General features: G+C 37.2%; 4 protein-coding genes across 10 annotated transcripts in view; 1 reads left to right on the top strand and 3 right to left on the bottom strand.

The window, feature by feature from the left end:
* The first annotated feature begins 7,834 nt into the window (after positions 1 to 7,834).
* LOC103719117 (nuclear transport factor 2B-like) lies at positions 7,835 to 10,817 on the top strand. The gene is made up of 2 exons (XM_008808194.3): positions 7,835 to 8,274; positions 10,379 to 10,817. Exons 1-2 carry the CDS (start codon positions 7,978 to 7,980, stop codon positions 10,451 to 10,453), a joined length of 372 nt encoding a protein of 123 aa, XP_008806416.1. The 5' UTR covers positions 7,835 to 7,977; the 3' UTR covers positions 10,454 to 10,817.
* A 7,840-nt stretch (positions 10,818 to 18,657) lies between these two features.
* On the bottom strand, positions 18,658 to 41,340 carry LOC103719118 (calmodulin-binding transcription activator 4-like). 4 transcript variants are annotated; one of them, XM_026809260.2, is made up of 13 exons: positions 41,017 to 41,340; positions 39,704 to 39,829; positions 39,489 to 39,604; positions 37,938 to 38,026; positions 36,632 to 36,677; positions 33,619 to 34,087; positions 32,787 to 32,917; positions 24,646 to 25,334; positions 23,889 to 24,456; positions 22,856 to 23,149; positions 19,439 to 19,540; positions 18,991 to 19,353; positions 18,658 to 18,864 (listed from the first exon to the last, which is right to left on the bottom strand). In XM_026809260.2, exons 1-13 carry the CDS (start codon positions 41,024 to 41,026, stop codon positions 18,805 to 18,807), a joined length of 3,063 nt encoding a protein of 1,020 aa, XP_026665061.2. In that variant the 5' UTR covers positions 41,027 to 41,340; the 3' UTR covers positions 18,658 to 18,804. The 4 variants fall into 4 exon arrangements, 3 of the variants coding, with proteins under 3 accessions (XP_026665061.2, XP_008806417.2, XP_026665062.2); XM_008808195.4 differs by having other exon boundaries at positions 32,787 to 33,088; XR_005507785.1 differs by lacking the exons at positions 18,658 to 18,864; positions 18,991 to 19,353 and adding an exon at positions 21,729 to 21,840 and having other exon boundaries at positions 32,787 to 33,088.
* Positions 41,341 to 49,375: 8,035 nt separating this feature from the next.
* Positions 49,376 to 60,243, bottom strand: LOC103719119 (CBS domain-containing protein CBSCBSPB1-like). Of its 3 annotated transcripts, none has more exons than XM_008808198.4 (14): positions 59,910 to 60,243; positions 55,809 to 55,980; positions 55,582 to 55,714; positions 55,321 to 55,491; positions 55,033 to 55,111; positions 54,836 to 54,949; positions 54,656 to 54,722; positions 52,030 to 52,135; positions 51,829 to 51,887; positions 51,250 to 51,359; positions 51,088 to 51,155; positions 50,851 to 50,936; positions 50,650 to 50,739; positions 49,376 to 49,801 (listed from the first exon to the last, which is right to left on the bottom strand). In XM_008808198.4, the coding sequence occupies exons 1-14, from the start codon at positions 60,035 to 60,037 to the stop codon at positions 49,622 to 49,624; spliced, it is 1,563 nt and encodes a 520-aa protein (XP_008806420.2). In that variant the 5' UTR covers positions 60,038 to 60,243; the 3' UTR covers positions 49,376 to 49,621. The 3 variants fall into 3 exon arrangements, with proteins under 3 accessions (XP_008806420.2, XP_008806419.2, XP_008806418.2); XM_008808197.4 differs by having other exon boundaries at positions 51,022 to 51,155; positions 55,809 to 55,974; positions 59,910 to 60,242; XM_008808196.4 differs by having other exon boundaries at positions 51,022 to 51,155; positions 59,910 to 60,242.
* Positions 60,244 to 66,420: 6,177 nt separating this feature from the next.
* LOC103719120 (kinetochore-associated protein KNL-2 homolog) overlaps positions 66,421 to 72,089 on the bottom strand; it is a 12,447-nt gene continuing 6,778 nt past the window's right edge. Inside the window, exons 9-10 of one of the 2 annotated variants that reach the window (XM_008808200.3) lie at positions 69,339 to 69,393; positions 66,421 to 67,045 (exon numbers count right to left, since the gene is read on the bottom strand). In XM_008808200.3, the coding sequence (XP_008806422.1) occupies positions 67,002 to 67,045; positions 69,339 to 69,393 (99 nt within the window). In that variant the 3' untranslated portion in view covers positions 66,421 to 67,001. The other variant, XM_039117831.1, reaches the window with a different exon arrangement.

Consider the following 72,089-nt stretch of genomic DNA (forward strand, 5'->3'; position numbering starts at 1 on the left):
TGGCTCGCCATCCCGATTCTTTGAGCCGGCCGGAGGGCTGCGACAGGGTTGCCCCCTCTCACCATTACTTTTTATTATGTGTGCGGATGCGCTGTCTAGAGCGCTCAGACAGGCGATGGTTACTCAGGAGATAGAGATTTACAGGCCGGCGGAGGGAGCTCCTCCATTGTCTCACCTTCTTTTTGCTGATGACTGCTTATTACTTGCCCGGGCTACGAGGCGGACGGCGGAGGCTCTCCGAAGGATTCTATGCCACTACTGCGAGGTATCGGGACAGAGAGTTAATTTGGGGAAGTCTACTGTATGCTTTAGCCCGAGGATCAGGCCGGCGGAGAGGACCTCTATCTTGGAGATTTTGGAGGTGGGTGAGCAGGAGGGTTTGCTGAGGTATCTGGGGGTTCCGATTTCAGGCCGGCGGCTGCGGAGCAGGGACTGTCTCTCACTTGAGCTCAGCATTAGACACAGACTGGAGGGATGGCAGATGCACACTCTTTCCATGATGGGGAGGATCACATTGGTTCGGTCAGTTCTTTCTTCAATTCCCATCTACTTATTGTCCAATTCCTTTATTCCGGTGTCTCTTGTGAGGAGCTTGGAGCGGACCTTTCGAAACTTTATCTGGGGTGGGAATGGGGGCAGAGGTGGTGTTCATCTGGTGGCATGGGAGGTGGTCTGTCAGCCGATCAGGTTCGGTGGGTTGGGGGTGTTGTCTTTGAGGGATAGGAGAGAGGCTTTAGCGGCTCGACATGCAGCGAGGTTTGTGTTAGAGCCTGATAGCATGTGGTCCTCGTTGATGAGGGCCAAATATGGAGCTCTGATACCTGGAGTGCGCGGAGGCCGATTACATTCGCCGGTGTGGAGGGAGATGTGTGCTAGGGCCGCGCTGGTGCTTCCGAAGATGAGATGGGCCATTGGTGATGGGCGGTCTATAGATGTCTTGGAGGATAGGTGGGTGACTGAGCAGCCGATCAGCCGTATTCCGACTTTGGTGGATTCGGTGAGGATTGATGGATTTAGGGTTAGTGATTTGATTTACCGAGAGGGGGGCTGCTGGAGGGAGGGACTGATTCGGGAGGTGTTTGGGGAGGAGTTGGCAGTGACGATCATGGACCTTCCGATTCCTCTGCAGGAGATGCCAGATAGATTAGTCTGGTGGTCGACGGGTCGGGCGCAGGTGCGAGCTAGGGATCTCCACACTTTGATGAGCAGGGCGTCAGACAGGCAGATTGAGGGCAGATGGATATGGCGGCTGCGATGTCACCCGCGGGTAGCGCTCTTCTTCTGGAAGGTGGCATGGGGATGCTTACCGACCAGGGGCATGCTAGCCGGACGGGGCATGCTGATTTCTCAGTGCTGTGAGCCGTGTTCAGGTATCGAGGAGACCATTGACCATGTTTTGCTGCAGTGCCCCAGGGCTAGAGAGATATGGAGTAGGTCTCCTGTTATGTTACCCCTTTCAGTGGAGTCGGCCCAGGACCTGATGCATGTGTTGAGAGCTTCTACGCGGAGGCCTTGTTCTGTTGAGGCGGGTATTATGATGGCACACTTGACTTATCATATATGGCTGGACAGGAACGCTGGTCTATTTGAGGGTAGGAGGTGGTCCGCGAGGATGGTGGTGGATCGAGCTATGCTGCATGCAGGGGAGATGGTCGCGACTACTGCGTGGTTCACCTCTGGAATGGCTAGGGACATCTGGGGTATCCTTCCCGCTGCTACAGCGCCCAGGTTCGCTCTTGTTTCTTGGGTACCCCCACCCCTTGGTCATTTCAAGGTGAATTTTGATGGTAGTTGCTCGGTGGATGGTGTCTCTGGAGGTGTGGGTTTTGTGATCAGAGACGAGAGGGGCAGACTGATAGCCGCCGGTGGTCGTCGCATCCCAGGGCTTACTATTGTTGGAGCAGAGCTGAGAGCTGCTTGGGAGGGCTTATCTTATGCGAGGAGGATCCTCGGCGCCGCCCGGGTGCATCTAGAGGGTGATTCTTCGGTGGTGATCGATTGGATCCAGGGTGTGGATAGGTTCGGTGATGGTCATCCACTCATTCGTGAGACTAGGAGGTTGGCTCAGGAGATGGGTGATTTTCATGTTACACATGTGTATCGGGAGGCGAACAGAGCTGCTGACTGGGTCGCCTCTTACGTAGCTAGGCATTCCGGAGAGTTTCTTTGGACTTCAGCAGCTGATAGTCCCACTCCGTTGTTATCTTTACTTTTTTTTGATATGGCTGGATGTACTCAAGTTAGAGTAATATGAATTGCCGTTTTCACCAAAAAAAAAAAAAAAAAAAAAAAAAAGAGAACGACAAAACCACGACCCTGGCAGAGATTGGTTGTACATAAAACCCTAACATGACCTACGCCTGCGAAGAGAGTATAAGAATAACAAGAAATAAATCTAAGAGTAGATAAAGCAAAAATTACACTCGAGAACCAGACTCAAAGATTCCAGGCCAAAAGAAAAATCATCATCATCATTAAACTGTTCGATGAATGGCTTGAGTTACTAATCCCAGAGAGTAACAAACTACATTAGGCACACATAGCGATTCGCGGAAAAATTCAAGATATCAATACTAGAAGCTATGTGATTTCTCGCTAAGCCTTCTTTGAAATCGGAAATCGTAGTGCAGTTTAGAATTCCGAAAAAAAAAACACAAGGGAGAAGGGAATAAAAGAGACCGAGAGAAGCCGAAGTGCGAAACAATTACTCACCTTAGAAGGAGATCTCTGGAAAAGATTAAGCCAAGCCGTTCGAGCTGCGAAGGAAGCTGAGCGCGAGGTCGAGAGGTAATTAACCTTTCCTTCTTTTATTTCAGAAACTAATGCACGGCGGAACTGGAAGCTTCTCGAGATCTAAGAATGTAAACGGGTCGGGTTGACCCATGACCCGACCCGCATGGACCCGAACTGGCCGAACCGACTCATGTCAAAGGATCTATGGTTTTTTTTTTATTATAAACCGCCGTCTCACTATATAGCATGAGTACGTCTTGAACAGTCACGGTACAAAACACAGGCTAAACCCTACGGAATGGGGCAGTGCCTTCTCATACAAAAACTTCGATATGATGTACTGCAAAGGAAGTAACCCAGTCAGCCGCACTGTTTGCCTTTCGAAGTACATGTGTGACTCCAAAAGAGTCGAGACCCTCCAAAAGGTGGCATACATCACGGACGAGAGGATGTAAATTTGGCCTGGTACGTCCACTTCTAATCCAATCAATCACTATAGCCGAATCGCCCTCTAAGGAACTATAGGGCTTTATTGAGATTATATGTTAAAATCCTACTTATTGTACTGTAGCTTTATTGAGGTTTTATGTACCAGCGTTTTTTTCACGAAAATGCATTCTGCACCTGATTTGCTATAGGCAGGTTTCCACTTAGAGAGGATTCACTCTCAAATGGTATATAATTTTGGTGATCCAGTAACATTGAATTAATGATCCACCGGAGAAACCTAATCCTAAGTACAGGAAGATGTCAGTGATGTCTTGCTTAAAGTTGAAGTGATTTTAGAGGTTTCAATTGCCTTTTGATTTTTTTTATTGTTGTTGGTGTAGCGGACTTGCTTTTAGGTTGATGCATTTACCCTTGCTTTATCTTTCTCAAGAAAAAATGCGATCACTTTAATATCTGCTGGTGGCAAACTTTTTCTTTATAAGCGTATTAATTTTGGATTCTTCTGCAAGCAGCGGACTGTGTTATCCACCTCTTCTCTGAAGTCATATTATTTAGGAAACGTTGGAAAGGATTACTTTTCTCTGAGTTGGATCTCAGTTGCTTGAAATTTTTTCCATCTCGTGGTGATATCTACCGGGAAAAAGCGAGGCCTAGGTCTATCTCTTTCTATATTACCGAGTAACATTATTTGAACAATATATGTTCCATAGGCTTGTACAACCATCTCCATATCTATTAGCATAATTTTATAGATCACGTAACAACCTATATCAATCTATATTAATTTTTTTTGTTAGCATGATTCTGTATCGGCCAGTATTATTTTTCTTTATCAGCATAATTTTATTAGTGAGTATTATTTTTTTTGTTAGTTTGATCCTATATCAATCTATATTGATGCGGGGTTCGCACCCCGGCACCAGCCCGCACACCAGCCGAGCAGGGAAAGCATCCGCGTCCCTTCCAGAGGTATTGTCCGCTTTGGGGATCGGGGATCGTCGACCGCTCCCGGGGGTCCGCGCTGTTCCGGCGGCGCCCCGGGTGGAACCACCCTTCCCACCCCTCACGGTTTTGTCCCACAAAAGGGCCCTCTGGAGGAAAGGTTTACACCTCCTCATTATAAGGCACAGACCTTTCCACTGATTAGCCGATGTGGGACTAAACTGGGAACCCCATCCCACAACACAGCCCCCCCAGTGGGAAGGTCTGTGCGTGGGCGGGGCCCTTCCTCTAGCGCCATCTGATGCGGAGTTCGCACCCCGGCACCAGCCCGCACACCAGCCGAGCAGGGAAAGCATCCGCGTCCCTTCCAGAGGTATTGTCCGCTTTGGGGATCGGGGATCGTCGACCGCTCCCGGGGGTCCGCGCTGTTCCGGCGGCGCCCCGGGTGGAACCACCCTTCCCACCCCTCACGGTTTTGTCCCACAAAAGGGCCCTCTGGAGGAAAGGTTTACACCTCCTCATTATAAGGCACAGACCTTTCCACTGATTAGCCGATGTGGGACTAAACTGGAAACCCCATCCCGGGGGGCTGTGTTACGAGGGGTTCCCCGAATTTAGTCCCATATCGGCTAATCAGCGGGAAGGTCTGTGCCATATAATGGGGGGCTCAATCACCCTTCCCTTAGGAGGCGCCTTTTGTGGGGCAAAACCGTGAGGCGCCGTGAGGAGGGCTCCGGGTACGCTCGACCCCCAAATCGGACCCAAAGCGGACAATACCTTCTGAGGGACACTCTCTCTTCCCCTGCTCGGCTGGTGTGTGGGCTCTGTTGGTGACGGGGTGCAAATCCCGCATCAGATGGCACTAGAGGAAGGGCCTCGGCCCTTCGCCTATCCAGCAAGGAGCCGACCCGGGCACAGGACCTCCCCGCTGGGGGGGCTGTGTTACGGGGGGTTCCCCGAATTTAGTCCCACATCGGCTAATCAGCGGGAAGGTCTGTGCCATATAATGGGGGGCTCAATCACCCTTCCCTTAGGAGGCGCCTTTTGTAGGGCAAAACCGTGAGGCGCCGTGAGGAGGGCTCCGGGTACGCTCGACCCCCAAATCGGACCCAAAGCGGACAATACCTTCTGAGGGACACTCTCTCTTCCCCTGCTCGGCTGGTGTGTGGGCTCTGCTGGTGACGGGGTGCAAATCCCGCATCATATATTATTTTTCTTTTATGGAGTCTATACACGAGAATATACAATTTCTATGATGTATCGAATATAACGGAACAGAGAAATAAAATCATTTTTCTCTCTTTTTATCTTATTTTTTATTTCTTCTATAAATATTTTAACATGGTATCAGAGCTACCGATCATCTAATCTACCACCACCATCTCTTCCATTTTTGTTGTGGTTGTCGTTGCTATGTCTAGAAGCTTTGAAGACTCCTATTATCGATCTATCGATCTCTGTTTTCGGATAAATCAACATCAAATTTTTTTTATTTTTTGGTGGATTCACAGATCCTCTGTTTCTTTACAAATTCTCTATTTTCTAATAAATCAATATTGATCTCATTAGTAGATCTGCATGTCCTCTATTTCTGGTAGATTAATATTCGAAGATCCTTTATTTTTTATAAATCCACAACTCCTCTCCAGCGCTTTTCTCCTTAGTTTCAGATCTTCGGTCGTCTCTTCTCGCCATCGCTTAGCTCCATTCTCTCCACTTTGGTTTTATTTACTGCCTTCGGCTCTTTTACCATCCAGTTCGAAGTCACTTGCTTCTCTTCCATGGTGCCTCCATATACGAGGATCGTCGACCTTTGGTTGTCTTCTTTTTGAGCTCTATCCTCACTACAACTATTATTTTTTATGTTTCTTTTCATTGCCACATCATTACATAAGTCAATCAATCAATTGCTCTAATTTTATGTTGCCTCAGTTTATAAGGATCACCGACTTTTGGTTGCCTTCTATCTAAACTTTGTCATTGTTGCAACTTCATCTTCTATGTTTCTTCTCGCTGTCACATCATTGACAAATATGTCGGTCTGTCATGCTAGTCAGACACACTAGTCTACTATGTTACTTAGCTGTGTCAGTGGACACATTAGTTTGCCATGTTAGTTAGCTATATCAGCATTATCAAACACATCAATTTGTTGCATAAGCTTCTTGATCTATCGCATCAATTTCGAAGCTGCTATGTCAATTTCTATTCTGCAATATCAAATTTTGTATTGTCACATCGGCTTGATACATCAGTCTGCTATATTCAGCTTTTGAGTTATTGGGTCAACTCCTATCTGCTACATCAGCTTCTGAGTTGCTATAATGGCTTGTGTTCTACCACATTGGCTCTTGATCTACCACCATGTTAGCTTTTAAGCTGCTATATTAGCTCCTAATCAATCACGTTATTTTTTGAGTTACTACTTCAGCTCTTGATTTAGTACGTCAGTTTTTAGGTATATTTTTGATCTAATTTCCAAACTCAAATTACTATAGTACTATCTTAAGTTTGAGGAAGGATGTTAGCATAATTTTAGAGATTACGTAACAACTTATATCATCCCATACTATTTTTCTTTATTAGTATGATTCTATATCAGTCAGTATTATTTTTCTTTATTAGTATGATTTTGTTAGAGTGATTTTAAGAATCCCATAACAACTTATATCAATGAGTATTGTTTTTTTTTTGTTAGCATGATCTTATACCAAGCTATATTATTTTTCTTGTATAGAGTTTGTACACGAGTATATATAATCTTCGAGATGTACCAAATATGACAGAATAGAGAAATAAAATCACTTTTTTTCTCCTTTTATCTTATTTTTCACTTCTTCTGCAAATTTTTTTGTTTTTTCACTTCTTCTGCAAATATTTTAATAGGATCCTTTCATTGCTAAGCAGTTTTTCCAAAGCACTAAGCTAGTATGTATTGTTGTGGTTTCTTTCTAAAATTTTTGGTGACTTGAACCTATTTATCTCTCAATCTTCATGCGAAACTAAAATTAGTTTTGCTATTATTTAATTTAGCACTTTAAGTAATGGATAAACATTTGTAATAAAGATCTATATTTGTAAAAATTTTTTTTGTGTTTCCATCGTATTTAGTTGCATTTCATGCTTATATATTATTATTAAATTTTATGCAAAAAAAGTTAATGTCTATGATGAATAGTAATGAAAACATGGCTGAAGTTTTATGAGCCCCTAATACAGTTAGCTCCAAAGCAAGCAAAAAAAATCGTTATTACAAAGTATTGTTAAGTTATAAATTATGTTGCACTATTAATATGATAAATATAATGTAATATAATGTTATTGTGATCTTATTATGTTGCACTATTAAAATCATTATTACTTATAAATTATTTTTATATTTTAACTTTAATAACATAAAGATGAATGTACAGTTGCATGTTGTTTAAGCAGATGGTTTGAGAGCAAGCATTATGCGGTCTCTAACATTTTTGTTTTTGAAAAAAGAATAGATTATTTATTTTTTACCCCGCACACTATTTTATTTGGACATGACATCTTCAAAAAATAATATAATATAAAAAACACCAACTTAAATTGTCACATTAATAAAAAATATTTTAATTTATTTTTCCAAAAAAAAATCATTGTAATGATTTAAAAACTTTCCAATACTCGTTGAGGAGAGCTTTTTGCTAAATAAACTACGTCACATTTCTTATAAATAAAAAATAGAATAATCCTTCCATGGAGGGCAACGACAGAAAAGACGAAGCAAGCGATCGAGAGGGCCTCGCGGCGGCAGAGTAGAATACGAGTTTCTGATCTTGGGCGGCGGCGGCGGCGGCGGCGGCAGGCAGGTAGGCAGCGGAAATGGATCCAGACGCGGTGGCGAAGGCGTTTGTGGAGCACTACTACCGGACATTCGACTCGAACAGGGCGGGTCTCGTGAACCTTTACCAAGAGGGGTCGATGCTGACCTTCGAGGGGGCCAAGACCCAGGGCGCCCAGGCCATCGCCGCCAAGCTCGCCTCCCTCCCCTTTCAGCAGTGCATGCACAACATCTCCACGGTCGACTGCCAGCCCTCCGGACCCGCCGGCGGCATGCTTGTCTTTGTCAGCGGCTCTCTCCAGCTCGCTGGCGAGCAGCACCCCCTCAAGTTCAGCCAGGTCTCGATCATTTTCCCTTTGCCTCCCTTTTTCACTTCATCCAACGCTTTCTTGATTTGTTGATTTGGGATTTTGTTTTTGTTGATTCCTAGTTGTTACTTTTCTCCTGCTAATAGATCTAAATTTTCTTTGATTTCTTTTCTGTTTTTGATTGCGATTTGTTTATTTGTCTATAGTGGTTAAGTCCTCCGATCTGATCTAGGGTTTTGCTATGTTAAAGTTTGGATTTTGGTGACATTTAGTGAGTTTGACGGTCAATCAGAGTGACAGAGTGGTTGTTAACTTTGTGATACGCGGTTTCTTTGTTTCGGTGCTTCTTGGTTCTATAAATGCCATTTCTTTTGATTTTCTGATATGCGGCTTTTATGTTTGTTGCCGCTAGATTCTGAGCTAAGGTTGGCAAGAACTGAAGTGCTCCGAGGTAGGATGAGACCGAGATAAACTTGCACAGATTGTAGCCGAGGTCAACTTGCAAAGAAGTCCGCTTGCGGGAAGGTTTCCAGTTGGACCCTCCGATACTTAAGTCATAAATCTAGAGCACTAGTGGGAGAGCGAAAATCACTCTTTTGGAACTTTTTCTATGAATTTAACTCTAATTTAATATTTTTTTGATGTTTTTTGATATTTTTTTTGATATTTTTTTGATGTTTATATGATCTCGGTTTAACTTAGATGATGCATCTTATTGCTTTAAAATAAATAAATCTTATTGTTTGTAGATTTTTTGGAAAGGAAAAGCGGTGAAGCCGCTTTCAAATTGCGTCAGGAAGGCCTTCTCGAGCCTTCCTGATGCCTTTAGTGCCATACCCAACTTGGTTCAAAATCGGGTTGACTTGGTGCGAACTGGCCGGTTCGCACTGAGTCAGTACTGAACCGGTCGGTTCCGGCTAGTAAAGGACCGGCTCTAGCCAATCCATTAGCGGTTTTGGACGGAATCAAATAGAATAGCCGAACTGACTCGATTTAGCGCCAAGTCGGCTCGGTACTGCCGGAACCGGGCATTTTGGCCCGGTTCGGTAGACCCTAGCCTTCACTGATGGTCCATCTATATTTGCATCGTTAGACCAAAATGGCCCTCAAAGTAAACACGGCCTTAAGAGAAAGGACATAAAAGGGATTTAAGGATAGCCCTAGAATTAGAGAGGCACTAACCTGAATGCTTTATGCTTTAGCAGTTTGGTCCAGGTGCTTGCCTAGTTATTGTCTCACAAAACCCATCTTCCTGGGGACTAGTGAGGTACTCTAGGGTTGCCTCGCCTCACAAACGCCTAGGTGAGCACCGGGAGCACCTTTGACAAAAGTGCATAAGAAATTTACATTATCGTCCAGAGAGATCATAACATGGGGTATCAAAACATGCCCTTATGATACCACAAATTAAAACGAATCAAGAAGGATAAAAGAATTGATGAAGACATTCTATGAAAGAAAGTTACTGAGTGCTGGTGCAGATAATGTAGTTAGGTCAAGCACAAATTTGACCATCTTTTTCTTTATTTTTCTTTTTATTAATCTTTTTCTATCTATAACTCAGATTGAACCATTTAGGGTCTGTTTGGTTGCAAGGGAATCTATGGAGAAGGAACGGAAAAATAAGACTTTTCCACAAAACGTTTTAGGAAACTTAGCAACAAGCTTTTCGCTTCGTCAATTTTCTGTTGAAACAAACACATGGAATACTACTAGATTTCTCCAGGGAAAGTAAGTTTTCCTCGCAGTTTCTCTTGCAACCAGGGGGACCTGACCCTAGAGTTCTGGAAAGTGATGCTAATGAAGATGAGTGGTTGCTGCAACATTTTTCGGAGTCTCTTTAGAAATCAGCGAATTTGGTGACCTGGGCTTGAAAAGAGGATCTTGTTCTTAACTTGATACCTTTAAATGAATCACTGGAGAATCACACTGATTTCATAGTTGTATGCATTTATGAAATTTTTGGGTTACCAAATGGTGGGCCGTTAGCAATTGTAGGTTGTGATTTGGGCCGTTCAGATGCTTATGTTATTTCTTTTGTTGATTGCTTGTGACTTTTTTGTTTCTTGTGTTCTTGGTTGCTTATTAAGAAATGGCTCTATACCATTGACTGCTGTTTGTATGTCTTTTATAGATGTTCCATTTGATGCCAACACCACAAGGAAGCTTCTTTGTGTTGAATGACATCTTCCGGTTGAACTATGCCTGAGTATTCTTCCAAACAGCTGGGAAGGTAGTTGTGGTTGGAATACCAGAAACACTATAACATCTATTCTGGGTTTGTGAGGTTCCTATCAAAAGAAGATTGTTCTTTTGTTTGATGGATTGCTTTCCTTTATTTGAATGGCTTGGCAAGGAAGCATGTTGAACCAGTTTCAAGATTTACTGGATGTTGACTGATCATTTTTTTTTATCATGTATTGTTCGTTTTAATTTTCATGTTGATTGTAGTGGTTGCGGGCTGTTGCTTTTGCCAGCTTGAGATTAATATTCCTTCTTTATACATATATATTGTTTTAATTTTTTAACTTAATTGAAGGAGTTGCATGCTGTTGCTTGCCATTTGGTTGCAACTAGATTTGGCTTTGTTATGAATGAAGAATCCAAATCATGAAATGCTCCATTTTAGCACAATTTTTTCGGTTATCTGAACTGTATTTTTGGTCTCTGCATCCTTTCTGCTCACAATGTGTTACATTCTGTTCCCATTGCAAATGTAGATTGTTGCTGTCAGCAAAGGTTTTGTAAATTAGCTGCATCCATAGATAACTTCTGAAGTTGAAACCTATATATGTATCTGGTGATGTTGATCATCCTGTTATCTGTTTCAGATCCTGAGCAATATTGCACTAGATTGGAATTAGATATTTACATTCTTCAGAAGGCACTGAAATGTCATTTACCTAGTTTCTGCTTATTAATTCTTGATTTTTGTTCTAGTATTTAGGGCTTGTTTGGCATGTTTGGCATTGCTTTCATTTCTTATTTTCTATTTTAAAATAAAAATGACAGAAATCGAGACAAAGCATGTTTAGTGCTATTATTTTTATTTTTTACATTGATGCCTTGTTACCATCAACACCTCAGTCATGTTCACCACTCTAATTATATTCTTGCCTCCCTTGACACCAATATCAACGGTGTCTCCACACCTTCATCGCCATTATCATTATCTTCTCCAACAATATCATGTTTATATTTCTTAAAAATAATTAACTATGTCCAACATAATTTTATTTATAAAAAAATTAGAAAAATGGAAATAGTTTTGCAACAATCGAGGATCTCATAAAAAAAGTTGGCAAGAAGTTATTTTAAAAAACTAGCTATAAAGTATTTTTTGGATTGCTTGATTCCGTATAAATATCGAAGATCTTTCTGCACATAATTGATGAGTGACCAAACACATGCTTGTATGATCCTTAGCTACTCTATTGGTTTAAATCTTTGTCCGCATCAAGTTAAGGGTTCAAATTCCTACATGAATCTTCATCTACTCTCACTAGATTAAGAATTCAAATTCAGTCAACTCCAATCACAAATACCACAATTGACTTGTGGGAAATTTCAAAAGGACTTGGGTTATAGTGTCTCCTAATCATACATAAATCATGGTTGGATCTGCTCTAATACAATTTATAACAACCGAGATTCTCAGCTATAATGTCCAGCTAGAAGTTATTTAAAAGACTAGTTAAAAGATATTATTTGGGTTCTGTGGCTCTTTATAAGTACTAAAAATCTTTCCAACAAATAATTAATGCGGGACTAAATGCATCTTCTACTGTTCCTCAAATAAACAGAATTCTATTTTTCTATTCTGAAAATAGGCAAATAAAGTGATGGCAAATGAAATCTTAATTAATTATTTCTTTTTTCTTCTCCCACGTGATAAGATCCAGAAGATTAATGTCTAGAAGAAATACTAAGAAACTAAACTTGGAGGTAATTTGTCTCCCCTCATGCTTTTTATTTGTTTATTTTGGGATGGACTATGATGCCTTCAAGGAAAGAGAGTATTTAATCCTATTGACTCTAAAATTGATGAAGGGCATCCAAATTGAAAATTACATAATTGATCATTATCTATCTCTACTATATAAAGTACAATCTTTGATCAAACAATACTTGATGATTATCATCAATCTCTTCCTGTCTCAATAACCCTGTTTTCATTAAAAGAATAAAATGATTATCTCCTCAATCTTTCCTCATGTTAAAAATCACATGTCCTAATCACCTCTCCCATCTCTGCAATCCGATCCCATAAAATAAGACCTAGCTAATTGGACTCTCTCCTTAAAAGTCCCTTTTAATTCACATCTATTATCCCTGGCAATGACAAAAGACATAAGAACCCTCACATGCCCCTCATCGAGGTTATGGGAGATGCAATCTTCCTCTCACTTGCATTCAAGTACCTTTACATGTATATATATGTATGTATGTATATATATATATATATATAGTCATTTGTAAATGGTTACAATAAATATTAAATTTTTGTAAAAGACATAGGAGCTTTAGAATTAATGATGAACCTTCCAAATTAATGATATTTGCTATTGATTGTTGATCATTACAAAGTATTAAAAATAGAAAAATTATTTTGATGGTCTTTTATCTATATATTAAGTGGGTGTAAAAGGGGATAATGAAAATTACGCTCCATGCATGTATGCATGTTTATAGCCTAATTATGTTCGCATAGCCAAAAAAAGCTGTTGGAGTTAAAACATAAATGGGATGCATTTTCTTGCCTTCTCATGAATTTTGTATAAAGGTTCATTTAATTATTAGTGTTGCAGGAAAAGATTGGATTTGTTCCCCTTAAGGATACATATATAAGGATCTTTAGATGATATTTTGGTAGCCCAAGTATAGAATGGCTGATGAATATATATTGAATGTAAAAAAATATATTTACTTAACATTCAATTCATAAATTTGAATATTTGATACATATTTATTTAATCTATCATCATCTCATACCTAGATCCAAGGATAAAATTGTCTAAAAACTCCTAAATGTGCCCTTATGACAAAAAGTGAATGTAACGTTTCTTTTTTTTTTTTTGTTTGGAACGGAAGTATCATACATAACGTGTACGGATATAGTCAAGAAAATCAAAAAGCAATACATCACGAAGAGCACCAGGCAACTCCGCCTTTCCCACCTATAGGTGGTCCTCTGAGTGGTTGGCAACAAAAGAAGCCATCCAATCCGTAGCCCCATTAGCCTCTCTAAACACATGCTTCGGCTGAATCACCATCTCATTACGAACCATGGCCCGGCTGTCTCTCAGCAGCAGGTGGTAATCACCGACCCCACCTGAAGCCTGCAAGATCTACCCAATGACCATCGCAGAGTCACCCTCCAAGAAGATCTTTCTCTCCTGCAAAGCACGCCGTACATAACTCAATCCAAATAAGGCCTCTCTCAACTCTGCCATTGGCACCAAGGTGTCAAACAAGTGGCAGCCCCCAGCCGTGATCACTCTAGAGTCCGGGCCCTTAACAATGAAGCCTGCACCTCCCCTCCTACTGTCCTGCAGGATGCATCCATCGAAGTTGACCTTAAGGAAACTCAGGGGTGAGGGCTCCCAGGTGAAAAATACCATGTGGGGCGCTTCATGAGCAGATGTAGAGCCTCAGATGTCCTGAGCTGTCAAAGGTCTATCGAGCAGATCGCCTGAGAGGCCTCAGAAGAGGAGAATTGTAGTCTTTCAATTATCAAAATAAGTATCCATTAGAAATCTTTATCGATAGAAATTCTCTGAATCGCAATCAGCCAGAATATCAGGATCTCGGCAATGGCAAACAGAGAAGAAGAGAATTGCAGTCCTTCAATTATCAAAATATGTATCCATAAGAAATCACTATTGATCAGAAATTCTCTGAATCGCAATCAGCCAGGATATCAGGATCTCGACAATGGCAAACGAAGAAGAAGAGAATTGCAGTCCTTCAATTGTCGAAATAAGTATCCATAAGAAATCTCTATTGACTAGAAATTTTCTGAATCACAATCAACCAGGATATTAGGATCTCGGGAATGGCAAGCAGAGAGGAGAATCTAGGATATCAAGATCTCGACAATGACAAACAGAGAAGAAGAGAATTGCAATCCTTCAATTGTCGAAATAAGTATTCATAAGAAATCTCTATTGACCAAAAATTCTCTGAATCACAATCAGCCAGGATATTAGGATCTCAGCAATGGAAAACAAAGAAGAAGAGAACCCAGAATATCAAAATCTCGGCAATGGCAAATAGAGAGAGAATCCAAGATATCAAGATCTCGACAATAGAAAATAGAGAAGAAGAGAATTACAGTACTTTAATTATCGAAATAAGTATCCATTATAAATCTCTATTGACCAGAAATTCTCTGAATCACGATTAGCTAGGATATCAGGATCTTGGCAATGGCAAATAGAGAAAAAGAGAGTTGCAATCCTTCAATTATCGAAATAAGTATCTATAAAAAAACTCTATCGATCAGAAATTCTCTGAATCACAATCAGCTAAGATATCGTAATCTCGGCAATCTGCATTTCAACTATGATCTCGGCCTTCCGCATTTCAACCATTTTGGTGGGATCGTGGGGGCATCTTCGACATTTTAAAAAATAGAAATCGCGGTCAGGGACCGAAAATTACGATTAGTAGAATTTCTGAACCGAAAATAGTAGTTTTGTTCAATAAAGACTTTCTAGTATACCATAGTCATCGGGAGGATGCAGAATTAAGTTATGCTAAAATAAATAAAAATCCAATTTCATTATTCATTAAATAAAAATCAAAATTGGTTTGAAGCGTCTAAATCCAAATATAAATACCAAACCCATAATCTTTACTACTCAGAAAAGTACTAACTGCAATTTCATAATTAACTGAAGAACTAAAATTCTGCTCTGCCATATAGATCGCCAAGCTTGCAAGCGCAAACTCCAAGCCTGGACTATCCTTCATTCCTATCGATCTTATTAGCTTGGAGAGAGAAAAATAAAAAGAGAGGTATATGAGCGACACAACTAAGTAAGTAAACCTTTCACTACCTTACGAGATCAAGCACAAGTTTTTCACGTCAATGTATTATTTTAAAAAAATAACAGATATTCCAAAATAAGCATTTCATAGGACAGTATATTAAAACAAATCATAAAATAAATCATGCATGAACAAATCATCTATATTTCACAGTTTCAAATTTATTTTACAAATAAATGCATAAATTATTTTTCTGCCATTTAGTCATATCATAGTTCAAAATATTGCTCATAGATATTCATGCTATGGTCACTTTATGCCCGTGATAGGGCCAGTGTTCGTAATCGACATAGATTCATGTTCGTATGCCTACTTTATACTCGTTAGCGAGGCCAATGTTCGTATGGGTGTTAGCTCCGGATGTCGATTTTTTCAATGTAAGAGATCATACATAGCTATCTGAGAGCCTTTAGAAAATTTATATCTTTTTCGTAAATAATACGTATAAATAGATGAAAAATATTAAATGGCATGATCAGATTCATATTTAATAACAAAGCTATTTTCATTAAAACATTTGTAAAACTATTTTTCATAATAGAGCATTATTTTCATAACACATATGATGATTCATAATCTTACAAAAAGCATGATATTTTCACAAGCAGATTTTATGCACGGAAGACATGATCATGAGAAGTGCAAGATCTACTCACAAGTTCGAAAACTATTAAGAATTATAAGATTTACTTACAATTTCGAAAATCACTAAGGAGTATAAGATTTACTTACCTCTTTTGTCTTAGGACGTCAAACTTCACTAGGCAATTTAGTTAAAAGCGAGATCAATTTCTATTCGAATTAAAATAAATAAGAAAAAAGACGGTTGGTCGGGTGACAGTGTTTGACGGTTCTGGGTGGGTCAGGCCTGAGCAATTCGATCAATAAATCATAGGGCATGGACTTCATCAGAGCCAGGGTTAATCAACATGGTTCTCAATGGAGTTTCAGATACATTCAACAAGATTGGAGTGATCGGTCTAGTAGACGATCCGAGCACTAGAGCGGATCAGGGCCCTTTACAAGAGTCAACTCGAGTTCGTAGATCAGGTCAATAGGACTCGATATTGGGTCTCTTAGACATTCTAGAGAGAATATAGAGAGAGAAAGTGGAGAGAGAAGTAGAAAGAAGGGAGAGAAAATGAGAGAGAGAGAGAGAGAGAGGGAGGGATGGTTCTCTCTCCTCCTCTTTTTCTTTCTTTTCTTCTTCTTTTCTTTCTTCCTTGGTAAAATAGAGGAAGAAGGAGGCGACCAGTGGTTGCCGTGATCATGGTGGTCAGGCCAAGTGGCGATGGTGGCCAGCAGAGGGCAGTCATTGGAGAGAGAAGTAGAAAGAAGGGAGAGAAAATGAGAGAGAGAGAGAGAGAGGGAGGGATGGTTCTCTCTCCTCCTCTTTTTCTTTCTTTTCTTCTTCTTTTCTTTCTTCCTTGGTAAAATAGAGAAAGAAGGAGGCGACCGGTGGTTGCCGTGATCATGGTGGTCAGGCCAAGTGGCGATGGTGGCCAGCAGAGGGCAGTCATTGGCGGCGGCAGCTGCGGTCGGGGACTATCAACCCAAAAACAGGAACATGGGGTCATGGCTCAGTCGATCACGGGTCCCTACCTGCTCGTCGGCGACCGGGAGGTTTAGCTCCGGCTAGGGGCCGATGCAGGGAAGTTTTAAGGCCCTCAGCAATGAACGCCAGTGATGGTGGCATTTGGAAGAAGGGAGCTGAAGCAGAGCTCCTTTGTGTCGAAAGGTATTTTGGCAATTTGTCGGCTCTAACCAAGGGAACGAAGGCCAAAACACCAAGGAAGAAAGAGGAGGAGATGAAAAACTCATACCTGGTTCGGGCAAGCCTCCGATGGCTCTTTCCGACGAGGAAACGAGAAAGAAAGCCCGGGAAGATTTGCTTGGAATCAGCGGCTATTCTTGACGATTCTAGTAGAGGAAATCCAACGAGGAGGAGAAAAGTTAAATAGGCGAAGTCTCGAAGTCCTAGAGAAACTCAGATTGCCCTGTGAGTCCTTGACTCTTGCCGGATTCGGAGGAGGAAGACAAAGCCTTCTTTTCCTTCCCTTGCTGCAATAGGGAGAGCTCTGGCTAATGGGCCTATTCTTCTCGGCCAGCCCATTAGCTAAGTAAATCGGTCTGGGCTGCCACACCCCACGACTTCGATTGTGATAATTTCTCACACAACCGGGTCATGCAGCCTCTTTTGCTCCAAATTACCAATCTACAATCCATTCTCCTTCACTTCATCATCTGTTGGTGTATGCTGTATTAATTTGTTCTAGCCATGCTAGTTAACCATGTATTATTTTGATACTCTGTTTCTGAAAAAAAGATCTCAAGTGTGCATTTCGAAATTTAGTAGAACAACAGGATTCTTTTCCTTTTCCTCTTCCTCTTTCCTACCCTTGCCACCATTTCTGCCAATTCAAGCTTCCATTAAAAATTAATACATAATAACTTCTATACACAAGCAGCAGATTATAAGCCTGCGACCGTCCATTTTTCTCTTTGCTTTCTATGATAACAAAATTTTCAATACATTGCTTCAATGTTACGATTGAGCAGCTGAGGAACCAAGATAAATTGCTACCAAGAACTCACCAGTGCATCATGGCACCCCAGCATTACTAATGTCAAAAGCAAAGGATGTAGCTCATGGACAATGAGAACATATATACAGGCAGCTACTGCTACAGAACATCTAACAACTAATGTCCCATTTCATGACCGACCAACATTTACATTAGATATAAGATACTAAACATTATTTTACACCAAGCAAATATAGGGTTCATAGTTGCACCAACTTGAGGCATATGTAATTATCACCTCTTTGGGTTCTCCGAAAACGCAGTGGCTGATAGTTTGACTTGAGGCAATGTCTTCTCTCATGCAAACTGATAGAGAAGTGATCAGTCTCCATTAACTTGCAGTTTTCAGGGAATCTTGATATTTACTTACACCCACTACAGAAAAATCAGGTATTGCTGATGCTTTTTAATGCATACATTGACGCGAAAAAGCGTTGGCAATTTTATTCATGTCACTTTCTAAAGCGTTGCAAAAGAGTTGGCTATGCTACCGTTGAAAACCAACTTTATGACGCTTTTAGTTAGCGTCGTGAGCTATAATAGATGCCGACGCTTATAAGCATCGCTAATCGACGATGTTAAAAGCATCGGTGATGAAGCGTCATATATTAGCGACACTTATTTGCGTCTCTAATTAACAACACAGATAAGCATCGCTAATGTATGTTTTAACGACGTTTTAAAGCGTTGTAAGAGGTAATTTTTTTAAAAAAAATATTTAAAAATATTTAAAACTCTATATACAAATATATACACTAAACGCATACACAACATAAGTCATATAATAACACATGTAATATCAATAGAAATAGAAAATATTCATATTGTCAAATATGATTACATTTATATTGTCAATTTACATCTACAATGTGCTTCGAAAAAATATAAAAAATATAAAACTCTTAAAAAAATAGTCTAAGAGTTATTGAGGATCGATGGCATCATCATTATCATCTCTACGAGTATTGGAAGTATCGAAAACCTACAAGAAAAAGATAGAAACTTTAGAAGTTAAGAATACGAAATTCACAAAGTATTATAAATCATTAAGCTCATACAAAAATACATAATAATTATATAAAATATTCAAATAGATGTAGTTATTTACCTGAGAAGGGACAAACCAATGTAATAAAGATGCAATCTGGTCCAGCTGAGCTCTCAAAGATTGTACCTCTGTTTGATGGCTCTGCCTCATTTCCTCCATCTCTGTCTGATGGCTCTGCCTCATCTCTTCCATCACTGTCTTTAGACTATAAACCTCTGCACTGCCACTACTATGTCTGGCATTTTGGGTATATCTGTTTATCGCAGACAACTGAATGGGGGTAACTCTAACACCATAACTCCTCATTCGACCATTGCGCTCCGGTCCCATCAATTCGGCGAACACTTGAGCTTCGACGCGACTAGTCTCACCAGATGATGATGACTCTCCAATACGCTCTGTAATAAAGGATGTAGCCATGTCCTATATTTTAGAAAAAAAAGTCATACATTAGTGTTTGATAAAATGAAACTATAAATCGTTGCACAAATCGATTATTAATACATACAACTATCTCTCTCGACTCCTTCCAGACAAAGTTGCTATCTCGGTAGGTGTGAGTCATTCTGTAGAACTCCACATCATCAGACTCTCTCCCATGTTCTTCCATCTACAACAAAAAGTATACGGTATATGATACATCATCCATGATACATGATAGACAGTAAAAGATACACGATTCATGATACACATTATATGATTCATGATATGTATTATATCATACATGATATATGATGTCTCATACATGATATATGATACATAGTTTAATATAAAGATTAAAATGTCAATTTGAATTAAAGAAGTCAAAGAGTTTTAACAAGACTTATAAGGCTCATAACACCTTTCGGAAATGCATCCTTTAATAATTGAAGTAGAATAGTGAAAAACATGCTAGACCATCAATTCAAATATTTCAAATGAAATAAATGCACAAAAAAATTTTTCAAAAAATTCTTACAACCCAGATATAGTTCTTAATCACAATGTTTTACCAAGTTATGATACCATGTTGTGTCATCATTAGATGAATATATAGGTTCTTTAACATGCATAGAATCAGTAAATGTATATGCTCATCACCTATTTCAGCTACTTCTTGTCCTCCACTGAAATCTGTTAAATTTCTAATACTATATCCAAGAGCATCTCTGAGTAAGCCCCTTATATTATCTTCTCCTATAGGATATTTTTTCGTGTTATTGGATCCAAAACTAGAAGTGTGTTCTATATAAAAAGGTTGGTTACATAGAGACAGCAACATAGATTCTCCATGAAATATCCATTCAATATAACCCTTTAGAAAATCATTTTACACCAAATGTTCTTCAACAATTTTTGGAGCGAGAGAAGAACATTTTATACCTTTTCGACATAGACATAAAATCTTTCTGTTCATATTAGATTTCTCAAAAACAAATTTAATGAAATTCTAAACTCTGTCCAAATATTTTTTGTTGGATCTCGACTTATTTATCTAATTTTTTCCTATTCTACTAGAATACTGATTGAATTACAACTTATCTAAACAAGATAAACAAAATTAAATAACCACAGTTAGTCCAAAAAAAATTGTTTAACATTTTTTTAAAGTCACTCAAGAAAACTAATTAATCCAACCAAGGCGTCTTTTTTTTTTTTTTTGCTGAAAAAAAGGGGAAGGGGGGAGGAAGGGACAAGCCCCACCCCCGCGTAGCAGCCCCGACCACTGGGCCCCCACCCCGCCAGGAGAATGTTCGATGCGGGTAGACCGAGTCGTGTGTTGGGCACACCGACTTATTTTACTCATACCCTCCCCACCCGTGGGCCGGCTCAGTTTTATCCGACCCGACCCTCCGTGTGAGTACGTCACACCTGGCACCACCCAGGCTACCAGCCGACCAGTAGCGCTTCCAGACCCCGTGTCCAGGCGTGGGGCATCCGGTCCCCGAATTTAATCGACGCCCGCGCGTTTCGAACCTGGAACCACTTGGTTGGAAGCAAACGCCCCGTTCCAACTGGGCTACCACCTTGGTGGTTAACCAAGGCGTCTTTAGGGAGCAACTGGGTGACAAACATCTCGTTTGAATTCTGATATAAAAATAGTAGCATGACAGCAGTGACCCTCTGCCGCAAAGAGAAAGATGGCCCGACAAATGTGGCATTAACATAAAGCAACTAGGTTACATAAGATTCGTGGGGTGACAACAGCGTCGTCGGCAAAGGAGGACAATCCACCGAAATTTCAAAGAAGACCGCGGACTACCGATTGCTACAGGTGGGGAGGAGGAGGAGGAGGAGGAGGATGAGAAGAAGCTCCTCACCGGAGGAGATTGTGGCCGACGGAGAGGCAAAGGAGGAGAGGAGACCGGTGGTGAGGCTTCTGACGGCCTAGAGGAGAAGGTCACACTATGAAGAATGAGCTTCAGGTAGGGATTTGGAGAATATATGGCTTCTAACGATATTTATAAGCGTCATCTTGTTATTGGATTCCGACGACGCTTAATCGCGTCATCTAATATCCCCGACGCTTATATGCATTGGCTAATTCTTAGCTTCCAATGATGCTTATGAAAAAGCATTGAGAAAACTGTGTCCTCCATTACCGATGCTTTTAATCATCGTAATCTACCGATGCCAATAAGATGCGTCGGCAAATTTTGGCTCGGTAGACAACTTACCGACGCTTCTTCTTAGCGTCGGCAAATAATAGTTGGGATTACCATTTCTTCCTATAGTGACTGCTCATCAACCAGTAGATAGACTAATGCAAACAAACAATAGCTAATTAAAAATAAAATGGTCGAGTTGACGATTTTTACTTCTAAAAGCTTGCTATTCCTATCCTAACTGATTCAAGTAGTCTTCAAGTTTTAGTCACTCCCAATCATCAGAGACACTGGATGTTGCCGTTTCTACTTTGCTCAACGCTGCCTGAGAAGAGGAAGAATAAGGGACTTACAATTACTTCTTAAAAAACAAAGTTTGGTCAAATTTGAAGTTACGAACACAGGTATGGTTATGGGATACAGATATAACACAGCATAGATATACAATATGACAAGTCTTAAAAAAGTAGAATATGATATGGTTAGGACACGTCAAGGAATATGCATGTGCGTGTGTTAAGTATGTATTTATACATAAGTACAAGCATGCAGGCATATACATAAATACATGGTACAAATATTAAGAAACAGAAAACCATAAACCATAGTAAGCTATTAAAATAACAGACATTATTCCATAGATCATAATGCATACTTCATATTTTAAAATTAATATCATAGACGGCAAAATTGACCATTCCTTTCAATTTTGGCCTTTCAATTTTGGAGGTATCATGGAAGTATCTATAAGTGTACTTGGAAAACATCCGGAGTGTTTCTTTAATTTTGAAAAATAAGATGCTTAACATAAGTATTAAACACATTCAAGAAGTATTCAACAATTATTGACATCTGATAAGGATACCACGCAGCATATGATTTTAAGTATGCGTGCTTCCTAGATTTAAGGATTTTAACTTTCAGAATCATGTTCCTTTGCTTTTTCTTATCCAATGCTCATGAAAAATTTAATTTGAAAAGTTTTAGGATGAAGTCTTTGGTTCCTCAAAAGGAATTGTAACAATAGAGGAAGAAGAGAAACCATAAAATCTAAAACCCCAACTAGGTTAATATTTTCCATTCCATGTTGTAAGGAACACTTAAGTTTTCATAAGAATCCAAACACTTCTAAGAAAACCTTAACTTGATTTACTGAAGGCCAGACTAGAAAACAGGCCCTGGGTGGTTTGGCAAGGAAACAAGCGTCCCAACAATTACTGTTACCACAGTTAAATGATCAAACAATGATTTTTTTCTTTTTTGGACCACAAAATGTTGAGGCCCAGATGCCCAGGTTATTGCATGATATACAGTTTTGTATCAATGTTACAAGTTATTACCTTAGCTTGCCCGTAACTTTCAAGCATTCGGCGGTATTGTTGCTGTGCTTCAGGGCAGCCCACCATTGATAGAACCCTTGAGACAGCTTCATCAAGAGGAGTATCCACTTTTTGCTTACGGAAAACCTTGAGCACGTCATTTTCTTCCTCTTCATTGATTGATTCTGGTTCACCTCGAAACCTTCGTAATCCAACTCCCTTCCTATACCACCGCAACATTATCTTGTCTAGGATACCAACTGCTCTCAAAAGGAGCTCGTACTTCTTTCTTGCCTGATGAGCTCTTACATGAGCCTGTCAAAATATTTAAGAGAAAGAAAAAAGAAAAAAGTGAAAAATATATTTATTCACTTCGAAATAATATACATCTATAAGCATAAAATCCACATCACTACAAACTACATGAGTTCAATAATGTTTCAGATCTTGTTTGTAGATAATTGTCATATGACATTTTTACACTAAATATCAGCTATTGCACCACATACGACCTTGTTTGAAGGTCAGCAGTATATTATTATTTGCTAATTGGATAGCTAACATTTGTGTCTATCATACAACTATGGATGTACTAGAGCAGTCTAAGTTAGTTTTCAGGAGAGATGATAAGAAAGTACAGCATTGTTCTAGTAATAAGTTGTCAAAACATAATGTCCAGAGTTCCTGTTGGGACTAGCAACTATTTCTCAAAGATCCAGTACTTGATCTATGAGCCACTCCAAAACACTTTAATTTTATTGACTGATTATATTATTCATAAATTTCTTTCAACCTTTTCAACCTTAGGATAATGTATAAAGGCGAAAGGTGGATCAAATAAATCCTTTATCCATAAAAATCTTCGATCTTTTCACCTTTTCACACGTACACATCAATTAAATTTTCCCAGAGATGTATTTTACAATTGAAAAAAAGAACATGGCAGCTTGATTACTTGGATCTTTACAATATGTACACAAATAGGCACGCAATCAATTAAATTTCGATATAGACGTGTATCACAATTAAAAAATGAACATGGAACTTTGATTACCTGTATCTTTACGACATGTTTACGTAAGGTGACAAATTCTCTACGTCTCTTCCAACAAAGATAGTTCTTTTGAATTGATAGAGCTGCTTTATGAAAGTTTGGATTGCAAAGACCACGAAAAGCCAGAGACACTCCATTTATATCTTCTGGAGACAATCCATCCTTGTCTTCATCATCATTTTGATGTTTCTTCCTGAAAGAGTAAGCACGGAAGGCAGATTGTATTCGTGCTGCAGCTTGAGTTGCATTTCTGACAGCTGCTAAGGAATCTTTAAGTGAAAGTTGATCTTCTGTACCACCTTGTAAGTGGGCACTTCTCTGCGATATGCTCTCAATGCCTCCATCTGCCTCCACAAAACCACAGGTTTTGGAAATCTCACTTTTTCCCGTTGTGAGAGAAAAAAGATGGTTGGTTAGTGCAGCTTCTGAAAGATATCCAGCAAGGCCTTTGTGGCCATTGGCTGCAGCAAGAGAACCTGGTGTTTTGCCTGCTGGATCTTGTGGAGTGGGATCCGTCACAGCACCAGCTGAAGCACCTGCGGCAAGAAGTGCAGCAACCATTTTCTCCCTGTGACAATCAATGTTTCAAAGAGTCACATGAAAATTTTTTGCAGCATAGGCAGCGAAATCAAATTCTACATCAAATTTATACAACTTTGTTATATGCCCAAGGGCTCCACCTTTGGAATATGTAACTTTTAGTTTTCCACTAAGGATGATTAATAACAGAATGTGAAGCGTGTGAAATTTCAGTTACCTTCCAAAACGTGCAGCCCAATGAAGTGCAGTCCATCCATTTGTATCACGGAAATTTATGCCAGTGCCAGAAATAAGAATTGGGTTTAAGGCCCACTCATATCCCAAGCCAGAAATCATGTGTATAATGCATTGCTCTTGCTTGGACAACACACAGGTTTGGTCAGCAGTTCCCAAATGTTTAGACAATAACCACTGCTGCAACTTATCTTTTAATAGATCTTGCAAGATCCAATCCATTGTGTTTGTTGAAATCTCTCTACCAGCTAGGAGAGCTTCAACAATTTCCCCTAACCGATTATCATTTCTTTTCAATTTTCCGGAAGGATCAATATATGTTTCAACATCACCTCGAGGAATAGATGCACTGTCATGTTCGCATAAAAGTATCTGTACAAATCTGGCTAGCAACAACAATTCGTCGGTGCTCTTGACTGCATATGGTTGCTTTGAAGTTCTACAAAAACTTGAGGTGCCCGGGTTTGCACGAAATTCAAATTCTCGTACATCACTGCAGGGTTCCCCATTTCCAGATGTAATGCACAATTTGACTTTTCCAGCATCATGTTTGGGAGCCAGACAACGGAAGACACCTTCCTGAACAATTTCTAGAGGAACTTCAATGTCCCCAAATAATATGGCCAACGAGTGCACAGGAGGAATGCAAAGAAAGTGTCCAGCAATGAGAACCTGCACTGTACGCTTCTGCGTTTAGTTTTAAGGCAGCTTGACACATTACTTGTTCTGTATAGCATTAAAAAGAATGATAGTGTTGCTAAAGATGTATAGGAAAATTAAAAATATGGTTGTAAAGAAACAAAAAGGAATGTTATCATGGTTCTTTTTATTTAATAATCATTATCATAAGTCATAACCACCAAGCCTTCTCCCAACTACTTGTGTCAACATTAAGAATTCCTATTCATAAGCATTCCTACTCTTTGCTACCTCTAATGTTATCTCAATCTTCTCAACATAACTAGAAGTGGTCCCATCTATGTCACCAATAGGTTTTCCCTTGCTTCAAAAATGAGCAAAGTAAACGTCCTTATTGGAGCCCATCGGAACTTCATTGCACATGCCTATATCATCTCAATCAACTTTTCATCACTTTGTCCTTAACTTGTCAACTCCTGCAACTCTTATAATATAACCATTCCTCACTCTAATATTGCTAATTTTACTACATAATCGTCTTGAATTACCATTTCTGCTACATTCAACTTGTGTATTTCTAGACCCACTTTATCGCTTAACATTCTGAACCATACAGGACAGCGCACCTTTTATTATTTTTTAAAGTGACTGGGTATATGCCGATCACATGAGACACTGGAAGCGCCATGCCACTCCATCCAATGGGCCCTAATTCTGAAACTTGTTTTCATTTTTTTTCTCCACTCTTTTGCATCATATATCTAAACAACAAAATTTATCACTCTATGGTCTCCCGTCCATCAATCTGGATCAAGGTCTTCTTTCCATTTCCATTTTCACTAAAATTACATCTCGCATACTCTATTTTTTTCCTGTTGATTTTTAATCCCTAATCCCTTAAGGCTTTCTTCCATTAATCCAATTTAACATTTACTCCTGTACTCCTTTCGTCAATCCCCACATCATCTGAAAAGCTGTTATTTTTCTCCAATAAGAAAGAGTAAACCTGGTAAATCTCACAAACTTTCCAACATGTAGTTGCTGATCGCAAAGACTGCAACAAGAAGACTCCAAAAGTCAAAATACTTGTTGAAAAAAAAGCAATTGAAATTTGATGGAGATTCCTTACATTTTAGTTCATGCTGCACCAACAGCATGTTTATTTCTGGCTTGTAGTTGGGCCTGAAGTAGGTAGCCTTGAAGCTAATTAGCACAATATAATCCTTATTAGTCGTGGATCCCCTCTATAAAGTTTTTTTTTTTTTGCTCTTAAGTGGGAGTCACCATAATGCTTTTAAGAAACAAAGAAAGGATGCAAGATTTAGCGTTCAAGATTATTTTCATCTTTTCATTTCTTTCTTAGTTTTTTTTTTTTTATCTCTGCTTTTTCCTCAGTTTTTTAATTCAATACTGTCCCTTGAAGTCGCTGCTGCATTAACAGAACTCTCCCGAGCAACAAGGCCATGGTGGATCCATCAGTTCCTCTAATGTGCAACATGGTTACATCTTTTGCATTGCTTGAGACCTATAGCTACAACATAGTAATCTAATAGCCTATGAAATTAATCCAACACAGCACCTAATGTTTTGTCTCTTCTCTCTCTTCAGTTATTATTTACATTTCTTTTGTAGATTTGATGAAGTCTGATATAGAATGAATTTTGTTATCACTGTTTCCTTTTGTGATTGTGCAACACATGAGTTTGTTCCATGCTAGAGAAGATTGTGTCCAATGTTTTAAATACTGATATCAAACCTCATGATGTTTCACTGGGATAATATAGAATCAGTATAGTATCAGTACCGATGGTAAATACTGGAACTGAAATATCAGAAAAGAATGAAGCACTATTGGTGCTGACCGATGAGGTCAGTACAGTATTGTTGGCTACGCACTGATATAAATAAATATGGCCGGTAGATATCAGTATGGATGGTTTCGGCTTCTTGGCACCTATATTGGTGCTGGTTTCACACTGGAAGGTACATATCAATGGTACCATTCCATTCCGGCGGATTATTTATCCATAATTGCGTTAAAGATCTATATCTTTTATGATGCTCAAGGAGGGTGTGAAGAGGATAAAGTGTTGGCGTGTGCTTCTCCCTCACTCTTTAGAAAGGAGTGTCTGTATGCAGCCTTATGGAACTGCTAGTGCTTTCTTGTCAGCATGCACAGAGTTGAGTATTAAAACTGATAAAACAGGGTCAGTGATAATTCCTGACTGATGTTTGCACAAATGAACTAGATAATCATGTTAAGTCCACAAGGAGTTTCAATAAATCACAGTTAAGTGTTCTTCCTGTGAAAAATTGTTTATTTAAGTTGGATAGGAGAATTTACTGCAATGTCTGCTCATGTAAGTGTCCTTTTTAGCGTAAAAGGAAGCATACTACCTTTTTTTTCACTTAGAATAACATTAAAGTAGCTTCATGTTTGGGGTGGTTGGACATTGTTCTCCAAATTGTGTTCGAAGAAGCTCAATGATTTTGCTTAATGAAATGAGAGAAAATAACATAGAAAAAATTTAGACCACTATACTATACTTGATGAGGGAAATGAATGATACATCACTCATATCCATAAAGATATGACAACAAATTGGGTTGCATAAATCAAGGAGGACGAAGAAAATCTCTTTACCTATCTATCTGCAGAGAAGGTAGTTGCACATCTGTTTAATATACACTTGCTTTTTTTCAAAAAAAACCAACATTATTTTAAGGTATGATTATTAATTATTCCAGAAAAGTGAAGATTTTTTAATCTGGCATTAGTGCCAAACTGACAACCATCAAAGGTTATATGATGAGAGGCTCATCTTCGCCTAGAATGGAGCTAAAAAATTTATGAGATCTTGTTGAACCCAATTTGCTGTCAAGGTCACGATCACATAATACATATCATGTGCATTATCAAGTTGTAAGGTTCAAAAAGTAAATACAGATGCTGATGAAGTTGAAATTCGAGGTGAGCTCTCTCGAGCAGTCTCAACATTGTTTGACCCATGGTATGCTGTACCGGCTTAAACTAGAAGGTGCGGAACGTACCGTACTATATTGGTTCAATAACAATACCCGGTATGGGTAGTATACCGACACTCAGTACGCAAAAAAAACTCAGTACCATACCATACCGACACTGTGCTAGTGTGGCACCGATACGGGATCCAGTACCGAGACGGCGAACCTTGGTTTGACCCATCAAGAACGGCCAAAAGTGGCAGAATGGTGGAAATATTAACTTTAGAATCTAGATTAGCATGAAATTTTAATTCTTGTTTGGTCAAAGTTTCAATTATAATGAGGATATTCCTAGGATATTCATTGAAATTTTTGTAAAGGTTCTAATAGCAATCAAATTTTAGGTCTACTCATTTGACGTGCCATAGAGGCAATTCGTTTATGCCTGAAGATCTAGTTGGACTAGAGTCATTGCAAGGAAAGAGATACGGTCTAGTTATAGAGGCTCAAGGGGAATATTTAGTAGTCTTTTGGAATCCTTTCATGGTTATGGTCTTATGGACAACAAAGACCTATATTTTGTGTCGACTGGATTGACCAAAGTTCCAAGTGGAAGTGGCATGCATGCGGTTAGGCCATTGCATAGTGTATATATAGTTGCAGGCACATATTCAGCTGCATATGTCGTTTATACTTTTAAATATTTAAAAATAAATAAAATACATCATGCATATGGTTAAAAAATTAAAAATAAATAAAAAAATAATAAGAATTAAGTTTGCAAATTCATACATTTTTGAGAATTTTGAGTGCACATTCTAAGTTATAGTAGAACATGACATACTAACCTAATAAGTAAATATAGCATGTGGCGCTATGCGGGTGCATATGCGGCTGGGTATTTGTGGCTGCATAAACTACTTTCTATAACAGTAAGGTTGAGGAAGTCCTAAAGTCTTTAGATTGTATCTTGAAAGGCTATTTGCTTGATTACTAAAATAAGTCAATAAAAAATGAATGAGTTTTATAATAATGGTTCTTTGGTTGCTTTCCATAAAACCCATTTTGCCAAAGCTGACAAGTCATATAACCTGAAAAATGAGTTTTATGAAAAAAAGTCCTTGTTTTCATAAAACATATTATACAGAAATCCTGTTTTATAGTTATCTATTTTCGAAAAACTCAGACAACCAAACAGCCCCTAAGAGTGTTTAGGTGCCTTTGAACATGGCACCTATGAGAATCAAGATTTGTAACCAGTGACCCAGAGAGTAACCATTTTTTATATATTCTCTGATTGATTGATAACCAGAAAAGAGTTCCATTCCTTCTTTTCTCTCCTTAGATTATGACTAGAGAATGCTGAACCACAATTCTCGTTCTACGAACTATAAAGAGGTTTCCTTATGAGAAATTTTAAGGTAGAAGTATACAACTACGGATTAAATGAAGCCTTGATGGAAGAGTTCAGTAATATGGCAGTTTGCTGGAATTCTTCCTGCACTATTATGTAGTGATTTGAGCATCTGAGTTGAAAGAACAAGAACATAAATACGAGAGTAGTGATGGTAAAGGAGAGGAGATGACAAGTCTTGGTAATGGTTGCATACTCCAAAGTTAATGATATGAAGTAACTAAAAAGATAACTCACGAAGTAAGAAAAAGAAGACAAGCTTGGTGGAATCGCCATTTAAGGCATGTATTGTTCCCCAGGGTTGAACGAAACATCATCTTCATGCAAGTAATCATCACCATGGAAAAAAAGCTAAAGCCTCTAATCACAGGACGAAGTGATTATCACATAGGTCGTCATCCAAGGAGACATCAGTACACCGCTTCTCCAAGGAGACACATAAAGAAAAGAATGAAGCCACTTCGCTGAATAAGGAAAATAAGGGATTATGCAAGAATAAAGAAAGAAGAAAAGAACTTCACAACATATGGATTCCAACAGAGCCCGTACATACTGCTAAACTGAATCCCATTGACATCAGTACTTCCTTATCAACCTTTTACAACTAAAATTAAAACCAAGACATGATTGTTGATAAAGGTATTCAAAACTGGATCTAGAATAGTCCAAAAAATCAACGACAAAAGTTAATGACAATAGAGCTAAATGTCAAAACTGACATTAGACTCTTTAGGCTAAAACTGGAAAACCAAAAAATTAACAAAAGAAAACGTCTTGCAGTGTTTAGTGTTGGTTCAAGAATTCACATTGAATATAAGGTTCCTTCAAGATATAAAATTCCAGTATATACCCTGGCTGATCAAGAGATAAGAACTATGCCATCAGGTTATTGGCACCATTCAAGAAGTACTTCTGCACCGCCTGGATCAGCTTGTTTTGCGACATATTGGTTTATAATATTGCATATTACTTTGATAAACATAATTCAAGCTGATATGTAACAGTAGAGGGATCTAAATGAGTTTCCCTTTTTAACCTATGTTTGACCATCCTAAAAAGCATTAATTCTATTCATGGTTTGAAACTCTTGTCTATTGATTTTTCAACTTTTTGGCTTTGTGCAGATCTAATAGTTCGATCTACAAAAAAGATGCTCATATGATACAATTTGTTGACGAGTGCTGTTTTTGATAGTATGTGACTAATTCAAAGAGATAGAGAAAAGATAAAAATGGTTCTCTTCAAGGGGAAGCAACCTCATATGATCCTCTCTGAGAAGGATCAATCCTCCTAGTTCTCTAAAAGAACACCCTTGATCTGAAATTCTCCATACCATTGAGACATTCACATCAACAAAAAGAAATTTCCAGCAAAAAGTGCCCTTTAGTAACCCCCTGTACGCAATAACACATCCTAAACAACTAACTTGCACCACGAATACAGATAATGACTATCTAATAAATCACATTAATCCCTAAATATAATATTTGTAATTTAATATCGACTGATGAAGCACATAACATGGGATGCCTTGCACTTTTATCAACTGCAAATAGAACATATGAACATCTCTTCATAAGAGAATAAACTTGGCGCTTATGAATTGACATGCACCAACTTATGTAGTTCATAAACCTACATTCTTCACTCTCTACATGCCCTCAACCACTTTCTTTATTGTTTCGTTACAAAACTCAACAAACAATAAGTGCTTTGGTTGATCTGGAAAGTAAGTATCACTATATTCTTTGAGAGCAGATAATCTAGGAGCATAATATTCCAAACAATTATTGCAATTTTCTAAATCCCCGAGCTCTAAAATAGTTCTTTCCACCTATGCAAGCTCATAATTTATAGAACCTTTAGGTAACTTCACTCTTTTATGGAAGACCACAAATTGAGTTATAGCCCAGCGATTTCACCAATCCATTTGCCAGGAGGTATGGAAATTTGTTTAATTTTGGAAATTGGGCTATAGGACAGTGACTCAACCACTAGTCCACTAGGGAGGACAATCTGGGTCCCATATTTTTTTTTCTTTTGAGAAAATTTATGCACATGGTCTAACTGACTTTTCATTAAGCTAATGAAAGGGTGCATCATAGAAGGTTAATGGTGGGGTTAGTGTCCCACCATTATCCTCAGAAAAAGAACAAGAAATCTTCTGCAGCAAACCTTTCAAATGTCCAACAAACTTGTAGATCTTTACCTATGGGTTTTATTGTTTTGAGTTTCTTTTTCTTTCCTTTTTAGTGTATGTGGGGGGTGGAGTATGGAAAATTCAAGAATCCAGAGCAAATGAAATTTCTTCCTCTTATAGACCATATTGTTTAATAACTTCTATCACTGAGGCATTTAGGTTAACTCTTTGCTGTCCTTAATCCCTGACTGGACTCATCGAGCAAATGTTAAATTTTTTATTGTTCAGTATCCTTTGCAATAGTTTCTTCAATTTTCAACAACCTCAACAAGGTCTTTTGACCTCAGAACATGATGGTCAGAGTTGCAAATTACCTCTTGCTCTTCCAACCAAGGTTGCTGCAGAAGAGTATGTGAGACCTTATCAGAATGATCTAACACCAGATTGAGTCCTAATGCATGTTACTTTGAAGGGAAAAAGGCATTCTGTTGTCACTAGGACGATCCAACCATTCTCTTATGAATATCTCGACTTGTTGATCATCTCTTACGAAAATGAAATTCATGCCCCCCAATTGATAATCAAGTTAAGCACCTTCATTCCACATCTAATTTTACCGTGTAAGAAGTGAGATACTTTGGCATGTGTTAGCCCAACCAAAAGGACTCCCACCATGTGCTATAATCTTATGTGGAAAAATCTTCAATGCAACTCTTCTTTTACATATATATACATAAAAAAGCACTCTGTGTAATACTTAAAAATGATATTGCTACATTTTCTTATTATATCTGCAGAAACTTTATCAAATCTAACATTCACACCCCTGTGAAATTCTACAATTTTTCGTACATCATTGTGTATAACTTTACAAATTGTCATGCATTGCCAAGCACTAAAATAGACAATAAAATGTTGACAGAAAAGAATAGAGCATCAAAAATTCTATAACTTTTAGGGGGCGTACCTTTGTTCTTTCAAAAGAAAATGCCCATTCTGGAGAGATTTCACATATGCTAAACCATGGTTTTTGTGATATTGGCAAACGAGAACCCGTTCCAAGAGGAGTTTCGCATTGACTCTGGTCCAACCCCATCCCTGAGAAGGCAGAAGAAGAATATATACTATTTTCAGTTAAGAGCATCATCTCCAGCCCATGAATGTTATTATCATTTCCAAGAGTCAGCAATCCAGAGGCAGCTTCACAAGAGTTTAGCTTAGAGGTAGAATTGAGCATGGAATGAGATCCATGAGACCACCCTGAAAATTCTGCAGTGCAAGGTAAATGGATGAACCATTAATGTTAAGATACTGGGAATTACTTCAAGGTAAATTAGCATGGAAACAAATGATGTTCCATAAATTAGCTATATGGTAGTCCACAGGAGAAATTTAGTGGTAGTAAGTAATAACTTGTATGGCTATCAAAGACAGATGAAGGGGCAATTAGCTCATGGATCTTAACAGTATCATGGCTTGCTTCGATATCAGTGGCCTCATTTTTTGGCGGTTTTTGCTTATTGAGTTATTTCAATAATTAAAATACTATTGTGTTTACTATATTATAAGGTGATTTGTAGAACATTAGCTCTTCCTTGGATATTGACACTTGAATTAGCAAAATCCAGATAAGATGGTGCATTTACAGTGAAAAGAATTCAAAACTGCTCTTGCTAAGTTATTTTGTAATCAAGCTTGTTAATTATCAAAAATAGTCAAAGAAAAATTTGACCAAACCTAACTAGACCAAGCAAAAGTCATTGACCTATGTTACTTACAAAAAGGGAAGCATGACATACCTGGACTCTTCACCATCTGGAGGGTGCTAGAGCCATCTTGCCGTTCACCCTCTTCCACATGACCATTTGCCTCATGTTTCAATTGATCAAATAGACTGTCAAGTGTTTCCTGTGAGAAGTCCTCCTCGGAATAGATGTAACCACCAACACCACCATCATCATCATCATCCAAACTTAACTGCTCTTCAAGCTTCCGTAATGCATGATTGACCTCTGGCAGCAATGGCTGGTTATAAGTTTCTGATCTATCCATTTTAATCAAATGGGGCTTCTCATTTTTTCCTGTAACAAACTCAGAATTAACTTCTTCCACTGATACCGGACTGCATGAGCTCTGGCATTGTTCATTTAATTCATTAATTTGAGTGGGGAAGCCTTGTGCTTGAGCATCAGTAATGCTGTTGCTCTGATTGAAAGTTGAAGGAGATTCAGTTGAGAAGCTGAAAATTGGTTCAGGAACATATCTTCCCTGGAAGGAATGGAGAGCAAGAAAAACGAAAAATAATACATAATTAATATACCTTCCATGTGTCACAATGATTAAACATGAATCCACCACTTGCATCACAAAGGAAAGAAGAAAAGGGCAAGCATACGGAGAATAGAGATTGTAGTTAGACTGGAGAATCGCATCTTAGAGAGGACAAAGCCATTATATCATGGTATTACTTTTAATCAAATTTGAGATAGAAATAAGAATTATTTTTACATAGAGGCATCTTTGTCATTTACTAGCCAGCAAATATGTGAGTAGTGCACTCTTCCTCAAGTCTTTAATCCATTGGTTCTCCATCCAGCTTCTTACCTCACCACTTTCTGAGACAATCATCCTTTGCCTTCCATTGCAGTTATTACCTCTGACTTCCTAGAAGCTCCACCACATACAAACCTTATGGGTTGGTACTAGAAACTCCCTAAGTGTGAAATCAATGAATTACCATGGCATATGTATATCATGTACTCTTATCTAAAAAAGTAAAGCTAAAGATAAGATGTCCCTTTTCCCACTGGCTGAGCTAGGATTTTGTTTAAGGTGAGGAAATAATTAAACCACGTTTGTAATAATAATTTTGAGAAGGCAATCCATCAGCAGGAACAATATTATTTGTTAAGTCAAGGTGCATAATTACCTCATCATGTTATAAGGCATGCTGTTACTCCAGAGAAGTTCAAATTATTAAGCTCAGAGCTACCAATGATTTAAATTTGCAATTACTAACCAAATGTTTCCACACCTTTTCATGTATCTTGACTTTTGCAACCAAAGGGCATCTATGCTCTAATAAATAAGGAGTCCTATATCTGAACTCCTATTTTCTCCCTGTTTGATTTGAGAGATAGAATCGTTTACTTATTAACCTAGATTTATGAAAATGTTCAATAAGAGGCTGTATGAATAGTAACTTTAAAGAGTAATCATAACACCTGATCTGGTTTAGTGAGGCTGTGTGAATAGTAATTGTGGTGTTTGAAAACATGCCTTCATTTGTGCTTATTCTTCTTTAGTTGTTTTGACACATTCTTTTCCATCAATTCTTCCACTTACATTATTTAAATCAGAAATAGCTATTCTGGTACAGAAACAAGGGGGGTGTCGACTCATGAAATTTAATCTTTCAACTGCTAGCTCGGATGGTATCACCCTTTGCCACTTGGGAAACGGGGCGGTGATCCGATTCCAATAAATGGTTTCACTAAGTCATAACCAATAATTTAGGCATGTATATTGATTGAGAAGTTAATCTGCAATCAAGTTAAAAGCAGTGAACCCATATTCAAATAACTAAATGTCCAGTCACCAAAAGGAACGAACATTTTCAGGAAGGGGGTCGCCTACTGGATTTCCCAAATCCCATCTATGTCTAGTGACAGACCAAGAAATTTGGGCACGGGGTGCAAATGATCCTAAACTCCAACAGAGTCTAGAAAATCCAACACATCCGGAAGGCAATTTTCTCCTATCTCCCACCGGCTATGCCATTATCTTTGCCTGCTGAAGGTCCTGCCACTTTTGACATAAAGCAGCATCCCCAAGAAAGAAGGCCAGTCTCTCTCTTTTTACACTGCTTGTGAATTTTGATTTCCAGAATCTATGGTTGTCAGTCAAGTTTTGATGGTTAGTCTTGAGCTGTAGTGTAAACATTTGAGAATCAGGTTGTTCATATTGTGAACTTTCCTCCATGTATTGGTCTATATTCTAATTCTCTGAAAAGTTAACAACTTTTTTCAGACGAGATGCTGAAGATTCATGTCTTAACAATCTTTCTTTGATGTATTGAACATGCATGAATTGTTCAGCCCTTGTAAGGAGAACCTATATTGCACTTCCACAAGAACAAAATTTAATTTACAATCCTGCTTATCCCATTTAGAATAAAAATATACATTAGCAATATGCATAAAGGCAGCAGCCATGTATAGCTATTCAATAGTTGATCTATGAGGTCCAGGTTCATGCATTTTTTGACATCTGAAAATAAATTCAAGCAATATAGATTTAATAAAAGGAATTTAAAGAAACATCATAAATTAAACCAAGCAAGTAGGGCAGTGCGTATGTGTCATAAATATATTATGTATGTGTGCATGCAGTGGCATGCATATATAGATGTATGGACATATGGATAGCCTTGTGTATGCCTATGTGTAGTTAGCACAATTCTGAAAATATGGATGACCATTTGAAGATTACAAAGCATAAAGCAATTTTTCAGCATATAAATGTAAAGGTGTGTAAACACTGGTGCTGCAGGATACTTTTTTATGTATCCGATATAGAATATTTTTTTGGTTTTCTTATTGATTATTTTCTCCAAAATTTTGGTTGGTTGTGTTCAGGAAAACTAATGAATTCCTCATAAATTACAGTCTTTTTTTTTCAATTTTTGTTCACTTTTTTTTCAGCACTCTTTCATCTTCTGCCTCCCCTTTTGGGGGAGAATTATGGATGGAATGAATAAAGAGAAAAGGTATATATAGAATTTGCCCCCTTTTGGGAGAATCAGGCACAGACCTCTGCCACTTCTCTATAATGGACAAAAACAATGTGCCCATATGCCCTGCACAGAAGAAGAAAAGTGTACTTAGGCACGCACAAAATACTTACTGATTGTAACACTAGGAGCTAGGCATGTAATAATGCTACTCATCGCAATCTTCTAATGATATGAGTGTCTATAAAAAAACTGACATATCCAATATAAACCACCACAACGGTAAATTCCTAAAAACATAGATCAACAAACAGCTTTAGCACACAAGACTTATCATTGGTATAATATAATGCTCAACTAAATACTTACTTTCGAAGCTTACTTGGAAAAAGGCAATTATAACATTTGCTTGTATCAGAAGCTTAAAGTTTTTTCTAACAATATCACTTACTAACAAATATAAAAGAGACCTGTTTAAATATCATCAACAAACTCGACATTTGATGCCATCGCATAAACATTGTGGCAGTTGGTGGCATCATCAGGAGAGAAGGCACTTTTATACTCATGCATGACCAAGAAAGATGGTCAATACTACTCAGTTATATAATCAAGAGAGCCTCCAGATGAGAGGAAAAAGAAAAGATCCACTTTGTAACACAGACAACGAATATTCAACCACCTTATCTCAGAAGGCAGCAAAAAAGAGAAGCCAAATGGATCAGATATGACGAGACAAAATTAGTCTCAAAGTTTAGTCTATCCCTAAACTAAACTCCAACCTCGTCTGGGGCTGCAAAAAGGGCCTGGCTCAATCCAGACCTATCAAGTGATCAAGCTGGACTATTTTTTACTCCTTAATGATGAAACTCTAGGTGGTCTACTCCAACCTTTCCTTATTAAACAAAAAGAAATATGTATGTTGAGTTAAATTATAAAAATGGCCAAATTGGACAAGTATCCTTCCACTGTTCCACATTGTGTGCATTTCTACCATCTAACAGTTATCAAAGTCAAGCTAGTTGATAGTATCACCTAGAAACAACATCTCCATTATGAATGTGTAGATTTTTCATGAACTTCATGGGTAGGTCATCAAGATGAAGTTTCAAACATCTGATTAATAAATAAAAAGGCAATAAATTCCACTATGAAAATCAAGATAAGATATCCCTCCATTAACTATAATCAGAAATAGAGAAGAAAAACTTATTTAATAAGTGACAATGTTCTGAGGCTTACATGCTAAGCCAGTAACTTTTTGTAGTCAAATAAATATAATAATAAAATCAAAGGAAAAAAAATGTACATTTGATCAATCTGAAGTAAAATGTGATTAAAAGGTATGCTAATTCTCTAAAAATTATGAGGAATGTATAAACTTACGGGTCCAGCATCCAATAGATACGCCTCTGAAAACATGGATTTTGCTCCCCACGAGCATAATAACAAGACAATACTTCAGCATTCCCAACCTAGCCATGTTAACTGATGCTGAGAACATCATTTTATGGAAAGGAATATACAGTCCAGATGACCTCACAAGAAATACATAAACAATAGCAGTTTCAACTAATTTCACATCAGGTAACTTTTACTGTGACTAAAATATGTGCATGGAGTACCAAGAATTCAATGTTCGCTAATATTTAGGAGGCATAATACAGTTAAGTAATGGAGATATTAGCAATCAATATACTAACCACTGCCAAAAAATAGAAATTCTAAAAATATATGAAATAATTTATAATTAAATAGAAAAATAAAAAGATTTATGACAGCTATTGATGCAGAGCTCAGTCATTTCTGTCCAACAACCGATGGAGGCCAGGGTTGAAATTTGGAGGTATAGGACATAACACCAGCCATGTACTGTTCCATGCGTAGAATAATGAATGCCTATATGTACAAGGTTAGCCAGCCCAAAGAACACACCATGTTGATATGGATCAATAGAGCACATTGAACGGTCCACAATACAGGGTGGTATAGTTGGCATTTCAAACCTTGGACAGAAGTTGTCAGGGTGTGGTATCAGGCCCAAAATATGTTGCATAGGAGTATTGATGCCTGAGGCAACCCAAAATTGTGTGAGCCCTACCCTAGCTTCTGAGTACTTGCTTTCAAATATGAAAATTTCATAATTGTGGAACCGCATGTCAAAGCAAATTCAGAAACTAGCTAGCCCCACTACTTGCATTTCATACTGCATGTCCTCGTTTACTTTGGGCAGAAAGCATATCAAAACATACCAAGCAACTGTTATACATTTTCATTTTTTAGGTGCAGAGAAAATCCTTGCTCAAGGATCTTGACTAGTTATTTGATTAAATCAGTGGAACAAAATTGTAGATTTTCCTTTTCTCTTACTTGAGCACAATATCATTTTTTTAAATACTTCTCAACCTTTGATTTTTCAGGGGGCACTCTTGGAGGTCTTTGTCAAAAAAATTTATGCCAATTTCAAGAGCAAGTATGATCATCAAGGTGATGAGTTGGATCATTGACTTCATGCCAAGAAGGTGCATTTGTCAGGCTGGTCATCAATAAGGTCAATCAATTGAGCTGAAATGGTATCTTGAGGAGCTACATTAATAATGATCAGTAAGTAGAGAAACTGCATGTGGTTTTTTTTTTTTTTTTTGGGAATAAAAAGGGAAGTGAAGAACCTAGATTCATTGAGTTAATGAAGAAGAAGAATAAAATGTGATTTATATAAGTTCACGCCTTAGCTCATAAGAACTAGAACTTCTTTGTGGAATTTGACAGGAAACACAAGCCATCTTTTATGAGTGGAGACAGAGAAAAGAGAACAACTTTGCACAAAGTTGGGAAGAAACAGAAAAGAGGTGGAAAGAAAAGGTAGCTTCTTTCAGAAAGGCTAATGTTACAAGCATAGGCTGACAGTACAAATATAAATGATTCAATTAAACAAACCTTAAGACGCTCATGTGCTTCTGCAAGGGTCCTTCCATTGTTCTTTTTCCGCCACAAATGTCCATCATTACGGAAATTGCGTAGCACCCTTCGATTGAAAAGGAACAAAGAACCACCTATTCAAAAGATATCACAAACATAAGCAGCAGAAAACTTAAATTGAAGTCAATCAACAATGCTGAATATCTAATATCCAAGAAGAGCATGTATATTACTAGGTGGCTTATCAGGAGGCTTATTGGAGAGTTGGAAACTCTCATAATTGTGTAAGATAAAAAGAACTTCTACAGGCTTCAACCAACGTGTCTGAGCTTCTTTGCACAGCTTATTCATATCAAAACCTGAAACCACACAAAGACAAAACAACTTATTCTGGAAACAGCTTGATGAACAAGGACCAGTGAACAACAATTCTATCTAAACAAATTTTGATGCGCCATTTCTTTTGCAGTTCACATTAAGATAAAATTGAATTTACAGCAGAACTCTAGATTTCTGTTGTATATATTTCAAATAGATGAGGAATGCAATGGTTAAATCACTAATATGGTTCAACCATCATCCTCCAAAACCTTCTAAAATTGCACAAATAGATCCAAGAACAACAAAATAAAATGTACCCTTCTGTTGTCATTCTTGAACACCTCATTTAACTAATTCTGAACACAATTCCAAGTTATAGATTCTTTGACTACATAAAAGAATTATGAAACATACTGGAACAATTGGCACCACTTGGGCCAAAGAGTGACCAGAATTGACCTGAACTCAACAAGAAATCAAATCATATTTGCAAACTTGTAACACTGAAGAAGCAAACCCAAGAAAGCAACACTCTAAACTCATAGGTCAGAAACATATCTAGATTATTGACAATATTAAGTCTCAACACATGCCATAATGCAGAAAACTTTGAGTAACCAATCTTTCCATCCATAAATGCTAAGTCATCAGTTTTCCAGCCAAAAAAGAATGTAAGCTTCATAATCACCACACAAAGTACAAATTCTCAAAAACGAAATCATATTCCTGAATCAGAAGGCAAATCCAATTAAATATGTATGATACTTGAAACATCTACAAGCATGAAAGATAGTCCCTCAAGCTTCAATTTTATGGAGGCTTCAATTTTTCCTGAAAAACAGAAAATATGCACAAGATATCATTTTTAAGATATACTGGCAAAGAAATACGTTGATTAAGTCCCGATCACATGTTACAATCATCAACAACAAACCCAAACCCTACTAAAATCGCAAAAAATGATCTCAAAAATAATCAAATAAATAGGTAATTAAACAAAGTGCACCGTTGGCATTACACTTAACATTTTACTTAATCAACTGATACATAATTCGATTCCAAGTACAAGATTCTCCGAATACACGGATCAGAATCATTCAATTGGATAACAAGAACAAATATTACGGATTGGAGGTAAAAAAAGGAACCAAAATGGACCCGAATTCAACACAAGAAATCGAAATTTTCGGATTGAAAACGAACCAAAATACTCCACTTTGATTACCTGGCTGCATCGCGATCAGTCCACAGAAACAGTTCTGATCGAAGTGGCAGCTCGATCTCGAACTTACTGCAGAGGTATCAACTTTGAAGCCCTAAAAGATATCGAGAAGGGAAGGAACCAGGAAGGAGATGAAAGCCGAGCAGAGACCAAGTGATGGGAGTCCAAAAGAATAGTCCACGCGGGAGCTGCCGAGACTGGAAGAAGCCTCAAAAAGCCGCATGGTGAGCAACAGCACATGAAGCAAAAGAGGGAAAGAAGAGGGGGAGATTCCCGGAAGTGGACAAGCACAAGAGCGGGAGAGAGAGAGGAAGCCCGGACACTGACAGGTAGACATTTGTGGTTGATAGTTTGAAATGGGCTAGATTTAAATTTATATATATTCAAAAGTATATTTATAAAAAAAATTATTTTTTTTTTCTTCCTATAAAATTCAGTCCGCCGGTTCCAAAGCTACTTTCAAGTATTTATAAATATAAGCCTAACCCAGCTTGTAATCCTATGAATTTATTTATTGTACTTGTCCAAACTATAAATTCTATAGAATTTTTAATCCAATTATCCATGTTTATTTTTATTCAACACTTTAATCCATAACTTAGCAGAAAGATAATCAAACTGTTAACCTTAAATGAAAACACAAATACCATATTAAAAAAATAAAATAATTAACATGACCTTAAGTGACATAACAACCACTTAAGGATATAAGAAAACGTATGTATTCTCCTCTCTACTTAAGGGTAATTTTGACTTTTCATATAAGATAAATAGTCTTACTAATACCGTTAGTTTAATTGAGTGTAAGTATAGGTTTTATAAACTATTAGGTATAAGTATAATAAACATGAATATTAGAATGATTTTTGTTTTTTTTTTTGTTTAGGACATAGATCAGCGGGCAACGTATTATAATTTATGACTACGCTTTTGATACCCACTATATGTGTCATGGAATGGCACTTCAATTGTACAAATAATAAAGAGGAGAATTTTTATCACTATCCTACTATGTTCGACCACTGTGGTACTAAAGTTCAAAATTTTTCGTACATGGAGAAAAATAAATAAAAATCAAAAGTTATGTTTTTAAAGTTTTCAAAAAAAAAGAAGTAGAATTTTTTTGATTTTCTTGTTTTCGTACAACTTCGGAATGCCGTATTTTTTTTATTACAAATGAATTATTTTTCTCTTAATTTATTTCAAATTTTCCTAATTTTTTTTTTGTGCATGTGGCTCCTTTTTTTCCATGAATTTCTATAATTATTATGATTTTTTTGAACATTCTTTTTTGAATGATTTTTTCCTTTTTGAAAATTCCACCAAAACCTAATTTACTCATAGAGAAAATATTACGAATGAATTATTTTTCTTTTTTTGGTGCATGCGTCATGTCCCAAATTTGGAATATGGCATGGTCAGGGGCGGCCCAATACATTTGGAGGCCTAAGGCGGATTCAGTGAATGAGGCCTTTTTTTTAATAATATTTTTTTAATAAATATAAAATATTTTAGAAAAAGATACGAAATAGATAGCTACTAAATATATTATTGCAACAAAGATACATGAATGCAATAAAGACTGATAAAAAAAATTTTCAATTCAATATAATTTTTGAATGAATATACAGAAAAATAATTATGCTAAAGAAAGACCCATAAAATTAATTAAATAAATGAGATAATGCCTGGCAGTACTGTTTACCATGTCAAGCAAGAGCATAATAGGAAAAGGTTATCCTACGGCACTTCATGGTCAAGGTAAAGGAATGAATTTGTCCCGAAAGGGACCTCTCCATAAGAGAAAGTAGGGGCATTATGGAAAATTCACTCCATCTAATTAATAAAAGTCCCATCCCACCATCTCCCCTTCAACGGAGTACCCAAGCAGCAACTGCAACATCACGGCACAGCGGCCATTCAATCTCCAACCTCCCTCCTTTTCCCTCTCTACCAACCAAAAGGAAAGAAGAAACTGAGAGGATAAAATTATAGGAATCTACACCCTCCAAGAAGTCCATCTCCAATCCTCCTATCTTTCTTCCTGATGACCCAGCTGGATCAGGAGTAATGTGAGGGAAGGAAAACCAAGACCAAAACCAAAAAAGAGAAGGGATGAAAGATACGAGTGGCTTCAGACGTGTATCAAGCCAACCAAATCCCTCCTCTCTCTCTCTCTCTCTCTCTCTCTCCACCCAAAACAGAACTAATGTCCCCAACTTCCCAAATTGCCCCTCTGCAGGCCAGGAAACTCTCTCCACGTCCCTTCCATCAAGGGGGAAGACTCGTAGCCAGCTCCTGTTCACATTTGATATGGGGCCTTGGCATCCTTTTGGTCACTCGCCCGGGCCTTTGCTTCCTTGGTCATTGGCCCGAGGCCTTAGGCGACCGTCTTGGTCGCCTAATGCTCGGCCGGCCTTGGGCATGGTCATCCTGCCACGGATATTGCCCATAATAAAAGATTTATACAAATTTCATAATCATAAAGTATATAATAACAGAGGTCCAAAAATTTCTTTTTTTATTAAAACAGTACTTACAGAGGATTTAAATCCAAAGTTTAAATATTCAAAAGCCATGTAACCCATAATTCACCGAAACCATTAATGTGAGTTGTTGTTTGCCAAATTTCTCTTTTTGTTTGAAAAGAAAACTGAAACAAAGAGAAGAATAAGTTAAGCAGCTTAGTAAGTAAGTTTATACTGTTAGATATATGCCCTAGAAGCCAATCTGGCTGACACATTATTAATTCTGGGACATTGTTTTGTACTTGACATTATTATTATTGAATAATAAATGGGCATCTTTTTCATTCATATTGTTTATGTGTCTATGAATCGTTCAAGAAATTAATAAGCTGATAATACATAATCTCAAGAGTTGAGAATTTGAGCCATGTATCATTGGTGATTAATTTCTAAATACTCCTGATCAATGGATCATCACGAGGACGGTGATCGATCCGATAAGATCAGTGCACAGATCGCTTTCCTTATGGATGGACGAGACTCGAGTTCACAGTATAGAGATACTGAAGTGATAGTGCAGGTGCTTATTAGAGAACAAGGGTACTGAGCATGACCAAGATAAGAAGTCACTTGGATGTCTATCCACTCGTCAGTGACTTGCTTGATGTTGTAGTAGTGTGACTGGTCCTTTGACCTGCGGTGATTCGGCTACTCACAGTGAGGTTATTGCAGTTTGACTACACATATACATGGTCTCTAGTCATATGAGTCCTTGTAGTGTAGATTGGCTGCAGTAGGTTCACTGTAGGAGTAGGGTATGCACCTACATGGAATCTATTGACCTTGATAGATGAGGAGTGATCCTATGTGATTTATAAGACTGAGTTTTAAGACCTTGGCCAGGGCAGTATATACAGTGGAGAAAGAGTTTTCCACTCTCGAACTCAAGTTGAATAAATCTAGACATATGACAGACGACGGGGTTTGACAAGTTATCCATGACCTCCGTTCTGTAGGGATCTACGGTAGAAGGACTGTATCATACGATAACTGCACCAAAAGGTTCATCATTCCATTCTACTGGGTTGCCACTATATGCTGCTAGGTGTCACTGGTGGATGGTGAGACTCATAGGGACCATCTTGATGGTCGATGATCCCTGGTGAGTTGAGTTGGAATTGTTTCAACCCATTGAAAGGAGTTTTCAATGATATTGTGATAGAGATCGCAATATATCTCACTACCAGTCAGAATAGAACCTATGTGGTCACACACATTAGAGGTATTGACCGATCCGATGGTTGAATTGTGATTAGAAATCATAAATAATCAATTTGATTGATAATTGGTTAACCCGCTAAGAGTTAGTGAGTTGAAGAAGGAATAATTTTAATCGGATTGCTATTTAATTTAATTAATTGGACTTGATCACGAGTCCTACTTGGAGTAGGATCCTTGGAGTCTTAATTGGATTAGGATTTCAAATTAAATTAGAGTCCTATTTGGAGTAGGATTTCTAAAGTCCAATTGCCTTAGGGCTGAAATTTAATAAGTCCTAATTAGATTAGGATTTTCTTAAGTTCTAATTAATTTTAATTTTAATCTAATTAATTAAAAGACTCCTAATTTGATTAGGATTGAAGAGTTCAATTGAGTCATGGTTCAATTAAATTCTAATTAGATTAGGATTTAGAGGAAATTGAAATGGGTGTAAATCTTATTTTGAATAGAATTGAATCCTAGCACTTGGACCCAACCCTCCCCACTTAATTAGATTAAGTGGGGGCTAACCAAATGGGAGAAGAGGGAGGGGCCTACGCCCCTCCCTTGGCTCGTGGCGTGAAGGAAAAAGGAGGGGCCATGCCCCTCCTATTTTGAATTCACAAAGGGATAAAGATGAGCTCCTAAAATTTAGGAGCTCATCTCTATCCACACACCATAAAAGAGGGGTTCAAAGGGGCTCCGAATTTTTCATGATTTTTCTTGGGATTTTTGGCAGCAAGCAACCTCCTTCCATTCCTCCTTTTAGCTACAAGAAAACAAGAGAAAAGAAGTTCTTGGCGTGGTCTACTTCATCCCCTTCCTTGGTTCCAACGCGAAGGAAAAAGAAAAGGCTGCAGATTTTTTGTTCTCCTTCTATTGAACCATCCTTCTTCTTCCTCCTCCCTTAGGCATTCAAGAGTTGATTGATAGGGAGGATATCAGCCATCAATAGCCATCTCTGCAAGGGAGCTAGCACCCCGGGGAGATCTAAAAGCTTCGATCGGTGCTTTGCCTCGTGTGGATACCCGTAGAGGTCGGACGCGTGTGCGGCTTCCATCGAACCTTCAACAAATCCACGTAAATCAGATTTGCGGAGACCATCTACCCGCACAAGGTGAAGATCTGATCTTTTTATTGATTTTTAAATGGTTTAAAAGAATTTAATCCTAATCTATCTATAAATGGTTTTAAAATACGTTCATGCAATGAACGGAATCTGCGCATGCCCTTCCGCTGCAGATCTGAAAATTTTTGAAATTTTTATGCGGCATGCATGAGATCCTAACATATACTACTTTATTGGATCAAGCATAAATTTTATATAATTTTAATGCATTATCTAGAGAATAACTTTTACTACAAATTAAACCATTATATATATATATATGATAATATAATAAACTCTAATATAAATATCATTGCAAAATATAGTATTTCATAATAACAATATAATAAATCATAAAACCAATCATACTATTGCATATGCATTGATCATGCAAATTTTATAAATATGCTTTCAAGTACATAGCATAAATAAATTTATAAACCATTTATCATTCAGCCATATCATGATATAGAATAATACTCTCAGACTAAATACTAAGGTCACCTTATACCATGACGGGACCGTAATCAACTAGATATCACAACATGCCAACTATTATACCTGTTGACGAGGTTGTATACCAACTCTTATATCCGCTGGTGAGGGCATTACTAACTATTATATCCTATAATAGGACCATATGCCAACCGTTATATCCACTAGTAGAATCGTACGCCAATCATACATATCTATTTGAGAGGTCGTGGTTATATTTCTTAGATTATATTTTTTAAGTTATATTTTTTTTAAAATATAACTTTTTTAAATTATACATGAATAAAATACTAAATGGCATTACAAAGTACGTAGTTCATAAATAATCTTTAACAATAAAATCTACCTCAAAATCTACCTCGTATAGATAATACCAGCCCAGGTCGCTGTCCGCTCCGCTCTTGGAACTGAGACATTAAAGATCGGCATCTCGCAAGCTACGACCGGCCGAGAGTCCGAACTTGGGATCACGAACCCAGCTCAATCTCTGCTACCGTCGCCTGTTGCACGACCGTTGAAGTTGACCTTGAGAAAGCTTGGAAGTAGGGGCTCCTAGGTGATGTAAACCAACTGGATCGCTACAGGAGCAGAAAAAGAGTTTTAGATATCCCAAGCTATCCCAGTCTCTCTAACTATGGAAGAAAAGAAAACTTTAGTAGCCTGCATCAGCTCTCTTTCTAAGATAAGCCTCGCTGCCAGTGTGCTGCTCTAAAAAATATAGGCATTCCTAGCAAGCCAGATATGATAGCCAATATAAGTGGCCCTAGTGCCCTACAGTCTAGAGGACTCACTGCTAAAACTCCTCTGGAGAGATTCGAGAAAGGTCTGAATGATTGTTGTTTACTGGAAAAATGCCAGAAAGAAACAAATGAAATTCCACACATGCGCTACCCTCCGACGCTAAAACAGAGCATGGTCAATAGTCTCCACCTCCGCATCACAACAAAGGTGTGACGTTTATCTTCTGACCACTTAGCACTCCTCTGATGGGCGAGCATGTCCAAATCACCTTCTAGATGAAGAGGATAATTTTAGGATGGATTCCGAGCCTCTAGATCCAAATATTTTTTTTTTATTTCTGCACATTTGCTTGACTAAGGCACAATGTCTGTCAGAGTTATGGGGAAGTCCAAATTGCTTTTGCATCAAAAAGAAATCCAAATTGGCAACGCCAATTCTTTTTTTTGCGGTCCTCCACTTTTCTCTATTCCTCTTGGGAGCTGATAATTTTATATTGTTGAAATGACCCATAATTAAAAGCTTGAGGTTTGACTGTTTCTGGTGAGGGAAAGATAAAAAACTCTGCCCATGTGGCTTCACAAAAATAGCTCGGCATTAGCTTTTAAAAGACGCACCATTTTCACTTTCCAATGTCCAATAGAAGAGATTCACTTTATGAAGTATAATACAAAGGAGTTGCATTTAACAAACCTCCTAGGTACATCACTGTAGCAAAGGGAATCACATTGTCAAGAAAAAATTGGAAAACAATCGTCAGAACTTGGTTTTTTTTTTTAATTATAATACAAGGAGATGGCTCATACTTGTTTATTACGAATACATTCAACAAAAATCAGAAAATAAAGTATCTCTAAACTCAGGAGGATTAGAAGCCAAAACCATCCATATAGTGCTACGCTGAATGCTCGGCTAAAAAAAAAAAAAAACATCCATCCGCGCAATTCCTAATTAATATCCAAATATCCCTTGTAAACATGAGATGCAAGGATTGCAGCGCAATTCCTAATTAATATCCAAATATCCCACAGTAAGGATTACAATTTCATATTGTTTCGAAATCCACCAACAATGATGGATGAATCATCTTCAAAAAAGATATCATTAGCCTTCAGAAAATGAATGGCATACTGAATTCCCTACCAAGCTGCTCTCAACTCAGCCCCTAGGATGGATATTTCGAAAAGCTGACTCCACCGCCACAATGAAATGGAAATCCAGACTACAGGTCTATTTTCTCCCAGCGGGCCGACCGCTGATTCCATTTGCCATCCAGGCAGCATTTTTTATTCTTGGGAATGTTCAGCGTTGACGTCCCGTGAAGCAAAGGACAAGGCCATTGTGGGTCAACTATCATGGTTGTTGGACACCAATAGCAGTATTATACCCTAGAGCGTGAAGAACGTTGGTAGACTAAAGGGCCAGCACTCGCCATCAAGCTGACTCCAAAATCTAGTTCAACGAAGTCTCTATCTAAAAATAAAATACATCTATTGCAGTCAAAATACACTATACTATATCGAGCTGAACAATACAAAACATGCTGCACCGAACTACCAGATAGTACAGTTCATACCCTACCATACCAATACATAATACAAAAGGTGTACCGAATATCGGTATGCCGAACAGGCTCTATACAGATATAATGAAAATATGGTGTTGGTATGAGGTTTGATCTCGAGATGGCATACCTTGATTTCCTCCACAGTTATTAACCAGAGTATGAACATGGCCAACTCAACTCGTTCGAGTGGGGAAAAAAAGCATGAAACATGCAATACATATATTCTATTAGTAAAAACAGAAAAGTAAACGTATATGTCAGAGGTTGAGTTTAAACGCTCAAACATATGGTCTGTAGCCGCATGCTCCACACGGCTCCATTAGCATGGTGCAAAATTGGGAAGTACCGTGCAAGGAAACTCGCTATTGGAAAGGATACGTTGAAATTAAAAATTGGAATTGCATGAATTAGAGGTAGAAAGGTTTAATTAATAGTAGAATAGATGCTTGGCATGTGAAATAGATGCAACTGAGGAGGGATGAATAAATTTGGTTCCTTCTGACCAAAGTTTTTTTCAATTCTTCATGTAACTAATAACTGCAGATGTTTGGTTTCTCTCCATTAAACTGATGCAAGAAATGCAGTTATTATGGGAGTATCTCAATGCACAGAATCAGTTGTTAAGGACAAAACTTGCATTACAAATCATGTCTAATCTTTTTTTCTTTGACTGAAAAAAGAAAACATGTCTAGTCACTGGCAGCATTAGCCCATGTTAGTTTGAGATGTACCCAGGAAAGTGCACAATATATTATTAATACAGTTGCAGCACAAATTCCCAAACAAGTGTAGGATGCCGTGCAGGCCAAAAAAAAATACAAACGCGTACCATGGGGCTATTATTAATTTCTCATGATACACATTGCCTGCATGAGTGCTTTTAATATTTCTGTTGGAGTTTCTATGAATACAAAGAGTATGTGGAATCGATCCTATGAATACAAAGAGTATGTGGAATCAAGCCAGGCCTCTCTACGAACCGGACCTCTTCAAGTAAGCCATCACCCCAAGCCCAGCAACAAGTGCAGCTCCAGCTGCAACCGAACTGTATGCAGATGCCCATGCATCCCTTTGTGCATGGACAAGGCCTCCTGATTCACCGTCCCTCTTCCGGCGACCTGAACTGGAGAATTCTAAATGCAACCTTAAACTCTGCATGAGTACGAGGTAGAGAAGTTATGTACATATCACTCAATTGATAGAACACAATTTTACTTCAAATCTTGACTCTGCATGTAACTGAGTTACTAGTATTCATCAATCGATAACAATGTAACAATAACCATCAAGCCTTGTCCAATTTAAGATTGGAATAGTGAATCCTCTTTTGTCAATCATGTCGTCGAGATCTCTCACAATCTCCATCCAAATTAGATGAGGCCTGTACCTTCTTTTCTCTGAACTCTGTAATGCATATTTAGATACCTCTCCTTTGCAAGACCTCCTAGGATCTTTCTTTGACATGCTCATACCATCTTAATTGTCTGAGTATTATTTTGTCCTCAAGTATGAACGGTAACAGTATATTAACTATTATTTCTTAGTTTTAGGTTAATTGTATTGACAATTTATAATACGGTCTGCCGTACTGCCCGGTACAGGATGTACCGTACCACGAGTAAACCGGTATAAAACTTAATTTCAAATCGGTACAAGTCCCATACCGCTTGTGTCGAGGCATACCGCCCCATACCGAGGTGTACTAAGATGCGCACCAGTCCATACTGAGGTGTACCAACTTATACTGAGGCATATCAAGATAAAAATTGAGAAAAATAATTAAAGAGCTATTTCAGTACAGAGATGTACCATACCGTACCGTACCATACTAAACTGATAAGGTACCGATACAGTACCCAGTACTGAGATTGTGGACCTTGATTTACAATTTTTCAAGACATTTTGGAAAACTACCGTTGCTTGTGAAAATTAACTAGCAACTAAGAAGCATTGTAGAAATTATAGTCAAGGGGAGTAAGAACAACTAAGTCCTATGATACCTTCCAACCGGCTTGTCTAGCATGATCAACAGCTGTTGCAAGGTCATTGTCAGATGCAAGGATGACCTTGTCATGATCCTCATCTTCATACTTCAAAAAGATCATCACAAGAGAAAACATGTTAAGGAACCCATTCAATGAAAAAGCCAACTAATTAATGTTAAATGGTTTCCAAGCTTAGTGAAACAATTGAGCAGATACCGATATTTGGGGAAGATTATTCCTATCAATATCATCACCAACCCTCTGGAGAATACAAGTTATAAGGTCTGTCAAGCTCTGTGTTTCTGAAATTGACAACAGTAAAAATCAAGTCAGAAACTTCTAAATGGAAGACGTTTTTTTGTCATAATGTCTGACCAGAGAGCATACCACAGTTAAACCTGTGCATTCTGCCCTTTCTATCTTGAAGCTTAAAGCCAAATATAGTAGAAGAACCTGAAGCTGGATAAAAAGTGTTCCTCCCTGTGTCCGTTACTTCAGATGCCACTTTGATGGATCCTTCACTGAAATGAAAGCTAAGCATGGTCAGTAAAATACATATTGAAGAATAAAGAAAAGCATTAGAAAAGAGTACAATAATAGTAATGCTATGTAAACCTCCGAGAATCGTCATCATCATCCAAAAGTCCTATGGCCATAGCAGAGTCCAAAAACTTTTGCATCATGGTACTGGTTGCCTCATTTCCAACTCCCCCACTGCTTCCCACCTTGAGATATCATGAACAATGACAACAAATCACCAACAAAAAGGAGGTTAACTTTACAATGCATACTTATAAACCAAAATATGGAGATAGTAAGAAGCAAAGACACCAAGTTTAGATACCAAAAAATCTTTAGCATAAAAAGTTTCATTATCTATCTGTCACAAGTCACAACATCACCAAAAGAGTCCAGAAAGTCCATAATCCATGGCATGTTGCTGCTAAAAATGATAACTGCTATACCTAACCAGTGCCATACAATGCCTGAGAGCATGACTGCATAACGTGCTAAAAAGAGCATTTAGAAAGCATGAGATCAATGTTTGATGCAAAGCTAGCTTGCAGCATCTGATTGTCAATATAAGAATGAAAATAGAAATCTAGTTTGAAATTGAAAGTAGATGACTGACACCAGGCACAATTATATCATATTATCATGAAATCGATTGATTAAAGTGCATTAGCGACTTACTGTGGCTACTGCAGCACGAGTCATATGAATCACATCCATCACTGAAACTATATATCCATCTGTTTCAATTCACAAAAGCTACATCAGCAACAAGTGCAATGGAACAGGTTTGCATCCTAGAGCAACCACTTTGTGCAAAAAAAAAAAAAAAAGGAAAGAAAAGAAAAGAAAGCCAAAGGTTAGGTTTGTCCCTAAGCATACCTCTATCTACAACAGGAAGATGCAAAAATTTCCCATCATGCATGGTATGAAGAACATCAACAATTGGCGTATCGACTGTTCCACATTCAGGATTTGAAGTCATGACCTGAGTACAAAAGTTACCCACTAAGAGGTTTGCTAAGGTGTATCGACATTAGTTTCCTAATAAACAGGATGGAGCATAGCTTTCACATAGATTTAAGACAAAAACTGTGAATATTAAATACAGACCTGTTGTCATCGTGGTTTGAGCTATAATTCTGCATCATATGGTACATATACAACTCAACTTTTTTTTCTTTTGAACTTATCAAGTAAGAAACCCCAAATTCTAGAGTATCATTGTCACCTTTTTAACTAGTATCACTAAATGTCACTCAAGACCTTAGCATAGTTAGTACTTGGCACCTTTTTTCTTGCTTAGATAATTGATTTTCATTCAACTCAAACCCTCTATTTGTTATGAAGGATGGGTTGGAGGAAGAATGGATAGGGAAGGGTGGATGAGGAAGAGGATGGATAGGTCTTTCATCCATCCTCCCGTGTGTTTGGTGAAACATGGAAGGATGGATGGGAATAATTTCTTCCTCTGCTTAGTATAGGAGGAATGAAAGGATGGATGATTATTGTACAATATTTTTACTAAATTACCCTTGGATAAAAGCATTATTATTAATTTATAATATTTATTTATAATAAAGAAATAGTGCAATATATAAACTTATAATCTTTAAAATTTATAATTATACAAAAAAATATAATATTTAATTTTAATTTAATAGATGATTTTATAAATTAATTATATATGAATTAATTTATTTATATATTAATTATATAAATAAATAACTAATTTATAATTCAATTTAAATAGTTAATTGATTTTATATAATTAGTTAACTAAAAAATAGTGAATATAAATAAAAAAATAGAAGAAAATTCTAATTATTTAGTTATAATTATAGAAATTATGTTTCTAAAATTAAAATAATTAGTAATAAAATTTAGTAGTTTAGGGTTAACAGTATAGGTAAAATAGTATATATATATATATATACAAAATAAAAGAAAATGTGAAGAAATGTTGGAGTTTTATCAAAAAGAATGAACTGTAATTTTGTCTATATAGAAACTTACCCCTCACAGACCCCATCCATCCTTCCTTACGTCCTTCCAATTTGGGAAGCTTGTTTGTGAGGTAAAAAGGTTGTTATGCTGAAAAAAATGTGCAGAACCTTTGTAATTGGCAAAATGATTTCTCCAGTTCTGCTTAGTTGATTGTTCATCAATATTATGATTTGTTTATAGTTTACTCATGACCTATTCAAGAAACTTATCTGCTTGCCCATGATATTTTATTTCTTGAGTTTGGGCTATGATGGATGGACAATCCCTTCTTTTCATCCATCCTTCCTAAGATTTGTTGAACCAAACAGTGGATGGAGAACATCCGTCCTTCGAACCCCATCCATCCTCTCTCTCATGACCCCAACCAAATATAAGAAAAGTTTGTGAACGAGGAAAAAGTTTTATTGAAAAGATAAATGAACATATATCGCTTTTATCTCGTACTCAAAAATAAGAAAAATCACACGCCATGTTTATATGCAGTAAAAAAAATCACTTCCACAATTTATATATCAAATGAGGGATTTTAGATTTTTATATAAAAAGTTGCAGCCAAAATCTATTCTGCTTTCACTGAGCTAATTACTCGATAACTAATATATTTACAGACACAAATCCATATATTCATTTGGTTCTTGCAACTAAAACTAATTTGTAATTGATCAAAATGTTTTACTTATTAAACAAATTATTTAAAAAGTAAGTTGCATAGATAGAAGGGCATGCAATGAAGGGTTTAGATAATTATGAAGTTTATTCAAATACAAACCAAATAAAAAGAAAAATAATTTTCACTTGCAACTAAGTTCATTGGCCACAAACTATGCATTTACAGTGTGGCATAATGCAATACGAATATGAGGTAGATTTACCAATGCATGGTAGGGTTACCCTACAATTAATCTATTGTTGGAAGTTCTCTAAAGAGTACAACATTTGTCGCTCTCTTATGTTTACTAGTAAAGCATGTATAAACAATATGGTACAGTGCATTACCCTTGATTTACATAAATTACCCAATTTCTTTAATCTTAACTCATTTAAGCAGAGGAATACCTTTACATTAGACATTATATCATAAATTACTGTGTCATTGCTCGGTAGAGTACGTGTGATCCATTACATTTTTGTGCTGACCAATAAAGGCACAATAACAGCAGAAAGTCATTATCTCAAAACCCAAGCCAAGTGATCACATTGTTAAGTCATATACTACATGATATTTTTCCAAATATGAATCAATTTGATAATTGGTTTTAACTCTGGATCCTATGATCCATAGGAAGCAAATGTAATTATAAATGCTCAGAAAGTTGTTCGTTCCTTTTTCTTTCTATTTTTTTTTTTTTCTTGAGCAACAAATAAGTAATTCTTGCATCAATTTTTAACTGATCATTACATTACTTACTTCAGCACAAATCATCATAACATCAAGCAATTGCACTGCAAGTTGAGCTAAGCATTATGTATGGATTTGCAGAAGAGAATGGTAGACACATACCTTCTCAACAGGTGTTGACTCTGGAGAAAGATTTTGTGAGATTACTCGCATCAATATATCTCTAGAACTGAGACATAAAAAAAGAAGAGTAAAGAAAGGAGGAGTAAAATAGATTTGGCACAGGGAAATGGAATTGAATCCTTCAAAATGAAAATATTTGCAAACTTTGAGAGAGCTTACGTCAATATCCCCTGAGGTTTGTTTTCTGCTGTCACCACTGCTGAACTCATTTTGAGTTCCAGCATCTTCTTTGCTGCAGTTAACACTGAGTCTGTTGGTGAGACCATAACAACCCTAGCAAAATGCTATCCTCAGTCAAAATTAATTACTTAGAGCTGTATGTGAGCATGACATCTCCTAATGATGGTATTACCTACTTTGAGTTTTCTGGTATGATGGTAGACAATGATGGCCGGAACATCCGCTCTCGAAGAGTTTCAATAAATGAATTAGCACCTAGCAAAATTAAAATTTACAGTATAAAGAGAATATAGACCACATACTTAGTTGTCTTTGGACAATTAATATGCCAACATAACAACAAGATCATAGAGTAATTTTATTAGAAATAAGCGAACTATGAAACAAAGCAGATATAAATGAAATTGGATGAAAAATAATCGCGAGAGAACAATCAATTTCTGTGAGACTTCCTATCTACACACCCGAAATTGATGTTCCCCAATGCTTTTCCACCCCCTCAACAGCAGCAGCAATGGCTTTTCCCTTCTCAGCTGCCCGTTCCATTCGTGCAATTGCATCATATAGACACTTAGCTATGTCAAGTAAAGCAATTACTTCGCCATTTTCCACGACAGGCAAATGTCTGAACTTTCCTGAAAAATAGAAAGGTCAAGGTTGAACAATTAATAACCATCATATAGAAAAAGTAGTGTGTGACCTAGGGTTAAAGGATCCATACAAACCTTGCACCATCTTCTGCAGGGCTTCCACAGCCAGTGTGTCTGATAGAACAAAAACAGGATTCCGAGTCATGACTTTGGAAACAGGTGTTTCCTCAAGCTTTAATTCACGTGCAATGACTCTTGTGGTTATATCCTTCATTGAAGAAAAACATATAAAAATCGTCATGGGCTCCAATAAACTGGCTTAGACTTTATTACATTTTGTGTGGAAAGGAGAGAGAATGAACCTTGTCAGTGAGGATCCCACAAAGCAAAGCATTTGAGTCCGTCAGCAACACAGCGTCAACCCTACGAGCAGCCATCCTGCGGCAAGCCTCATATACAGTCGTGTTCTCGGGTATTGTTAAGGCTTTAGACAAACGCAGTCTCTTTACAGTTCTTTCACTCACAGTCCTGTTCCTGGGGATGAACGATAAGATCAATAATTTCACAATTGCATCAAAATTGCATTGTAAAATACCTTTTGGATTTTTTTTTTCTTATTGAAGCGCTTTCTTGCCATTTAAATGCAAAAAAAATCCATTCAATAGGCCTTGGGTAAAGTGAATAGATATTCTGTGTTTCCACAAGTTATAGATGTAGGTGGCACATCTAATTGTCGTACTGTAGTTTTGACATAATGCATTATGTTTCCAGCCATATGTGATGTTGATTTTCCAAAAGTCGCATAGTAATGGGCATCAAAAGTAAATATTACAAGTATGGCAGTATAATGAGAAACTTAAAGTTGCAGGAAGTACAATATAGTGTAGCCACGTGGTTTCAAGAATTAGAAAACCAAGCTTTTATCAACAAAGGCATGATATTCAAATCCTATATCAGCACCTAGGCATTGCTTAGAGCACCAAATTCCTTCTTCACATAGTTGAATTATTTCAGACTTGAGAACTAAACTAGCAACCTACATAATCCTCACCCCAACCATAATTTATCTAATCCTTCTTACACAACCCAAAGCTCTCTTATCATCAAAAGAATCCAAGTTTCCACATTTTCTCACTAAATTGAAACAGATAAACCTAAATATGGTGCATTTGTACATTTTCACAAGCCTGAACTATTTAAATCCTCAAGTAGCAGTCTCATTTGAGGATCAAATCATATTTGCATGGTAGCTAATCAATCTTTTCCAAAGCTGCATGTATTTTACAACAAATGTTAAGGCATGATATCCACAAAATTGGTCCAAAGCATTGACAAGGAGCTTAACGAAGTAAATTGTACAAATGGAAGCTTTATTTAGAAGAACCAAAGTTGCTTATACTGCTAACCTCAACTGCCCCATCATATCGTGTACATATCATGCTGGTAGGTCGCTGAAATAACATGAAGGTGTGTACCTTCATATTGTTTGTTTCAATTAGTATTGTCATGCTTTGGCTTGAATGAGTGAATAAGGATATGCATAGATACAAACTAGTAGATGGTATGAACACTGTAGTTTATTGTTTTAAACTGTGCCTAACCAAATCAGTGTTACCTAAATAATTGGCACAAATTCTAAGCATCAAAATGTCAGACATGACAGCCTCCAAACATGTTGGCAAGGGAACATGGTGTACATATTAATATAATTTTGTTATACATTAATATCAAGCACTGTTACATTTCATGGGACTGGGCCATCCTTGTTTTTCCATGGAATGAGACCCTGCATCCCAACAGTTGGAACAGTGGATGTCCAGTCCTGTCTTGGTCCATTTTTCATCTCCTCCTGTCCTTGCACCCGTGATGGTACTCCAACACGACGGTGGGATGCCCTGCCATCCCACAAATATTTAGAACCTTGATATATATAGTTTATTTATACATCAACTATATGTGTTGTTTGTGTTTTTTGTTGCTTATACAAGAAAAATAAACTGAAAAGGGGGAGGAGAGTTATATATACTGTTTAGAAAACAAATTAATAGAGTAGCCATGAATGCGCAAGTTATTTTAAGTTATTTATTTTAAGATTAGTAAAGATGTTGAGATACTTCAAGTTTTAATTGACAATGATAACTTTATAATAAAAAAAATGACACTTCAATTACAAATGTTCATATAACTGTGATAATGTTTCTTAAAAATGTAAGAACACTTTGCTTAATGTGTCCAAATAATCCAGATAGCTTTATGCTGAAAACACAAGGACACTTTGGTTGAAGTATCCATAAAACTTTAGTGACTTGTACTAAAAACATAGAACATTTGGCTTAAAGTGACCAAAACTAGAAATTTAGAGTCCCTTGCATGTAACTCAAAATTTAAAAAAGGAATAACTGCCAAGTATCAGACACTTTTTCCTGACATGAGCAGAACACTTTAAAATAGAGTGTCCAGTCATGTTGTGTCATTCTGTCTCCAAATGTCCAAAAGTTTCAACACTTCTAGAAACCTGTAAAAGAAGTGCCCAAGTAAAGCTGACCATCTTTGAACAACCTTATCACAGTTTCAGACATTCCATAGCTTTTCCCCAAGAAGAAAAGTGAAAAAGAAAACTATGTCTACAACTTGGGCACTGTAATAACCTAAAATAGTTGTTCCACATTAGATCAAAAGTTACATGTATCCCACAGAATACAAGAATCTGCATTACTACCAGGGTTTGAGCTTATCATAATAAAGGCGTATGTTAACAACATCTATGATATGTTGTAACATGGACACACAATTAAATGTTACCCTCTAGTTTCTACCATGAATCATAAGTTAGTTTGTAACGTTAAATATTATAGATGTCCAGGTTGATTAATGTTCTAGATTTCTATATTTTAGTTAGAGACTATCTTCATTTGTTTGATTCACATCTTTAAACTAGCTTTGGTCTAGCTAACAAGAACATAAGTGTATGTCAGCCTTGCAGTATTCAATCTTGTGGTGGATAAATGTATCTTGAAATGTCAGTACATGCCAACTGTCAATACAGTGTGCTACCTAACCATACAATGCCAGCCTTTGACCCACGCAAGTAACATAGGCTATACTTAGTTATTGTTGCTAAATACCTGGTCTCCCTACTGAAAAGCTCATAAAAAGCTCGGCATGATAAACCCCTTCCCCTTCCTGAATATGTCAATATGTCTTAAACAAAATCTTGGTGAATTTTTTTAAGGTAATGTCAAGCACATAAGGCCCTTCCAGCTTAAGCCAACATTGTGACAGCAGGTTCAACCCAAGCTAGGACTGATAATGGATTCGTCAATTATTGTGCTAAAAGAAATCTGGCTAAATCATCCACTGATCGGTGAATAAAACAAGAGAAAACATTCACATCATTTAATGACAGCTGTCTTTTTTCATATCCTAGAAGGTTATTGAACGGAGAGACCATAATTTGTGGAGTTTGAATATTGCAAAAGTACTGGAGAAGGAAAAGTAGATCTAAAGTCACATTCATAAAGATGCAATCCTTTTAGCTGTGCAGCACATTCCAGAGAAACTTCCTTTTGTTATTATATATCTTGTTGTCCAGTCCAACTAGAATGGAACTTTAAGTTAAACATGGACAAGAAGTAAACCAAGAATCGTTCCAACCAACAAATGGATTTATTCCTATACCCTACGAGCAACTTATTAAAATCATCTATGCAAAGCTTAAAATGAATCTCAACACCTAAACCACTATGTGATTTCTTAAATAATTAATCAAGAGCTTCCCCACACCTTATGCCAAAAATGTGTTTTTCCTCAGACAAGGCTTCTTCCACTAATCCAGAATAGGATTTCATGCAATCAACCTATAGCCTGATTATCCTTAATCCCAGATAACTAAATCATACTTATTTTGGAGTATACTAGAGCATAGCAACCTACAACTAATTAAAACATAGATAGGTCATAAAAACATTACTTTCAAGGATTCATGGGCAGTTAAGCAGCAGAGAATTACAAAATTGCATCATTTTCCTTTTTCTTTTCAGCAACTAAAATTGTCTAATTTTCAGTATCTTGATGAATTAATCATTCATCCTTAGCTGTGAAACATCAAAAGAAATTTAAGTCACCAAACAAAAGCACCCAGATTTCGAAGCCAAGGCCCAATTTCCAATAAACAAGTTCATAAAAAAACTTCTAGGAAGCAAAATTATGACAGACAACTCCGGTCCTTTTCTATTAAGGATAATATCATAATAACCATCACATCCCGAGCAGGGGAGCCGACAAAATATTTAGTAATCCAATAACCAGAGCCTAAAAGAACAGACTTTTAGGCCAAGTATTTCATTTGATATTTAAAACTATCAATATAAAGAATAAATCACCAAGAAAGAAGCAGAAAGTTCACGCAAGAGAAAGAAAGATAGCTTTATGAATCGAGAAAAGAAAGAAAGAATGGGTCATACGAAGAGCGGGCCAGGGAACTCCTCCGCCCTCCATCAAAGTTCCCGTTCTCGGAGTTGTTCTTCTTCCTCCCCGACACGCCGTTCCCTGATAGGCTCCTCCTCTGCGGACCTCCTCCTTGGCCGTCCATCTCCAGTCCCACGATCGTCAACCCCTCTCTTCTCCCCTCCGCCGCCGCCGCCCGATCTCCGGAGGCCGGTCCTCAGCACCGCCAGGGAGGCCCGATAATCGGAAGTCTCTTTCCGGCAAGCAGTCTCCGAACGCCGGCAACGGAGAGGAAAATGGGAGGCGCAGCAATTCGATAACCCGATAAAAAGATAAACTCTTCCCACGCCACTCCTCCTCCTCCCATTTTGACGGGATTGGAAGCTTCCCAAAACCGCAAATTTTTCCATTTTTCGACAAGCAAAAAATTCTTAATTTTAATTTTCTTTATATTAATACTCAGAAAAGAACTCGAATATGACCCCTAGGGTGAACAAGCTAGAGATGTACGTGCATTACGCGCGGGGCCCAGAGGTTGCCAATACGAGTCATATTGTTGAGTTCTTATTAGGTAAGTTTGCTGCATTTATTTTTTTTTAATGTCGGCCGCCACCCTGAAAAAGGGCAATTTTGGGTAAAAGGGCCTTTAGTCACCGCTGTCCGAAGCCTGGCAAACCGTGCTGATGCCTCCTAATATACGCCGCATAAATATTTTCGTGCGGGCAAGGGATCCGCCGTTGGATGATATCCTTTTAGCTGATGGAGACAAAATGAACGGTCGTTGCGATGATGTTCTAGAAATTTCTATGCGGGAGTTGAAAGATGGCATTGCCCGGGGAAATGAGAGTGGGCTCACTTGACGCGTGCCTTCAAAATAGATGCTGTTTTTTGGCTTAACGAATGACCGGTCGCCTGCTACTCCGGTCCAGATTTGTATGATCTAAATTCGCCGGACAATCTCGTTGATCTTTTGACATGGCTGGTATAAATTCCTCTTATTTAAAATGATCTGATTTTATTTCTTGTATGCTTCAAAAATTCTTTTATGATATCAAATTCATTTTTTTGAGATAGAGAGAAGAAAAGTGACTCTTACTATATTTACCCATATCCAATCACTTGGAAAGGCTCCACTCACAATTTAAATCCAGATCCTCCTCCAAATGAGACTAAGCACTTTGGACCTGAGGTTTGAATTAGAACCTCCTCCAAATAAAAAAACTAAGGGCTATATACATTATTTTAATCTTAAATATATATGCTCATCCAGTTCTTAATATAACCCTCAGATGGAAAAAGAGAATTATTTTTTTAATCCTCTCAGCTCCACCCATGTTGCACATACACTCTCTTCACTTTAAAAAGTTCAATGGTTTCTTTCAATTATTTTTTTGTGTGATTCATTCTTTTTAGTCTCAAAATAATAGATCTTAAAACTTATACATGACCAATGAACTCAAATAATATCTTTCAGTTAGCCTTTTTTGATATAATCTTGATTTTATAATAATTGATTTTAAGATTATTTTAAGATTATTTGAGAAGATTTTTAAGGAATCTAATCTCTCCATTGCATGGTAGAAAGTCCATGATTGAATTTCCTTCTTTCTTGCAGCTTCCCAGAAATTCTTTATTCCTTCAACAACTATTTATCAAAAAATAGAACCCATAGATAGTATTCTCAATTCCTATCCTCTATGCTCATCATGCCTTTATAATCCCTCGCACCAAGTGAATCTCTAAGCCAAGGAAGCTTTGTTCTCCTCATCAAACTCCAATTGAAGAGGCAAAGAGGATTATAGAGTTGTGAAGGCCGTAAGTAGAATTTGGCCACAACTCACTGGAGCCCTAGAAGGAGCATTAATAATTAGATAATTGGTTGGGTTTTCAGGAGAGAGGGATTTGGTCTAGTGGTGGTTGGGGTCATGTGATGAAAATGAGAAGGTGGGGAAAAAGATGAAGCAAACTAGATCTCAAGGCAATGTTTTCTAGAGAGAATCTATGGAGGAATCCTACATCTAGAAAAATTTGTTGATAAAGGGAAGGATCAAAGAAACCTAACTTAATTAATGCAATAAACCTTTAGCTTAATTATGATATAATCAATACCTTCATCTAGCACCACTACCTCCATGCGGGTTGCAAATTGTATTGGGCACAACTTGAACATGATTGGCAATCCCACTCAACAGGTAGGGTTAAGTTGGAGTTTTCATATATTTAGGTTAGGATGGGCTCAAAATTTTGGACTTAGGTTGGATTATGGTTGCGCCCAACCTAAACCCAACATTAACATATGTATGTTGTTTCATATAGGTAACTTAAATATCTTGCCTATCTTAAATTTATCATTCAACCTGATTTAACCTAATGAATGTGGCCGAACTTGACTCGACTCAAATAACCTGTTTGAAGCGGCTGAATAAGCCTACTATTTCCATGAAAGGAAGGGTGTAGTTTCTTTTCTTCCACCAAAACCAGGAAAAGAGTTTGGGTATAGACTATAAAAAAGATATTTTACCAAATTCAACCTAAATTTAGCTTAAGATTGCATCGAGGTTAGGAATTCCTAACTCAAGACTGGGTTGGGTTGAGTTAGGGATGGAAGGTATTAAAATTGGGTTGATTAGGATTACCCTCAACCCAACATAAGCTGCTTGAGATATAACCCTACCATTATACCCTAGCCAATGTTAAAATGCAAATCTCAATTGTACCACTTATAGGTGTGACTAGGCCAAAAAATGAATTGAAGCATCTCCATATTATTATTTAACTTCTTTTTTTTGAGAGAAAGGGAGGGATATCTGTTCGTCCTATAATTATTTAGATCCAAAGTTTTAGAGATGCACCGGCTAATAATTGAACCTAGGATCTTTTGTTGGTAGGTAGAGAGGGGTGGCTACTTGGGATAATCCTAGTTCATTTTTAACTTTAAGAAGTACTATGTAGTATGTACCAATTTTGAATGGCTTTACTATGATTTTTTATATGCTTTTTCCACATCTTTTATCATATTGTATATTATCATCTTTGCCCGAAGTCATACACACAAGTTGAACCATACAATCAAATGGATGCAAAATAAATAGTTTTTTTATGTAAAGAAATAATATTTTGCTATGATCTAAGCATCAACACTTAAATAACTATAATCAATTTATTGTTTTACATGTACAGATCAATGATCAATGGTGTGAGTTTCAACATAATAATACTATTAGCACTATCCATGTTGAGAACCACTTAATACATAGGTAGGAGACCTTGAAAATTTATAATTATTTGGCTTTCAAGTATTTTTTTAATTGTGTCGATCATGATCAATGGTGTGGATATCTCCTTTTTTAGAGTGTGGAACTCTAATGTATATTTAACCAAACATGTATTGTTTGCATACAAATGATCACATTTTGGGATTAGATGCTGGGCTAAACAATTAGCTTGATCAATGCCCAACCCACCATCCTAAAGTTGTAGCAAATTGTATCATTCACATATGATTTATATGTCACCGCTGCATGCAATTAGCATAGTTGAATCTACCAAGTGATTAGTTGGTTCATGCGTTGCCACATCAACTACAATTTGGTTGGGTAGGTGCTATGAGTTTCGTGGCTATCAAAACTCCAATAGGAAGATCTCTCATGAGAAAGATGTCACAATCCTAATTTTGAGTTATCCTATTATTCTACAATATGATAGTTGGCATGCATAGATCCAATGGAAAATAATTAAATGAATGAGTTATACAAGAATGGCATAACTTTACAATAAGTTCATCCTTGTAATCACTAAGTGTAACTTAGCCAAAAGAGCATGATGTTTATTGAGAAAAATGGAAATGAGGGGAGTTGCTTTAAATGAAAGAGTACTTACATGATGATAAATTGAGGCACTCAAGCAGTTTTCAAGGGAAGTAGCTCCCTAAAACTTTTTTGCCTGCTAGATCTTATTTAGTTTGCTCGGCTCATTTTCTAATAAAGAGTTGTCATATTGTCATGCTTACACCTCATAGTCACTACAAGAAAAAAAATGCTTTGGTGACGCTTTCTATGATTTTTACCAATGCTTATAAGCATTTCTGACGCTTTTAAAAGCGTCACCAAAATACTGCCTAATGTCAGAGTGAAGAACTAAATTGTCGACACTTTACTAAAGCATCGGCAAAAAATAAGAGCTTTGCCGACGCTTTAAAGCGCCGGTAATATTTATTCTAATGACACTTTAAAGCGTCGTTAGAATTATTTTTTTAAGAAAATAAAAAACCTAATTATTTTTTTTTGGGGGGGGGGGGGGAATCTGTGGAGAGAGATTAACAAGAAATCCGTTGTTCTTTATTGGTTCCTTTTGATTTTGCTTCTTCTAATAGCACAAGATAGATAACAAAACTTTTTTTTATTTCAAGTTTCAACTCTAAACTGCCCAAAACAGGAAGCAAATAGTAGAGGCAGGATCATCTGGTGGTTAAGTTGAGCATTTGGAATTTCCAACCTAGTTATATACCTTATACTATTCCATGCTTCTCCTCTAATTATCCTACAGAAAGAGAGGTAAAGAGAAACAAGGAGGACCAATGTAGCACAGCAATAACAAGAACTGGAGATGAGTTTTCGGACTGGGGACCAAGCCTTGCTTTTCTAACAATAGTTATTATGAATATCAATTTTTAATTTTTTAGCCTCGAAGAAATAGGTAGAGCGGGATAAGGGTGTTGAATGATTAACTTTCCTTCATATGAAATTACCATTGGATCATCAGCTGCCTGCGTTGAGAGATGTGCGGTTAATTGAATGACGGAAGTCGGATTGCTTTCAGAGCTGTGTGGCGGGTGATCCAACGGTCCCGGGTGGAGCTGGTATTTAGTCTCTTCACCGGTTAAGCCGGTTGAGTGTCTTTTTTCCGGTTCCTTTCGTCTCATGCCCCTCTCTCTCTCTCTCGTTCAGCCGGACACTTGCCAATTCCCTCCTCATCTCTCTCTACACCTCAAAGCTGACTCCACCTTCTCCTCCATTCTGGTGTGGAATTTGGTCCCCATGCCGTTCCTTCTCTCTGTTTTGGAACCAAAATTGCCACCGTCTAAGTGCGGATGTGGTTTACTAGCAGACACGCTCCAAATATGGGAAAGAACCGGAGAACAACGGGGTGGAGGAGGGGAATAACCAAGATAACGTGGAAGCATTATGGTCTTTGTTTCTGTAAATAAATCACATTTATTTGAGGACTCGTTTGGTACGCAGGATTCTTTTTCTTACTAGAATATTTTTTTTGAAAAAAATAATTCTTGAAAATATGGTGCCTGAAAAAATAGTTTTAGCATGTTTGGTTGATCATTGAAAAGTGGCACATTTCAAAGTTGTTTATGTTCGGTTGAGCACCTATTTTTCTGAAAAAATTGTATGGAATACCTATTATACTCTTAATAAAGGAAAAAACTTTACCCATGAATTTTGATGGTTTAAGAGTGCTTTTGAAAAAAAGGAATCCTAATTTCCAATCGGTGAGAAAATAGCTTTCTCATGTGCTCCATAGATTTTTTTTTTTTTCATGAAACGTAAAAATTTTATTCTCATGGAAATGTTACTTTTTTTTCTCTCTCTTTTGAAAATCTTAACCAAATAAGAGGTGATTTTGAAACTCCCATGGGAATGTTGCTCTTTTGTGAGTTCTAATTTACGACAAAAAATATTTTAATCTTGTATATGATATTCCTAGATATTGATACCATGTATTTTAGAATTAACTTCTTGGACTTCACATTTCTTTATTTAACCAACAACTGAGATCGTACATAGGATGCTAGCCCCATAGCGATTGGGACAAAATTCATAGAGTAAATTATAAAAACTCTCTTGATATTTACATTTATTATACTTATACTCAATAGTTTATAAATCATACACTTACATCTAGTTATATTTACAATGTTAGTGAATCCATTTGCCTCATGTAAAAATTTAGAATTACTCATGAGTGATGAATAAATTACAAAAAAATTTTTGAAATTAAGGATAAAATATACTTATATCCAATAGTTTGAAAAACATACACTTATCCTCCTATGGTTTATTTTTATCCAACGCTTTAATTCATAACTTAACAAAACGTTAGTTAAATCGTTAACTTAGATGGACCTAAGTATCGCATCAAAAAAATTTAAAAAACGACCAGAGTAGTCTTAAGTGATATAATATCCACCCAAAAAGGAGAATAGTTGTGAGGCGCCAAAGGTTGAGTTTGATCTTCATGAATCATTATGTACTAAAAAAAAAAGCAATCTAAATCTCCCAAGTAAGTAGATGCCTTCAAAATTTTCTACTGCAGGAACTAGTATCAAGAGTTTTGTTGCTTGAGCCAACCTATTCATGATCCAAGCTAAGCCATGGAACCACAACTGATGCAACATTCAAAAAGAAGAGTTCTCATATACATGTTGATTTAGATTCTCATGAGAATTCGTATGAACATATGTTTAGTCTCACATCGCTTATTCGCTGGATAGATTTTGAGTACTTATATAGAATCAAATAATCCAAATAATAACTTTCAGTTAGCCATTGATCCTGAATTATTACAAAAGGTATCAGAACGAACCTGACCCATATGTGAATTAAAAGATATTGCAGCACGAATTCACTAGGGCTGACCACCGGCGACACCCCCATCGGTTCTCGAGTGGATGCCGGGCACAACAGCGGGGTCACCTGAGAGAGGTTCTCTCAAAAGATGATGTCATTAGTCCAAGAAGTGACCACTAGCAGTGATTTGAGGTACTAAAAAGTCAAAAAGAAAAAAGAATAATTTTCTATCATATACATATAGATGCTTCAGTACTAGCATTGGGTCCCTTGACCAAGTAATAACTTCCAGGCTCTCTGGCTTAAGCCAATATGCATCTCAGGGACCAGTGACCACTAGCAAGGAGTCCTGAGACACCGAAGTACTTTCAAGCAGAGAAATCTTTTGCATACACAGTAAAAGAGCAAAATACTTTAAGGTAACTTGTCATGGTATTTTCTAGAATCCATGAAATGTAAGCCGATCACTTGCACCATTGATTATCTTCAGCACTTCAGGTCACAAGGATGAAAAGCTCCAACATTAAGTGCTCAGGTAAACTTCTTTCTCTTCTTCACAGGCTCTGACTGACTTCCTGTGAGAACAGACTAAGAACTTTGATTAGTGCAACAATTGACAATATCCAAACTTCGCCTGTTCATAATTCTAGCAAAATCCATATGTTAATCCTATCAAAAAGCTCATAATACATCGATAGTCAATGGCCTCCTGAGAAAAATCCAAATATTCATGTTCAACATATTTTTTAGTAGCTTATGCATCAAAAAAACCCAATGCATCCAGATTAGGTTCCATCACAGTTTTCAGAGTTTTTGAGGGAGGAGGTCCAAACGCTTTTTGTAGAAAATGTATGAGATGCACTGAACAATCAAACCTACACACAAACAAATATGTAATGTGTGAATAAAACCTGAAAATGAATCATTTTATTGATGCATATGTGAGAATAAGATAACTTGTTTTTACCAGAATTTTGAGTTTTTGTAACATTTTGACATCACAGAGTTTATAAGGTCTTATGATTGGAAACAATCTTAGCATCTAAAAAGCATATTTTGGGGCCCATGCTGCAGTGTCAGCTGGCCACATGTTCCATGGGCTGTGTCCACTCTAATTTCATCTGTAACAGCCTAAGTCCTCACCTAGAAAGCATAGCCAGAACTTAAATTTAGAGTTTCCTTGGCCTGTACAAGTCCTCCATCTTCTTGGTGCAGAACTAATATGGGACTATATGCACATTAACTGAGGTCCTAATTACTTATTCAGGGTCCAAATAGTGATTTTAGGGTTATACAGGGCCAAGGAACCCAATTATAACTTCTAACTAGCCTTTTACAATGCACTAGAAAGACCTTGGATACTTATACAATGCCAAGGAACCCAAAATATAACTTCTAGCCAGTCATTTTGGATGAAGTCCTGGGTTATTACAACCTAGGTGGCCATTAACATAAATTTTGAGCTTATTTCGTTTATTGCTGCATGGACAACATGATGAAGATTATTTCATATGACAAGATACCTAAGTTTATGTAGCGTACATGTTAAAAAAAAATAGTACAAAGTTTTAAAATGACTTATGATTATAAATTTCTAAAGAATTGCAAAAAGATATTTTTATTTCTTTAAAGCATGTCTAGGAACTAGTATAAAATAGTTAAAATTGGTCTATTGGCTAAAGTAGTGCAACCAGCCAAAAAGTTTTTCAACTATTAATGTTAAACTTGGTCTGTAATTGTGTTGTACCCTAAGTAGAATTTATAACTATGCAGTATACATGTTAAATAGCAATTAACGTAGACATATAAGATAATTAGCAACATAGATCTCTTTTATTAGTTAAGAATATTTATTTCTAATAATATATATGTCGACTAGTATGAAACAATTACAGTTGGTCTATGTTAAAAAGAAGAAAGATAAAGTGGTGTGTTTTAGAATGACCAGCATATCTTGCTATGATATTGTACCAAGCATTGACATTATATGGCACATGTACACAAATCAGCCCCTAACTAGTAAGCGCAAGATACAATGAGCTTTTGTAACCCTAATATTATTTGATTCAAGTGAATTTTCAATTTGAAACCTTAACACTTTTCTTAGTAGTTTTAGTTTATGCTGCAACATGAACATAATTACATAAAAAAGGAACTTAAAATCCCTTAAATAAACTAGAGCTATCTGAACAAGAGTAGATTCCAGTATATCATAAGCCACCAAGACCATCATGACATAAAACTTGTATCATCCAAGAATATGAGCTGGAAATTTCTTATCACAAAACAAAAGACTAAGGGCCTGTTTGGAAGCTCAGGCAAGTCATCCACAGGATAATCTTGTATATACTGAAAGGTGAGAAGAGGAGAGGGAATTGGAAGAGAAGAATTTTAGTCCAGTGGGAAGTTCCCCAGATCATCCAATCCTAACAAACTGGGATACTCCATTCGCTCTGCAAGATGATTTACATTGTACAAGTTCACGATAATCTCATTTTCTATTTCCAAAAAGATTCTTTCTCCCATCACATAATTTCTTCTCAAAAGATTTTGTAGCCATAATATAATTTGCTTCCATGGACAATCTCTCCAAGCATCCAAAGAGGGTCTAGAGAAAACTTTGATAGATATTTGGTGTTAAAGAACAGAGATCACACGAGAAAAGATTTATGCAGAATTCCAACATATACAGTCATAAAGAGCTAACTATCTGATACAAGAACTTAATGAAAATCCTGTAAAATAGATAAATGAGAAAAAAAACTTTCACCAAACAAAAATGCACTATTCAAGTTTATTCATAAAATACACTGCACTAGCATCTAGACAAGGAATAAAACAACTTTCTATTGGTTGACATGAACAAACCTATCTTGGGAGAATTCAACACATGCGCACCTCTAATGCCTGCGATTGAACCATCCTACAAGGAAAAAAAACTTTTAATAAGAAATATTTTAAAGGTAGTCAACAAAAATTTAATTTTAAATCAACATGTCAAAAAATTAATGCATATTCAAATTAAGATAAGAAATGTTACACTAAAATGCCCCTAATGGAGGAGAAAGAATATTTTATTGTACTTTCGGATGTGTTCCTTAAGCATTTTTTAGAGTTAGTTTTAGGGTTCTGTTTTGAGTAAGATTGATGTGCAAGAGCCTAGTTTAGTTATATATTGGGTTGGATGGATAGGAAGTCGTTAGGATCTAATCTTTACTTATATTTGGAAAGTTTCCATATAGCAGAATTTTAGATTTATTAGGGTCATAACAAAAGTCCTAGGGTCATAATAAAAGTCAAGGAGTCCTTTATTGGGTAGCAAGCAATTTTTTTTCACTGTCTGAGTCTATAAATATGGGTCTATTTAAAGTTACAAATTTATGAATATTAGGGATTTATTTTTGTGTAGATTTCTATTCAACTATAGAAATCTGTACACATTATTTTATCAAATCTAGTTGTAGGTTTATACTGGATTATATAATTAAGACCTAAGAAACCTTATGTTTCGATTCAGCTTAACCCATCCATGCCTAAGGAACCCTAAAAAGCTTCATATTAAATATCCATCGCCCCCTTAATCTCAAATTTTGTTGGTTGTCCTATTTCTAGATTCTGGACAACAAGTAACAAAAGTGTCCTGAACCCTAGTTTTGGGTCCCACATCTATTGTAGACAATCCCTAAAATTTTCCTGCACCAGTTTGTTATAAGAGCTAAAGGGTCCTACAATTTTCCCCCTTGCTTTCCTTTGTATCCCCTTCTTCCTTCCCACCCTTTCATCTTGTTATCAATTAGGTTTCAGGATTGATGCCTTTCATCAACATATCAAATATGAAAGGCATGTAGGCAGGTGCATTACAATATAACATCCATCAAAAATGATCTTCCCACAATAAAGGCTTTGTTGCAAGCAGTTGAGGAATCCCGAGGCATGCATCACATTGATGTAATTTCATCTTCTCCAGCTTCTAATCATTTAGAGATTCCAAAGCAGATTTCTTCGACGCAAGCCCATGTCAAATTGCAAGAAGAGCCTAAAACTGAGGATTTGCCATGCGAAGATAAAAAAAAAAAAAGAAATAATTCAATCCAAGGTCTGCTGTGGGCTCCACCGCCCCCCACCGGCCTCCAACGCCCCTCCGCGGCTCTCTGATGGCGGCCACAGGTGGTCTCCCTCCCTCTCTTCCCCGTGTTCTCTCTTTTTCGCTTCGTCTTCTTCGTCTCCGGCACGGAACCGGCCTGCACCATTCAAGAGATCACGTGGATGCAATTTTGCGTAGCAGAAGTGATTGATGGAGGACAAAAATATTTTATTGTATTTTCGTATGTAAAGTGATGAAACTTCTTTCTTTTCTTTATTTCCTACTACTAATTCCTCTCTTATCTATCTTAATCTTCTTCTTCTTCTATTGTTTATTTCTACTTCTGTGCTGTGCAACAGATCAGATCGCTACCTATAGAGATCTGTGTACATTATTTGATCAAATCTGGTTGTCGGTTTATAGCGGATTATTCAATTAAGACCTAGAAACCTTAGGTTTTGATTATCCTCCGATATGTAAGGAAGCCTAAAGAAGATTCCTCTTGAACATCCTCCTCTGATTTCAGATTCTATTGTTTGGTTGTCCTGTTTACAGATTCCAGCGAGCACGTAACAGAAGTCCTTGCAGTCCTAATTCAACCATATTTTGGAGCCCTAACACCTAGTATAGACAATCTCTAAAATTGTCTTGCATCCCAGAACCTTTTTCTATGTCACCGATCACCAATACAGACTCGATTCTGGCACAAACTTAAGCTGGCAATACTGGCACTCAACTGCCAGTTCAGCAAATCAGGTGCAGGATTGTGGAGCTTATTGTGGTAAGCATCATTATTTAACCAGTGTAGACCATCAGAAAGTGGCTTTTATATTAATTTACTGGCATAGTTACTTTGTAGGAACATATTTCTTTAGTCAAGATGACTGCTGAAATGATAAGAATAATTGAGACTTTACAGAGGTGAATGTTCAAAACTCAAAACACTGATGCCAAATTGAAAATATAAATTGAAAACCAGATGGATTTTCGTTATTTAATCATCAAGCCTGATGTCTACCATGTAACCACGATTCAATGGGAAGGAAGGAAGAAAATCTAAAAAGTAAAGGATGTCAATTTTTTTACCTATTGTTTATATGCTTTTAGTTCATTGTATAGAAAGAAATCTCCACCTTGTTTTCCCCTAAATTTTCCCTAAAGAAGCAGAATGAGAGAAACTAAAAGAACCAACAGCCATCCCTTCACTTCTTTTTTCCTAAATTTTCATTTTTGAATCTATTGTTTTGGTTTTATGGAAAATTCTAAGTTTTTTAAATACTACATTCTGATCTAGTAAGAGATGTTTCCTAAATTATATTATGTTCTTTCTGAACTACAGCAGCTTCAGTTTCACTGCATATACATTACAAGAGAGAAGTAGAATATGATGTGGTTGATGTTGAGTGAAAGAAATCAGATGATAAAATACCAAACATAGATAAGTTGGTGTAAATAAACAAAAAGAACGATATGTTGAAAATAAATTCGAACATTAAAGACATGCATGAGAAAGTGGTGTCCAGATTGTGAAACTA

This window comes from Phoenix dactylifera, unplaced genomic scaffold, assembly GCF_009389715.1.
Source record: "Phoenix dactylifera cultivar Barhee BC4 unplaced genomic scaffold, palm_55x_up_171113_PBpolish2nd_filt_p 000277F, whole genome shotgun sequence".
NCBI lineage: Eukaryota > Viridiplantae > Streptophyta > Magnoliopsida > Arecales > Arecaceae > Phoenix > Phoenix dactylifera.

Bases quoted from the DNA above. Each gene is read 5' to 3' on its own strand.
- LOC103719117 (XM_008808194.3), top strand. From the start codon at position 7,978: ATGGATCCAGACGCGGTGGCGAAGGCGTTTGTGGAGCACTACTACCGG. The intron at 8,275-10,378 runs GTCTCGATCATT...TGTCTTTTATAG, and splicing joins ACCCCCTCAAGTTCAGCCAG to ATGTTCCATTTGATGCCAAC.
- LOC103719118 (XM_008808195.4), bottom strand. The intron at 24,457-24,645 runs GTAACTGAAATT...TGATTGTCACAG, and splicing joins TGGGCTGCACGTTTTGGAAG to GGAGAAAATGGTTGCTGCAC. The intron at 19,354-19,438 runs GTATGTATTAAT...TCTAAAATATAG, and splicing joins AGGAGTCGAGAGAGATAGTT to GACATGGCTACATCCTTTAT.
- LOC103719119 (XM_008808196.4), bottom strand. From the start codon at position 60,037: ATGGACGGCCAAGGAGGAGGTCCGCAGAGGAGGAGCCTATCAGGGAAC. The intron at 54,950-55,032 runs GTAGGTAATACC...GCATTTTGCTAG, and splicing joins ATCATACCAGAAAACTCAAA to GGTTGTTATGGTCTCACCAA. The intron at 50,740-50,850 runs GTATCTGCTCAA...ATCTTTTTGAAG, and splicing joins ATAATCTTCCCCAAATATCG to TATGAAGATGAGGATCATGA.